This window comes from Melopsittacus undulatus, chromosome 6, assembly GCF_012275295.1.
Source record: "Melopsittacus undulatus isolate bMelUnd1 chromosome 6, bMelUnd1.mat.Z, whole genome shotgun sequence".
NCBI lineage: Eukaryota > Metazoa > Chordata > Aves > Psittaciformes > Psittaculidae > Melopsittacus > Melopsittacus undulatus.
The window spans coordinates 6,263,009-6,332,428 of record NC_047532.1 but is presented as its reverse complement, the minus strand read 5'-3'; the positions used below and the strand labels follow the sequence as shown (position 1 = coordinate 6,332,428).

Here is a 69,420-nt window from a genome sequence, read left to right as displayed (position 1 = left end):
ATAGAATCACAATGGTTAGGGTTGGAAAGGACCCTAAGATCATGTAGTTCCAACCCCCCTGATGCTACATTATAGCAGCATTCCATAGCCTGAATATGCACCACATAGCCCAGTTCCATGACCTGGGGCCACAGCATATTCTCTCAGCTGCCATACAACCCGTGGTGCTAGCTGTGCCCTCCATCGACAGACCATAGTCTCATTCTGCATGCTGGGAAAGAAGATCTGAGCACAGCCCTGCTCTGACAGTGAGGAGGAAGCACTTCCAAGGTGTATTTTTTAGCAGTGTTCTATTTCCCCACTTTCCCAAGCCAAGCCAATACATCTGACCTGCCTGTGGTCACACAGGGGTGGAAAGAAGGCTGCAGGCTGCTCTGTGGTCCTTAGAGCCAGCACAACCTGCTTTGTGGGCTCACAGGAATTGCTGTGGCATTTGGATAGCACCAAGGGAGCCCTCTGACAGCAAATCCTTCCTGGCTCTGCTGAAGTCAATGGCAAGCTTTCCTTGGCCTCAGTGAGACTAAAATTTCATTGGATGCTTCCGTTGGATCAACACATTCCAACAGTTCTTGGGTTTTATGTAAAAAAGTGACTTGAGTTATTAGCCAAAACATCTATGGTTTTTGCTCTTCAAAAGGAAGAATGTAATCTACAGTACTCAATATAGATTTAATGTCCTTTACTTTCTTAAAGCATAGATATAAATGTGGAATGTTTATCTTTTAACTGGATAGTCTTAATTGTTACCTTTGTTTTTGAAATAACAAATATTGTTGAGGTATGAGAACAAACCGCATCCCAGTGTTTCTATAGCAGAATGATGTGCTAAGGTTATTTTGTTTAGTAAGTAAAAATTGCTGTATCCAGTAACATCTCTGTATTGAAATTTCATTAAGGTTGTATATTAATTGCAATTTTGATGAAGGTTTGCCTGTCACTGTGATTTTTCTGTTCAGGATAGTGTTTTAAGGATGTTTTACTTTCATTGAAACACCAGAATGTAGCTTCCCTCTATTCCAATGCAACTACAATGAATTCAGGTTTTGTCTAAAGAGCAAGAAAAAATGCTGCAAACGTTTCAGGCACAAGGCACATGAGGAGCTGGAGACAGCCTGGCAGTGGAAGAAAGGTCTGGGTGTTCCCCTGCACCCATCTTGGGTACGCAGAGAGCGGATGGGGTGAACAGGGTAAAGCTCCGCATGCTGGTGCATGGGGGTTTTTCTTCATTATATTAAAGTGGTGCTATGTTTTCTGTGGATGTAGATAGTTTTATTGAAAATTCATATTAATTGCAATAGCTTAACAGAGATTTACCAGGTCTGTCCTCAGATTTTCCCCAGTAGAGGAAAGGTCCACATAGAATCATAGGCCATGAGGCTATTTTAAGAATCCAAGTTAAAGCCACTGGAATAGTTACATCTTGCTGGCTGCAGAGTTAGGATGTGTTCAAAATGTTGCAGTACTTATCACTGTGTTTAACCAGCTCTGCTGCTCTACACCCATTTTTCAGCAGATGCTTCGCAGGAGACAGATCTGCAATTGAGAGCAGCCTTCACTGCTGCCCCCAGAAGAGGGTGCTCTCTAAATGCACATGGCAGTCCCATTTCTGCGCAGGAAGCATGATATGAACATCAGAACAGGGTATTACACTGCTCTCTGTAGCGTGACCCTATTTAGATCTAAATGTACGCTCTACTGTGCTGGAGCATCTGGGTGAAGAGGTCATGCTCCCAGGTGAAGGTAAGCGCAAGGAAGAAACAAACCCTAATGCACAAGCTCATCTGCCACCAGCTCAGCACAGCAAACAGCCTTTGGTGAGGAGTCCTGAAGCTGGAAATCACAGAAGCATAGAACATCTCAAGTCTGAAGGGCCCATAAGGACCACCAAGTCCAACTCCCTGCTCCTCACAGGACTACCTAAAACTAAATCAGATGACAAAGAGCACTTTTGATTTTTTTTCATTAAAATATCACTAAAAATAACTCATTTCTGCAAAACAGTTTAGGAATTTCCAGCATAAAATTCTCTTCTGCTTGCTGACCAGTGCTGCTAACTTGTGCTGACCTCTGAATCAGCATGGAATAGACACAGCTCCCCTCCTCTCATGTTCCCAGTGCTCCCCAGTGTGGAAGGATGAGGAGTTGCTTGTCACTGGGAACCCAACACAGCTTCACACAGTGCAAAAGTGATGGGGAAAAAAGGACTGTTCTTGGCAATATGGCTTTGCCAAAGCATTTGAAAGTCCCTTCCCCTCTCTAGACCACGCTTCTTGCTCTCTTGGCTCCTCCTAGCTCCTCTTCCCAAGCACTGCAAGGAGCTGTGCTTTGTGAGTGATAAGGGAAAAGCATTGCTGCCTGCTGGTGTAATCCACCATAAGAGCAGTTTATGGCACAATTCCTGATGACTCCAGCACAGCCCAGCGAAGGAAAGTACAGAGCCTTATTCATGGTTATGACATGCCCCATCAGCCCTGCTGTGGAGCTGGTAACTGTAACCTTGGATCAGCTTTCAATCGCTTTTGCAATGCTTGAATGGGAGTAGAGAGGCATATGTCAGGCCACAGGTGATCTAAGGGTAGATGAGAGCAATGGCATGGGGATGGATTGTGTTGGACTCCCAGACATGGATTTTAAGGAGGTGGTTTCCTTAACCAGGCATGCTATGTGCTTTGTGCTTAAAAGTCACTATCTTTCTAGGTTGCTCTGTTCACCCCCCATGCTTGTTTTCTTGTCCTATTCCAAAACTCTTTGAATGAAAGAGATATTAACTCCCACTTGCTTCCCAGGTCATGACAGCCCAAAGGCAGTTCAAAATTCACTATTCCTGACCCTTTCTTCTGAGTCTGTTTTCTTAATACTGCCTACATTTCATGGGCTGAATTTCCAGTGATTTTAGCCACGTTAGCTCTGCAGCATCCCCAGATACTCCAAAGCATGTGCTTGCAGTTGTGCTCGTTGCAGTTCTGACAACTCTGTTCTCCCTGTGCTTTGAGCGGGGTAGTTATTGGACCCAACCTGCTCAAGGCTGGGGTGTAGAAGCCATAAGCCCCTTGCAAGAAATCCCTTGGTCAGATGCTTCATTATGGGAAGGGCCAAACCCCATCCACTGCTTCTGTCTTCCCCTACAAAGGTTCATGGATGCTGTTCATGGAAGAGATAGGATGTCAGACTTACTGTACCCACGAAATGGATGTGAGGGGTCACTGACACAGATCAGGTCCCTTTCAGAGGAACAAGCCATGTTCTCAGCTAACCTGAGTTCTGGCAGCACCATGACCGGTGAGAGCTCCTTGTGCCAGTCAGGGCAGTGACTTTCCTGGGCCTTCAGGGTATGGAAAATTTAGGGTCTGGTGCAGCACACTCCCACAGCCTGCCTCTGCACAGGGCATCTCCACAGCCTGTCTGTGGGCAGGGTGACTCAGCAGCAAAGGGAAATTCAGTTACAGATGGTGAAGTCAGCGTCTGGTGAAGCCCCAGGCTCTGACTCACAGAAAGCAAACACCTTTGACATATGTGGGAAATGAATGGAAGTTCCAAAATCTGGATGTTTCTTGGGATTCAAGAGCAAGCACCCAAAGGAGATACACTGGCTCTCAGTTGTGCTATTAGACTTCTGCTCACTGAAGTACTAGTGCCCTTCCAGGTATTTCTGCCTTTCTGTGTTTCTGTGCAATTGTAGCACTGCTTTCCTGGACAGGCTTAGGTCTGACCTTGTTTTATTTGTCTGAAAAGGTTTTTATTCAGATCCCACAAAGTTTGCAAAGAAATGATGGAAAAGTCTTAGTAACTGAATGATTAGTGTGTGTGTGTGTATGTGTGTGTATGGGAGGGCCTGTCCACTTGCTGTGGCCAGGCAGCTTGTAACCACTATGATGCTACCACATCTTGAACTGACCGATTTGCAGCTTAAAGGTTGTGCCTGGGAAAAACAGCTGCTTCTGGAAGGGCTATATCCATCCTACCTAACACTGAGCATCCTTCTTTCAGCCTCTCCCTGCCTGCAGAGGAGCAGTGGAGGTGAGGAGTGACTCCCATAATTCCCCACCTTACTTGGAGCCACCCTTCCTTCTGGCTGCCAAACTGCAGAAGTCATTCTCCAGCGAGGCCACCTTTGTCCCTATTTAAGAAGAAGGCATGGATGATGCAGTGAGGTTGACTTCAATCTACTGTTTGCATGGGTTTCTTTGAAACAAATCTCCATGCCACCATTTATTTGGGAGCAAAATATGAAGTGAGTATCCCTCCCTCACCTCAGCCTTGCATGGAGTTACCCTCTGTGTTATGAATTCTGAATCATATCCATATCTATTCAGATGGACCTTGGCAGCCAGTATGGCTCTGAACTGTAGATCATGTTGTAGTTTTAGGCTATTGCTTTTATTGCTGTTAAAAGCCTTGTGACAGAGTGCACAAGTCTCTCACATCGCTGCCTTGGAGGTATAGTTAATAATAATAATTAGAGTGTATGGGACTCTTGATGCTTAAACTGCTCCCTCAAGCTCAGCTAATTAGTCTACACCATTTACCAGTGGGTAAAGCCTTCCAATTTGTCTGTGGGATTATTAAAGAGAAGAAAGCCTCAACCCCTCATTCAGCAAAGCATTTAAGATTGTGCTTCATTTTAAGGATGTCTGGGAGTGAAGTGTGTGTTTAAGTGGGCCTAAGATCACAACTACCTGCTAGCGGCAAAACCTGCCTGTTTATTCTGGACCAGGATATCCCCATGCTGGAGGATGAGTGTGTGAGCATTACTGGGATGGTCTTTCCCTAACAGTCCTGATCAGCTGCCTCAGGACATAGCACCGACAGCTTTAATGCAGTTTGTGTCAGCTTGTCACTGGCCACAGATAAGTACCTGAGTAACTTAGAATGTGAAGTCACATCCTCATGGCTCCTGTTCCTCCTGCTACCTACTGCAAATGGCACTTAACACACACAAATACAGGGTCTAAGTGCCTCTGTACTTTTTCTGCTATTGAGCTTTATGAACTGGGGATATGCAATTTCTGAATGCACTGAACAGAGCCATGGTGCTCCAAGAAAGACTTCCTGCATCCAACTGGTTTTGTGGAGTGACTGACACAGACGTTTTGCTCTTCCATTTGGGAGCTTTCTTGCTATGATTTAAAGCTGGCAGTGTTGCTGATGGTGCACAAACGGAGAGAAATAGACAACAGAAATAAAGCCATTTTATTTCTTACTCTCTTCCTTCCTACCCTGGTTATGTCTGGACTTGGCAGGATGAGACAAGGAAGGAGCAGGCAGATGCAGCAGAAAAGGGAAGGCCACAGTTACATCAGCCAAGCCTCCATTACTTCCATCAGCTGAGACAAGTGTGGCCTCATTCTCTGCCTTTGTTTCAGCTGTGCCTGAGGCTTGGTTGACACTTGAAGTCTCAGCAAGGATAAACAAACACACCACTTTATTATCCAGCATTTTCTCAGCTCCAGCTATGTATCATTTGGCTGAGGATGATTTACACTAAGGTAGAGCTGGTGAGTGCTTTCACTGGCCAGGGGATGAGGGACGGACACTTGTCTTCTGGACACTTCCTTATATCTTCCTCTTTCTTCCCTCTGGTATTAGCAAGCTGGAAAGCACAGAATATCTAACACTTGTGCTGTGCATCCCTGGCCCATAAAACCCAGCCCAACCTCAGAAACTTCACTCCCCTCTGACTGAAACTTGATGTTGGCCTCAAACTGTGCCATGGTCTTTGGGGGTGCTCACTTCTATCCTTCCTCTGCCACAAGCCCTGTAAGTACGGACCTCCTTCAGGTCCATCAGCCCATGCTGTGTGTTTTCATCTGCTCTGGTGCGGCAGGGAAGCATCTGGTGCTGGGGAGATCTGTGACTCAGCTGTGCTGGGGAAGGGGGAGTTTCTTTTCCATGTCAGCAGAATGGAGAGGTACATCCTCTAGTGCCTCAGCAGGCCAAGTGTCTGGGCTGCTGTTCTAACCCAGTGTGCGCAGAGCCAGTGGAGGGGTGTGTGTGTGTGTGTGATGTGAGTGCTACGAGGGGAAGGGAAATCATCCTTCCCAAATCATCCTTTTCTGTCTCCCTCCCCCACTTCCCTTCTTCCTCCTTCAGCCTTGTCACCTTGTAGTATTTTAATCGGAGGAAGCAGATACATCAAGGAAGTCAATGGCAGGGGCGAGGTGGGCGGGGGGGGGAGAGGAAAAGGAGGAAAATCACATCACAGCCCAGTCTGCCAGTGTAAACACTTGATGATTTCCTGTTATTGTAGCCTAAAATGTACCATGACATCATTGCGGGCCTCCCAGAATCACCCAGAAGGAGGAAAAGCCAGCATTCCCAGCCCGCCCCCAGTGTGAATCCAGGGGATTCAGAGCCCTATAAGGCAGTGAAGCTTTGCAAGCGGCAAAGATAGAGTTTCGAAAGCTTTCTTGTTCTTGGCAGAGTGGAAATTTCACAAACAGGAAAAACTGCTTTTACTTTTCCTAAAGGGGAACCGTTTATGCCTCGTGAAATACGGGTGCCTTGAAGCATGGTTACTTTAGAAGCAGAGCTGATATATAACATACACTCTTATGTGGGACAAGCACAGGGGGAGCCCCTCACCAAAATCACATCAGTCTGTCGTTTCTAGGCATCCGCTTTTTCATAGCACCCACTTATATTCCAGATCGCTCTACAAACAAGGTGGTTAAGTCAAAAGCTGTGGATTACATAAAACAATATGGAATTAGTTGATAATTCTGAAGGTGAAGCTAACCCTCAATATAACAGAGATTGCCAGTGAAATGTTTGTTTTCCTGAGCCTGGATACATGAACTCTCCTGGAATTTGACCCAACAGGTCAGATCTGTGTCTCAGTTACAGTTAATCCTGAATCACTGCACTCATCCTGCAGCCCCCTAAGGAAGAACAGAATCAGGCTCACAGTGATGGGCTCCCATGACTTCTGTGAGGGATGATAAGCGGCTGATTCCACACCACACCCTTCAGCTACAGTCCCTTTGGGCAGCCTTCCAGACAGACACAGAGGGATATCTACAGGGTTTGTTTTTTCCTAAGCAAGGTAACAAACTTCTCCATAAATACATAAATACATTCATACAATGCTGGGTTTGTAATGGTTTGGACCCATACCCTGCCCTGCACACCTGCCAACTGCTTGGCAAACATCAGTAATTACAGTGTGGCTTCTTGTTCTTGAAACAGGAGACATCAGTGTTTTCATGTTATATGTAAGGACACTGAAGCACTGAGATTAAATGAACCACTGCCTTACAGAATAGGATGTACTCTCTTAAAGTGGGTTTAAACCAACCCCATACCTCCAAAGAGTTTCGGGAAATTAGATTGGTTTTGCCATTAAAGAGATTTAAAAGTCCAACATAGATCATGGGGAACAACCTGCTTTGATATTCCAGGAAGTCCAACTGGGAGCAGTAACAACAAAACAGACATCACTGTTATTTTTTGTCCAGTAAATTGCAAGACTATTCTGTTTCTTTTTAATGTTAATCCCAAATGGAATCCCAAACTCTATTTACTATTATCATTCTCCTCTAGTTGTTCCCCTTGATCTATATTTGAATAGTAGAACCAAGCCATTAAATTCTTCACCATGCTGAGATCTTTGCAAAGCTAGGTATACGAGATGATTATTACTTGCTAAGTAGTTTGCTCCTCACTCCCAATGCTGCGCAGTGCAGCACTGGGAACTGAAGTGAACTGCAATTAATGCACAACTATTTATGCATGCAATGAACTCAAGGGCTGGGTTCTGGTGACAGCATCATGAACCTGTATATTTATGCCAGGCTCTGCGGTGAGCAAGGCACCAGGATAGCTGGGGGGTGTTGAGGACTTGAACTAACTTCTGTTCTTCTGTATCTGACCAGAGTGCTGAGGTTATCAGGTGAGCTTGGCAATGGAGGGGAGGAGAGGAATTCCTTCTTCCACATGCTGAATTGGCCAGATCTGGTGTGCAGTTCTTCCATCTCTGGGATTTTTGCTGAGCCATATGAAAACACATGGCCTGCAAGATGTCAGGAGAGGCAGCAGCAGGGTACAGCAGCAGTACCTGGTGATGGGTGGATGGTGGCAGTTCTGGTGGGGAGGAGCTGTGGAGTTTTGTGTGGTGTGAATGTTCATCTAAGATGCTCTCCTGTGTGTGTCTCGGATATGGATCCTTGTATGTGCAGGGGGAAGTCTGGGTCATGCACTGAGTCTCTCATTGTCAAGGAATGACTTGCCCACAGAAGACTGTGTTTCACCCTATGCTTAGGCACTGCAGGCTGCTTCGATTCTCTGCAGGGCAGGATAGTGTTGTGTGATTTTTGACACAGCCCTTTGCTGCTTTGATCCCGTTTCAGTTTTATGGCACGATGTGATGCCATGTTTCCTGGGTACGGCAAAGACAAAAACAGCACAGCACTGTGATGCAGTGTGATTGAGGTTTATGAGAATACCTCATCCCTTTTAACAAATATGAAGTGGTGCAGAAGAAGATTAGTAAGGATGACAAAGTAAAAGTAATAGCAGTTTAGGTTACGATGATGGGAGAATAGCAAAGCACGCTTGATTCCCACTGGTTTATCTCTGCTTATAGCCAGGGTGAATCATCCTGGAAAGTTTGACTCCATTTATCAAGGAAAGCTAGAAAAAAACAAAATGGAAGAGAATTTGTCTCCATTTATTGTGGAAATCTAGGCAAAAAAACAAAGTGGAAGGGAATCTGGAAGACTTCATCAGGGCAGTAAATCCAGCGTTAAGACTCTAAGTACCAGACCAGAAACACATTGGCCTGGTGATACAAGAAGCCGGTCCAGAGGTGGCTCTTTCTTCTGGTTAAGATTTATTGGGAAAACATTGCTGAACTTGTTTGTCCCAGAAGATGGATCACCTGTCCAGGCCCCTATAGATTGGTGCCAGATCACATCTCATCTCTGCTGAAGTGTGCTAGCATTAAAACATGAAGTCAGCAAAACTCAAGGTGACCCAGCTAACCAGACAGAAGTGTCCTTGATGAGAAGTTTACTGTCAGTGCTCCAGAACTGTGTGGATCCAGTATTAGTGTTCATAGAAGCACAGCCTGTGTGAAAGGAAATCTTCTAAAAAGAAGTAAACACCTTGTTTGTGTTTTATGGTTCTATTTCCTCTAAATACTGTAAAATGGAAACTGCATGAAAGCGCAACTGGATGGAAACTGGCACACTTTACACGTATGGCTTGGGAAAGCAGAGAGTACTAGATAGTATTCAATATGGTTTTTTAAACCCCAAAGGTTTAAGGCTCCTGGTGAAAGACATTAACCCAGTGCTGCAGAGGTGTCTCAGTGACTGAGATATGGAAGGGACAGAAAGCTTCTTCAGACTGGGGCAGAGTCTGGATCAATACCTATAGTGATGCTCAGCACCTGGACTGTACTACCATTCAGGGAGGACCATGGAGCTAACAATGAAGCAAGTGAATGTGGCTCTGAAAACAATGACTATAAATCCATTTGACTGAATGTCACACAAATTAGATGACTTAGACTGTGTTTAAGAAGACAGCCGAGACTGCTTGGATTGAGCTCCTCCAGACAACATTGTTAATCCTGGTTTGACCTTATTAAAGGGCACAATAGGGAGCTACAAAACATTCTCAATCTGTTTCATCATCTATCTGCTAACTTAGGAGAAAAAAAAACCCATCCAAAGGAGCATCCTGCTTAAGCTTGTTCTAGAACTGTATACCTCTCTATTGTATAATCAGTAAGAGAGTCCACTAGGCTGGGTTCTTGAGTCTCTGTTTTCCACACTTGTTAGCAGGAACCAGGAAACCTCTGTATTTTGTTGTCACCTTCTCTGTAAGTGTTCTTAGTGAATGCCATTGGGTGGTATCAGACCAAAAAGAGTCCCTTGATACTTGTGCAAGAAGAGACCCTTTGAATACTGTCTGTATGGGACTGTACAGATCAGCAGCTTTCTCTGGGCGAGCCTGTTCATTGTGACTGCCTGAATCACCAGGGTGCTCTGGATCTGGGTATATGAATGCCAGAGGGTAGCAAAACAGCAGCAGAGAGCTGACATCAGATCAATGTGCCTGACCAAGGCCCTTTACAGGAGACCCTTGAAAAAGATTCAGGTAATTCAAACACATATTGTGTCCTCACGCTTGGCCTTTTAGGTGCTCTGAAGTCAACAGATGAGACTCACACCCAGTGGACAGATATAACATTAATACCAGTGCCCAAGAAATGGACCTTGTGAAGTAACCTGAGAGAAACCCAGGGAAGGGGTTGGCTTTTCAGCTCTGTAGTTTATTGGTGCACTTGTGTTTTGGCCTGTTGTGGACATGCAGAAGCCTGGGGCAGGGACTGAACAAGTATGGCAGGGTGCGGTTGTGAGACTAATGAAGTAGGTTAGTCCATGTAGGTTTGGAGGGGAGGGAAGGGGATGTCTGCTGCATTTTAATGTCAACAAGCCAGGATGTGTGATGTATCATGGGGCACAGGAAGCTTTGGCTGCTCCCTCTCAAATACACCATTTCAATTGATTCAGAATCATCTGCATCTTCATGGAAAGGAGGAAAAGCCTGCGGGAAAAGAGTTGTCTGTGGTAGCTTGTGGTGGATAAAGTAGCTTCCTAATTTCATTCTCTTTGAAGTAGGTGTCAGCAGCCTGCACATGTCTGCAAGTCAGTGCTTTTGTCTGCATCCAGGGAGAAATGGGCTGGATCATAAAAGCCAAGGGTTGTCTTGGGACATCAGCTGCTCAGCAGCTCAGAAAGGTAGGTGGGCACTGGGTTTTGACGTGTTTCATGTGTATCTAAGGAACAGGATCTTCTGGCTGGAAATTAAAGGTTCCAAAGGTCAGCCCCAACACCTCCACACAAGGAGAGGTGTTTGGACATGGTCAGCATTCCCTTATTTTGACATCTCCTTGTCCTGTTGCACAATATTGATACCAGCCATAAAGCTGAGATGGACTGAGCAGCACCTATGCAGAAATGTGCAGTTAAAGTGACACCACATTGCCATCTCTGTTCTGAGATGCAAAGAGCTGCTCAGCACACACTAACCAACCCCTAGTAATCTATATGTTCTCACTGTCTTATGGATTTTGTTTCTCCAGAGAAACAGGGCTTTATATTTATTCCCTGTTTACCAACAGCAGCAGTGCTGGGGCAAAGACAGTGTACCAGCTTCTTGCATCCAAGAGCTTGGACAAATCTGGAGTGTGAAGCCTCTTCCTGTGACTACTGAGGGTCCTGAGCAGTGTTTCTAACAGTGCTTTTAACGTTGTCCCACCATAAGACCCCCACATGCTCTGAGGATTCCCAAGGGAATTTTGCTTGACTAGTAAGATATAAACCAGTTATGAATCAGGCAGATTCCTTGTCAGTCCCCCAGAACACTCATAATACCTAATGAATCCTGGGAAGCTGAGTAATGCCGTAATCTTCTTTTCCACCTCTGTCCCTTTGAGTGCATTGCAGCTGTTAGTTAACACCATCAGGATTCCAGAAATACAGCATTAACTGGGGAAACTGAGGCAAGAGAGAACAACCCGCAGGAATTCCCGAGATGACTGAGCCAGTCTTTCAAAGCAATCCATTTTCTCAGAAAGAAGGCATCAGCTCAGGGATGGGTTAAGGAAATACAATGTGGTACAGGGATGTACTTCACCAGTGTTGCATACTGCAGTGGGGCAATACAGGGTTTATATTTTGCTCCAAGAAAGCTCAGGTTACCTATGCAGGTGGTGTGTGACCCTGGGTTGGTTGTTGTGGGAACGGCTCTAGTTGTGTGTTTGTGTTGCTGAAATGAAATTGAATTGACATTGCCTGAAGTCTTTACTGTACTGACACTGTAAGTATCAACATGAGGATGCACTGATCACTGATAACAAGGAGTTTGCTTCTATGCGATGCTATCCTATGCTATTCTATCTTACACCATTCTTTTCCTATACTTCTGAAGTTTGTGAAAGCATTCAGCTCCTGCAAATGCATCAAGTAATAGGAATAACACGAAACCAGGAAAAGACTCAGGCTGGAGGACCTCTCCTATGAAAACAGGCTGAGAGAGCTGGGGCTGTTCAGCCTGGAGAAGTCTTATAGCAGCCTTTCAGTACCTAAAGGGGCCCAGCAGAAAGCTGGAGAGGGACTTCTATCCAAGGGCTTTTGGGGATAGGAAGAGGGGGAATGGCTTTAAACTGACAGAGGGAAGATTTAGGTTAAATATTAGGAAGCTCTTTACTATGAGGGGGGTGAGGCACTGGCACAGGTTGCCCAGAGAATTTGGATGCAGCTAGGAAACAAACTCCTATGGCTCTCCATGCTTTTCAGAACACATAGGTGTGTTCCCTGACTTTGGAGGTCCTGCAATGAACAAGATGAAGAGAAAGAATACAAGCAAGTAGGTCAAACTGCTCCTAGAGAAGTGCAGGACTGCTGACTGACTCAGGTTAGGGGTTCATCTGGCAGCAGAGGACAGCAGGACAGTCTCTAGTAGTCCTCTTTGAGAGGCTGGTTGCTTCTCCCTACAGAGGGACCATGGGGCTCCACTGATGCTGCCAGTAGCTGGTGCTGTAGGAAACTGCTGTGCCCTCTTATCCCCACCACCCCTGGAAAAGGATGGTGCACTTTGAGCCCAGGGAGACTTGCTGACCTGTTAGGGAGCCTTGTGCTGTGATTCAGGGAAGAGGCAGCCTGACCCTGACCCTGCTGCTTCTCTCTCAGATGCTCACAGAAAGCCAGAAGGCATATGCACAGACATGCAAGATCTTAGCCCTGGGTCTGTTGGAAGGCCATCTTCAGTGAGGATTTCTGATCTCTCCTGTGCTCTTGAGGAGCCATCCTTTTCCATTAATGGTTATTTTTAGCTGTACACTAGCCTTTCACTGAGAGGCACTTTGGTATCTTGGTGGTTTGTGTGGTTTCTAAGAGAATTACCCAGAGAGCTTTTGTGTTTTCAGAGCACTGTACAAACACCAGTAAGCTAATCCTCCCTGCCCCCAGGGTGGCTGAGGATGGAGGTTTCTGGTGGGGGAAGGCTCCTGGGCTTGGGGATCTTCTCAAAACACATTTTTGGGCTTGAAAAACTAGTTTTGACATCACAGGCCTGGGTTCCCCCCGCCCCCCCCCCATTTTCTTAAAAACAAATAGAAATGGGTTAAGTGAGAGAAAAAAAACAACCTCTAAGACAAAGAAAAATAAAGGCATGGCTGTGCTTGAAAAATGGAAGTCTGTGTTCTCTATGAAGATAGAATTGTCCTTAAACATAACAGGCACAACTGTGACTGAGTGTCTGCTTCTCTGTGTCTGTGTCTGAAGACAGCCGCTTCTGAGGCAGAGGACAGCTGAGAACACAGTATGTATGGACATATCCGTATGTCTACATATCTGTTATCTGTCTATCTATCCACCTAGCCATTCCTCGTTTTTATAACCCACTCACTCTGCTGGTATAAGTATCCTAAATGCCTTATTTCTCTGCATTTTAGTATCAGAGATGCCACATGTTTAGTAAAAACCTAAATGAAGGGTGCTTTCTGTCATGCCTAACTGGGCTGGGTTGTGTTTGCAGTGGGGAAAAGAACTGATGCAGAGTGGGAGTTAGGGATGCCCAGCAGCACGTCTCTCACAGTCATTCAATACTGACAGCAGATCACACCCTGTAGTGTTAACAGGCTGTGAGGGAATTCCCTTCACTTGTGGGTGAATCAGCTGGGTGGGAGAGACAGCATGAACATTCCCGGATTAGACTCCTGTTCTAGGCATCTCCCGCACAATAACATTCTGGGTTATTGGGTTTTTTAGGTCTACTCCATGCTCCAGCCCAGAAAGAGCTGCAACACTTACCTGGGCAGCATTGCCATGGGTCAATGTGGTGGTCACCTGGAAAAAGCTTGCCATTTGAGCAGGAACCAAGAGGAGTGTCTTCAGTATATAATGTTCCTGCATTGGAATAAAAATGGCTGGCAACCGCCTGTATATTTTTAAGGTTTCCAAAAATAGATCTAAGTCTCAGGCAAAATGAATGGAGCAAAGACTTAGATGGAAAGAACTGGTAAATGGTCATTTGTCTGAAACGGTTAGTGCTGAGATCATCTTCCACGTTATACTCTGCTACCTGGAAACATGGCCCAGTTTTCTTTTCCCTTCTTATGGCTGTCTGAGCCCTATGTTCCAGTGCATTGATTCCCTTGACCAAGTTTCAGTACAGTGGGGAGAACTGACTTAAAGTTAATGGGAGCTCCCTCCCTGCTCTGTAGGAGCTGGAATGCCTGGAACACCGAGTCACTGTTAGAGCCCTGGAGAAGCAGGGGGAAGTCAGATTATAAGCAGCTGCTCTGTGAGTGAGGGAGAGAAGGTTTTCCAATCACAGTGGCAAGTGAAAGAGGTCAGGAAGAGATGAGTGGGAGTAGGGGCTAACTGGAGGGTAAAACACTCATGGAGGTACATACTTATGTTCCAGGGGGAGTTTGATGTCAATTGGTGAAGCCTGAATCCATGGGTGAGCCTATGACATTTTGCAGAGGGGAGAAGGAGAACTTAGGAGCCAACTTCAGCACTGCAGTTTGGTGCCCAGTGTACCCATGAGCTAGCCTGGCTCCCAGGAATGGCTCAGCTGGCCTGAGGCTGAAGGTGCTATCCTGGCTCATTTGAGGTTGTCTTCCTTGGGGGTAACTGTCTCCACAGTGGTGCCAGTCAGTCTGCATGCCTGCTTGCTCCCTAACTCAGTTCTGCCACCACCACCCAGGTTAAAATCCATCCAGCTAAAAATGCTTGAACAGGTTCAATAGACACACAAGCAAGCCTGGATCGTTCTGACAGGTAGGCACATCTACATTAACAAGTAGCATGGTGTAAATAGGAGCAGATCTGGAAAACAAAAGAGCTGCTGCTGAATATTTAACATTCACACTAAATGTGTTTCAGAGGGACTTTATTTTTGACTTGCTCTATTCTGGTCCAGTTAAATGAATCATAGAATCCTATCCTATTCTAGTAAAGAGCAGACAAGCTGTACAGCTCTGGAGGACTGGACTCCTGTTGTGAAGTCTGCAGGCTGCAAACACAGCAGCCTGAGAATGTGTTCTGAATGATCATCCAGAAGATAAAGCCTGGGGAATGAAGAACTGGAGGGGGCAGGATGTACATGGGGAGAACGAAACACTCCAGTAAATACAACAGCTTTGAGATCCATCCTTCAGCTGATGGTGACAAAGTTGAAGTTAAACAGACTTGCCTTTATTTTTGCCAGCTTCCCTGGGTGACAAGTAGTGACTTGGTTACAGCTACAAGCATCAGTGACATTTTGTCACAGAAAGTTATTGTGCACCTAATCCAAGTTCAGCTAAGACTATCAGTCTGTGGTTATAATCAGGAAGCTTCTTCCCCTGAACCAGGGCTGAGAGACTACTGGCACTTGTGCAATAACTGGTGTTTCTAATGAATTTGGAAGCAGTTGCCAAAATGATACACTGTCACTTCGTTATTCTCAGTGGGTTAAATTTAGGCCTGATAGAATTCTATTGACTGCACTGGAGATACAGGATATGGGATGGATATTTCGCAAGGTCTCCTTCCTCTCTGACTGCAGAGCTCTTCCTTTGTCACCCCATGAATGAAACACAAAGAGCCCTGCCAGGCTCCACAGTTCTGCATGAACATAAACGTTTGTGGGGGAACAGTAAATATCACCATGTGTCACAGCACCTCTGGCCTGCCTCTGCTACCTCCTGTCATGCAGCTCGAGACTCCTGCTGTGGTACCTCATTGTGGGTGTTGGTGATCCATGTGCCTTTGGGAGGGGTTTAATTTTGAATAGCCAAAACATATTAACCTGAAAATCCATCTTAGAACTGGCTTCTCCCCGATTCCTGTTCAGTAACACTCAGTTTGGTCCTTCTATAGCCCCTTTGCTCAGACTGACTCTGTATACAATTACTCCTGATAATTACACATTGAAGCCTTCAGAAAACCCCATTGTGAGTAAAATTATGCCCAATAAACTCCTATCCAGTGGTCACCTGCATCAGAAGCATCTGGAGCTTGGTACCCAGCCTCAGAGGCTGGATCAGGCACTCACATTCCCTGGCAGGCATGGAGAGAAACTTCTGGTGGTTTTCCTTACAATCTCTGAGTTCCCAATCTCTGAGTCAGAAATGTCAGTGGCCCTACACGGTCATCACACTGGTACCATCATCTTGGATCCGTATCAACCATTAGAGAAGGAGGCAGAGCAGGAGAGAGGGACAGGGGGGAGCAAGGGGAACATGTCCAGAGAACCTGTTTCTTTGGGGCACTGAAATGGTGAAGCTGTATCCTGAAGACTCCAAGTCACTTCCCTTTCTGCAACAAAACCTGTTAGTGCTGGGTGTAAGCTCTTGTTGGTCTGAGCTCTATTGAATAAAAAGCTTGCTAGGTTTTATGTCTAGAAAGCTCTGGGTTGTCCTGTCAAGGAAGTAGGTGGATGAGGAGCAGAGCAACAGGTCTTGTTCGACTTTGGAGCTGTAATAGTCTTTTCTGTCATGGTTTGCTTGCAGTGAGGCTTTGCTGGTCTAGACAGCTCTGGTGGGTGTCCCACGGGCTTTGTGAACTGCCTCAGGGGATAAACTACATTGGTAATGTAGTAGTTTACCTTTAGCTCCCTGATTCCAGTATTTCTTAGTTGACTGACCACTGTAAATGCTTAATGGCCTCTGAGAAATACATATGGGTAAGCCCGTTTCTGTTCAGATACACATTACACCATTAACCCTGTCAGAATAAATACCACTGGAGCTACTTCTTAGGTTAACCATCTTTCCTAAAACTGAGAGTTTGATTCCTCCCATCACCCACAGGAGAAATTTCTCTTCTCCAGGTTGAGAGGGAACAGATCAGTGGGCCTTACCCCACTTCCTTGCTCTGAGGGGAAGGCATCAGTGTCAGCCTCCGAAGCTCACATCATTACTATTCTGCATTCATTTTGGAGCATTTCTACATTAGCACCTTTCAGCCAAGCTGGAAAAATATGTTCCCATTCATTGTTTTGTCCTTGCTAGTTATGTTATCTGTTACTTGGACTGTAAATATTTGGAGTGAGGTCCCAGAATAGCCATTAGATTTCCCTTTGTTCCCCACGTTGCTGCAAAGCAGTACAAGGTGTAGAAAGCAAGCAAGGGATGAGCATTTGCTCCCATATGGTACATAGAACAACTGAAGAAGAGGCAATTAAAGCAGAAAGGTGATTCTTACTTTTATTCACATGGTCATTGCATACATTGCACACCCTTTGTCTGGTCTGAAAGTCTCCCCTTGCACATACCCAGACACACAGGGATGTGGGCCATACACTGAGCCGTTGTCCCTCAACCTGCCTTCTCCCTTGGTCCCTTCAGGGGCCTCACTGGCAGTGGGGGACTCATATGCCAGAGGGAACTAGGAACTAGGGCTTTACAGAGCATCTGCAGACTCAAATCCCTGGGATTTCCAGGCGGTTCCAGCTATTTCTGCTGCAGGGAATGGACAAGCCTGGAGCTGGGACTATACACTGTACTGAGCTCCATTCCTCAGGGTGGAAAGGGAGTCAGATAAACAGGGTCACAGATGCAATGGCCCCATCAGCTCCTGCCCTGTACCAGCAGCTGTGTGGGAATGGAATCATCCTCAGCCTTTTCAAATCCTACCTCCTTAAGTGTTGTACGCTCTCCCTTTCCTTTGCTCTCTCATCCTTCCAGCTTGAGAACTGCTGCAAAAGATCACCCTGGTATTCAAAGCAAGGCAAGGGTGTTTGTAAAGAGTGATTGTGTTTGGGAGAAAAGATGCTTTTCACCTCAAAACACTATCAGACACTAAAATGATCCAAGAGCATCATCAAAGGCATCTCACTGTGAAACTGTAGACATTAATGTCTGAGCTGAAGAAAACTGTAAGAGCAGGTGAATGAAGCTTACCTGCTACTCAAAGAATAACTCATAACCAGATTGCTTCATTTTAATATAGGACAATCCAGGACTACTGTGTGGTGAAGGTAGTTCTATGGTAACAATCTGATTTTCTGCCTCCATTTGCCTATGTGAATTAAACTGGATTTCTTTCAGCCCTCTGACATAAGTACACATTCTAGTATGGAACATCTTTTATTGTTGTTTCTTTGGTGTTTATTGATTTGTTTTTTAAATGACATGGTGGCAAGATGGATGGAATAAGACTTCTATCCTCTGGCAAAGCTACGTGAAGGGCAGTTCAAGTTACCAAACATAAGGCCCTAAAAACTACATGCTGATGAAGTGGCCCCTTGCTTAAGTGCTCATGGTATGTAATTCTGGTATTTCAGACCAAATAATGTACGTTCTTTTCCTGTTGAAAAGAAGGTACTACAAAAGGTTTAATGTAAATGAAACCAAGACAATAAATCCCCAGTGAAACACCAGACCTCCTCCCAGGAGAATGTTTAATGTCATCCTGGTCTAATCTAATTCTGAAGCATTTTAATATTATTTAGGCTCTGAACAGTCTGGAAACAACACATTTTTGAGGCCCTGGGTAATGTTACTCATCTCTACAGCCTCCTGTAGGGAGGATCTTCAGTCAGCTGACACTTTTACCCCTTGGAATCTCACCCTGCAGTCGGGGAGGAGAGATAACGCCTGCCTGTGGCTCTCAAGGAATCCACTGATGTGGTTGTTCTCACACACAGCCAGGCAGGGAGGGCTCAGCAAGCCAGCAGCCTGATACCACCATCCCTCCTCAGCACAGCAGAGGTCTGTGGGGGAGGCGAGATCCTGGAGCAGCACCTCCACAGCAGGAATTCCTCATGACGCTGGAGCTGCAGCACCACACAGGTCAGATGATTGGGATGTCTTGTCCTCCCCCTCCACAGGGAAGGGAAAGAGGAAAGGAAGAGGCATGGGCTGAAGTGTAGACATTTACATGCCTGTCACAGGGAAACCTTGTCTTTCAAAGTGGCATGAATGGTATTTTGTTTGGCTGTTCCTACAGGTAATACAGAGGAAGGATGAGAGAAGTGGCTGTGGTGCTGTAGAATTCGCTTTGCTTTGTCTTGTCCCTGCAGACTGTTTGGAGACTGCTTGACATACGGTTTATCACTTTCTGTGCATGCGGCCAATGCCTGGCACACTGTGAGTGGGAATGCCATTGCTTAGGATCTGACTGTTCCACTGACATGAGCTTTGTTTGCATCACTGCTCCTGTCCTTAGCACTGTGAAGAAAATGATAGGTCCCTGGATGCTAAACTGTGGCTCCTCAAATCTGGCAAGGAAAGAGACAGACTTTTGTCTTCTGAGGTTTTATCACCTTCATGGAAAAGAATGATTAAATCCTCCAAACCTCAGCCGCTCAACAGAAGGAAAGGTGGAATAGAAGTCTCAACAGAAGCAGAATTGGGATCTCCCCATTATATCTGATACTGTTTGCATGGTAATGAAGAAAACCCCAGAGCACCACTTGAATTCAGGGACAAAGCTCACACCCAGCATTCCTAAAACTGTGAGCAAGTGCCTGTATTATTCTGGATCTCTTTGATAATATCAATTTTTGCAGGAAACAAGTGGAACCCTTTCATGGAGCAGTCTTGTTTGACCTAGTCTGAGGAAGTCTCCATGTAAAAACAAGTCAGAAAAGGAAGAAAACTTTGTAAACAGGCTCTTAGGGAGCATGTGACTTCTTGTGTAGAAAAGTTGCACCAACTTACATCAATCCAATCACACTGACTTTAATTTCTATGTAGACACAGCACAGAGATTCTAGTTTGGGTGAAACCTGCATATTCAGCTGGAGCAAACAAAGCTTATGGGTCCCATTTCCATCTCCTGCCAGGTGGGCACAGGAATAGTTCTATTACCCTCTGTAGTGTTACTTCTAATTTACTCTGGGGTGAGGCAAGGGCCTCGTCTCTTGCAAACTTCATTTTCCTTTTTTATAGGGTGAGAACTAATCTGGATTTTCTCTTTCTCACATAACTCTGCCTAGTGAGGAAACATCACATTGAAAAGCAAATCAACACATTTTATAAGCCTCTAGTTTCAACATTATTTATGTTGTATTACATATGCATTTACAACAATGTTATTCCTTGGGGAATAAAGAAGAAAAACTTCCTTTCTGCAGACCCTGAGTATTTGATTATGGGTATTTACCAGGCACTTTGAGATCTTCAGAATGAACAGCAGCTTTTAAGGACGTACAAAGTGTTACTACGAATCTGATGTCAATTCCCAACGTGCTTCAGTTTAACATTAATGCCAGCAGAATGGTGTAATCAAATGAAAGAAAATGGTCTACTCGGCAGGAGTCTGTGCTGAGCTGTTTAGTAGAGCTTGGCTTGCTCTCTGCCTGTTCTCTATCTGAATTTATGTGTTCTCGTATTAACACACTTTTCATTTATCCAACATGCTGGGTGAAATAAAGTAGTCTGTTTGGGCTTTCCATCAACCGAGATGGCCTAAGGATTGAAAAGGGGTTAGCAGATTTGACAAGAAGACACCAATTGAAGAAAAATAGGAACATGGGTTTCTACTTGCCTAAAGAAATGATGAGATGGCTTCTTTAAATCCCCATGAAAACACTGGATCTCATTTCTCTCCATCAGTGGTTCCAAAACACCAGTGCCACAGGAAGCTTTGGCACCTGCAGCTGGTCCTCAAACCGTTGTCATCCATGAATTTGACTGCTCCTTTATACTGTGTGATTATGGTGGCAGCCTCTGAGAAGGCTCAAGGACTAGAGGTGGTTTGTGTGCCAGGCTTCAGGGAGACAGAGCCCCGTGTGCTTTTGAAGCATCTGGAGCTGAATTTGTGCTTTTTAGTTAAACACACCCATGCAAACCTTATAGGTGAGAGCACTGAGGAGACTATTGACTGAAGTACACCCAAGCACATATGACTGGGGCTGAATGAGAGACAGCATCCATCTCCTCACCACTACGGTCTTACTTTGACCAGTCCAATCACACATAAAATAGCTTCTTTTCTAAACAAATAATGTTTTTAGCAATAACTACCAGTGCCACCTGACAAGCAAATAAACTTCAGTGTTCAGGGCACCCAGTTCTGGGGCACTGAGCCCCTCGGCTTCTGCCCAGCAGGGCTTTGCCGCTGCCTCCAAGGCTGCTCCTTTCACAGACCCTTCTCAGGGCATTGCTCCCACAGCGGCATAGAATCATAGAATCATAGAGTAGTTAGGGTTAGAAAGGACCTTAAGATCATCCAGGTCCAACCCCCTGCCATGGGCAGGGACACCTCACACTAAACCATATCACCCAAGGCTCTGTCCAGCCTGACCTTGAACACTGCCAGGGATGGAGCATTCACTGCCTCCCTGGACAACCCATTCCAGTACCTCACCACCCTCACAGTAAAGAATTTCTTCCTTATATCCAATCTAAACCTCTGCTGTTTAAGTTTGAACCCACTACCCCTTGTCCTATCACTACAGTCCCTAATGAAGAGTCCCTCCCCAGCATCCCTGTAGGCCCCCTTCAGATACTGGAAGCTGCTATGAGGTCTCCACGCAGCCTTCTCTTCTCCAGGCTGAACAGCCCCAACTTTCTCAGCCTGTCTCCATACAGGAGGTGCTCCAGTCCCTGATCATCCTCGTGGCCTCCTCTGGACTTGTTCCAACAGTTCCATGTCCTTTTTATGTTGAGGACACCAGAACTGCACACGATGCTCCAGGTGAGGTCTCACAAGAGCAGAGTAGAGGGGCAGGATCACCTCCTTTGCCCTGCTGCTCCCGCTCCCGTTGATGCAGCCCAGGATACGTTTGGCTTTCGAAGCCTCCCGGAATCCCGGCGGCGACGCCCAGCTCAGCCCGGCCTCCCAGTGCCGCATGGCCGAGGAGCCCGGGGCGTGAACGCGGCAGCTCCATCCCCGACCGAAGGCGTGCGGGTGCAGCGCCAACGGAGGCGGGGCCGGGCGGGGCTTGCGCCGGGGCGGACAGGCGCGGCTTGGAGTCCCGTTAGAAGTAGCGCGGATCCCGCGGAGAGCCCAACCGGCGCAGGAGGAGCGACCTGCCGTGCCCAGTCCGCCGGGAAGATGCCCAAAACGGTGGGTGCCGTCGGGGGGCTGTGGTGGGGGGGATGCCCTACGGCTGCGGCCGGCTCCGAGCGGGGCTGTGCGGGTGCGGCGGCGTCCGGGCCTCGCTGCGGGAGGGGATGGAAGCGTCCCGGCCGTGGGGACTCTTCCCAGCTGGGAGTCTCCCAATGGGAGAGAGGGGTTGGGGAATGGGGGAGCGTGGGTCGGGAGGGAGCACAGCGGAGCCGCCCGTCCCTCCCTCCTCCCTCCATCTTGTGCTGCGTGCCCCGCCGCGCACCCCCGCCCCACTTGTCCGGGGCGGTGGCCGGGCCCGCTCGTCGGGGCGGGTGGGGAACGGCACTACAGGGCAGCGCCCGAGGAGCCGCACCGACGGTGCCGGCCGTGTGCGCCCCGGGACTCGGTGCGCCGGGGCCTGGGAAGGCGAGCGGGGTGAAGCTCACCCCAGGAGAGCCTGTTGAGGAGTTAATGAGTTCTATGGCCGCCTCCGCTGTGCTCTGTGCAGAGAAGTTGGGGTTTTCACAACTTGTAATTAGCGAGCTGGAGTTGCTAGGGAGCCTTGTCCCAGCTTGACTCGAAGTATTTCTTGGCTGGAGAGATCTTAGTACTTCAGAAAGCCTGGTCAAGTCTGTACTTGACTCTGCTCCTCGCAGCAGGAGTTTGGTGACTAATGAGGAGCATGGGGTTTTTTCCATTTAATTTCCCCCGGTTGGAGTAAAAGAATTGGTCCTGGCCCTTCATTGATAAAACAGGAAGGAGCAGGCTGGAACGCTCTGGATGTTTCCTCACTGGGAGTGATCTGAAACGGCCTAGGAACATCAGATGTTTAAGCAAAGAGTCTACGGTTTACGTAAAGGAGAGGAAAAAAAGCCCTAAACAAAACCTCATCCCAGTGCAAGTGGAAGTTGAAATGGAATCCACCCTTACTGGGGTTTTTTTAAACACAGTTTAATTTTATTACTTTAAAATTGATCCTGGATGCCTGTTTGAGTGATTTCTACTTTTCCTGCTGTCTCAAATGCCAGCTTCCTGAGACAATAGCTGGCTTATTTGGTTTTTAAACATCAACATCTTAAGGGATATCAAACTCGGGTTGCTTGAAGTTTGAGACAGTGTTTTCTGAAGCTTCAGAAAGACCTTCAAACATCAGCAATGCTTGGGGAAGATTTACTTCCTAAAAAAGCCACCCTCAGAAACCTTACGGGCATCAAGTTCAGCAAGATTAACAGAAGTAGCCCTGGTTAGGGGACTTCAGTGGGAAATGTAGTTGAGACCTTTTAGCCAGAGAGTTTACAGTTGTGATGAGCGACTTGTAGCGAGCCAAGAAATCCTGACTATGTTGCGGGGGCACTTACGAGGCAGGATTCCCTCTGACAGGCTGAATCCAAGCGTTACGACACTGCGCTGGCTGCGAGGTGCTCATTGCAGCCTCTGTGCCTGCAGACACACCCAGGGCTGGAGTCATGCTCTCAGTCTGCTGCTTTCTGGTTCTGACAGAGCAGTTCTGCTTTCGGAGCTTCGGCAGATACAGAAATGAGAGTGCTTTGCTGTGCACCGTGTGTTGCACGCCGCGGTTCGGATGTTTGTGCCTGTTGAGGTGCAGAGCTGCAGGCCTCCTGCTCTATCAGCCCTCGGTTTCCTGCCCCATCTGCCCCTAGCTGCAGACTCAACTGAAATAGTATTTTAAACATTATTTCTTGAGCTGTGGTTTGCAGGAACAGGATGTGCTGGCATAACTGCGTAATCAGTTCTTCATGTGAAAGAGACATGACTGCTGCTGTGCTAGCTTAAGATTTGCTAATAGCTACTCAATTAACAGGATAGTAAAACGCAAGTGACCTTCTTCAATGAAGGTCAAACGTGGGTGAAACTTGAGCAGTTAGATGTAGCTATATGTGAGCTTCATCACAAAAATAAGTCCATTGTGAAGAAGACGGATGAAGGAAGTGTTCCAGGGAACAGTTCTGGCTGGGCAGGAAAAACATTTGTGTCTAAAGTGTTTGGTAGCTCTTATCATTCATCTCCCCAAGCTTACAGAACATGCTGCTGTGTGGTTTGAGCAGCAAAACCTGTTGAGTTCTGAGTACCCACTCCTTGTTAAGCTAGGCTAAATGTTAACACATCTAGCTAGAGATTGCCGTTTTCTTACGTGAGATTTGCTACAAGTGGCACTATGCTTTTGGTGCACTATTAATAGGAATCCAAGATTAACTCTAGTAACCTTTGAACTAGTGGCACATGATTTGCTGTTGTGAAGTGTAATGTCTGCACAACTGGAGGGTTTGGTTGTTGGAGGCCTTGTAGGCTATGTAGAAAGTCCATCATGGAGCAGCCTGCTGATCCTGCCATGCTCTCAACAGGAAAGCTTTACTGCTTTATCTAGAGTGATCTTATAGATAAGCAACTAACTCCTAATTTATGACTTTTTGTTCTGAAAAGTTTGCAAGAGTTGAACAGCTCAAGAGCACACCAAAAAGGGCAAGTAATTCCCCCCACACTTTGCACTGTAGAGGGATGGAAGTAGCTGAGTGATAAAATGCCTCTTGGAAGCATTGTTGAGCTCTGAAGTCTCTTCCCTAGTTGAGAAGTCTCGTTATTGGCCATGAGTAGGCTCTGATCTCATGCTTACTTGACTAGTGATCTAGTCTCCCACTGAGTCATTCCAGGCTGGTAGAGCTGGAAGTCAGCTTCTAAATCCTGATAGAAGTGAATGAGGTGTCACGTTGACAGTTAGTCCAAGCCCCATCGTTAATCACTTGACCTTTAGTATTACAAAAGCCATCTTAGTTGGAGGAGTGGGAGGGAAAGTGGCCTTTTTTGTACCAGTCATACCCATTTAATGGGCTGACACTTTACTGTGTTTTTAGCTATTAGAGAAAGCAAAGCTGTATCACAATTCATTAACTATTTTGCCTATTCATTAACTATTATGCCTACTTTGTGACTATATGAATGGATAGGCCACTGAACTTGAATTGTGAGCATCTGTCATGTGTAATGTGCATTCAACTATCTTGTCACTATGACTTGAGCTGTTCTGCTTTAGGTAACATAGGCTTTTCTTGTAGAGAAATGGGTTTAATCAGAGCTAATCTCATGAATACAGGAATCTTCAAACTAAGGTATAATAAAGTTTGGACTCCTCTTACTGTGTTAGCAGAATAAAGTGTTTCTCTTGATGTTCATAAGCCTCCAGGTTTCTAGGTCAAAAATCCACTTGAACAAGCATGAAGTCTTCAGCACAAGAGAGTAGTAGGATTCATAGGTCTCAGCTCAATGATGCTATTTAAGATCTTTTCAACTCTTTCCTGCTATTGCCATTTCCTGTCATATTTTCTAATGTTCAGTGTAGCAATAGCCATAATGGCCTTCAGGGACCCTGTCTGTACCTTAAATTGGTGGTTGTATTAGAGTCCAAAGGTCCTTGAAGCATACCCCCTTTGTTCTTCGGAACTGCATGAATCTGGTTAGGTGACTGAAAGAGTGGGGTAGGTATCAGGAGAATCCTCTAGGTAATTAGTTTCTTGATGTTAGCTACTTGTTACCATTTGCTGCAACAAAGTAACAAAGCAGAGGCTACACTTGTTTGTTTGGGTGATTGATGGATTTACTTTTGTGTGTGTAATTTGCTAGAGGTCTTAAACTGAGGGCAAAAGGTGGACAGATAGAAGCCATGACTTGGAGGCTTTTTTTGATGTCCTGGGTTTGGATCCTGTTGTGCTATGAATGAACCCTTGGAAGCATTTGAGAAGCCTTCTCTTTTTCCAAGGACAAACCCTTTGGTGGTACATCTCTTCCTCTTCCTCCCTTGGTTACTGTAACTTGGGAAGCTTTGCAGCACTGATCAAAGTTAGACAGGCTTTGGGGGACATGGGTGCTAGCTTCTTAGGCAAACTCAACCCATTGTATCTTCTAATACTTTCGGATACATGGAGGTGTTGCAAAGCTGTGTATTTGAGGGCTCCCTACACAGTGTTGTTCCTGTTGGTGAATTTCGGATGTCTTTGTACTTCAGCAGCAACAATAGCTAGAAAGTGCTGAGTATACAGTAGAACCAGGTCAATTACTGGACTGGCATTCAATGACTTATCTGTTGCTTTATACCTGCTATGGGACTTCACAAAGCAGGAAAGACCTTTATACCCCAGCTTGTATTGTATTCATCAGTAAATGAAGCAGTTAATCCTGATAATGAGCAACAGCTTGGTTTGGTACTTCTGGGCCTTCTGTGTTTAAATGGGGAGTTCAAAGAATACCATTGATAAACTAGTGTTTGCTTTGTTTTTACATACTGGTGTAATCTTGCTTCCCCTTCTTAACACAAGCTTTTCACCTAATGTCAATGTTGTGCAGAAAGCATCACTTACAGTGGCTTCAGACTGGTGGTCAAGAACTACTGTGAGTGAGTGCCTGATTTGAATTGGTAGTCATAATCCTGGTTTTGAAACTTTAGTATGACAGCATCAGGCTTGGAATGCTTATCATATCAGAGGTTCTAGAGGATGACATGTGTTAGTTGAGCCCTTTTGGTTTTGACCTCTGTTTGCTGCTTGAGGCAGATGAGCAAGAAGGAGGTTGGTGAGGTGCACACAATAAAAGGAGCCCAAAGAAAGCTTTAGATCTGCTTCTGCTGTAAGAATCCTATGGGGGAAAACGTGCCTAATATCAGGGACTGGTCATTGCTCAATGCTTGCAAGTATCCTGTCCCCTTAACACTTACTGGCAGTACCTCTTCTGGGCCCCCAAGGGGTTGCAGTGCTTTCCTTGGGGTAACTCTCCCTTGTCTGATTAATCACCCCTGAAGGTTAATTCCAATTCTTGCTTCTCTCGTGAGGATTGCTCATAAGATGTCTTAATATGGACTCCTTTTTTTCGACAGGAAATGGCATCACTGCCTCTAGAGGAAACTTGTTTCAGTTGTTTTATGTATAATATCTGGTCTGAAGTGAAATCCTCCTGCAGAGCTCGCTCACGTCCCTAGGTGCCTGCATGACAGGCGGCTGATGGACTGAAACCGAGCGCTTTAAACAGTCCCAGTCTTTGCTTCTTGCCCAGCTGGGCGTGCAGGGGAACAGGCCCCTTCCCCAGTTGCTGGGCTCCGCCTGTCCCTGTGGATCAATGGCCACTGCTTCCAGAGAAGCTCCCCTGGAAGAGGTGGCTCTGGCCCCCCTCCAGGTTAGGGAGGAGACTGACTAAAAGCTTCCTCTGCTGTGGCTGCGTCATCTCCTGGCCCCTTTCCTGGCTTGGGGCAGCTCAAACAACCTTATTTGGCTGACTTCTTTCTTTTCCCTTTTTTTTTCCCTTTCCTTTTCCCTTCCGAGCTCGAGAGGGGCCTCCCTGAATCTGCACAATAAAGCTGTTATCTGTGCTTAATCGCCGCTCTGAGCACTACAATGGGGTCTGCTGGGGAAATAAAAGAGCTCCAAAATCTCAACGGTGACTCCTCGGGTCCCATCCCACATCTCCCACCCCGGGGTCTTGTTTGTCTGTCTGTCTGCGAAAGGATTATCCTAGCAATCAGCTCACCCTGTGAGGAGTGTCTTTGCTGTTGCAGGCACGCTATTGGAAAAGAGGAAATCCCTCCTTGCCCGGGAATAATCCAGGGCAATTAACTGATGTAAATTAAGAGCACTAGTAAGCATCCAGTTAATTGCTTGCTTTTCCCTAGGGGTGTTTGGGAACAGCAGGAATTTGCATAGTGCAGCCAATAATACTGCATCAAAGGAGTGTGTTTTTATCCAATCTGAAACTTCCAAAGCAGGCTGAAGTCTCTAGATTCATGGAAGGCCATTCTTCCGGGCAAACCTCCTAGAGACAGTCACGGAAGTGTTACACGGTGAAGCATTCCAGTGTTTTGGAAGCTGTGGGCATAAACCCCACCCTTCTGACTCCAGTAGCTAATGCTGGTTCTTACTGGAATGCTTAAAAGATTGTTAAGTAAAAACTTGTCAGGGATGTAGGAAGAGAGTTGCTGGCAGGCTTGGTGGCTATAAACGGTGCGATGGTTTGGAGGCTTAAAACCTGAAATTGCAGAGGTTTGGGCCTTATATTGACAAGAGACAATTATAGCTGCAGCAGCTGGGGGTACATGGGTAGGTGATCTACTGCTGCTTCCTTCCTGTGCAGCTATGAAAGGCTATCTTCACTTGTATTAATGTGTGGTTCTCCAGTGGAGTATTGGGGCAGTTGGAAATTCCTGGCCTTTTGAACTCTTACTAAATGGGGAGAGATCACTCTTTAAGAGGTTTTTAATGGTATGACTCCTGCAAAATGCTTTCCTCGTTGTTCCAACATCTCTGAAGCTGTAGTCGTCTTGAGGAACATATTCAATGATACAAACCTTGGATGAAGGAATTATGTTTAGCTCTAATCCCATTCCCAGGCTAAGAAATAAGAGCATTTGGCCATGCTGGGTGTCTCTCCCTTTGGCCACTGCTGGCTGACAAGCGGTTACAGAGAGAGGCATAGGGATGCTCCTAAAAGAGGAATGAATGAAAGAGCTCTGAATCTGATCCCCTCTGTAGAGAAACATGCAGTAGGCAAGAATGAGAGGACTGGCAGAGAGAGGGAAGAGATGGATGGGCTCCTCCTTGCCAACAGTGACTTTGGGTAGAGAGAAATAAAATCTCGGATCAGGAAGAGGATAACTGAATCAGTGAATAAGAATGGCACGGTATGGGGTGGTCCAGATTGATCTAGGCTCTATTGCAAGGTTCTAGCTCTACTGGTCAATTTGTTTCATAGAGGAAGGCTACTCAGGTGAACAGACGTTTCTGTAGTGGAGTGTGAATGCTGTAAAACCTGGGTATCTTTTCCTTTGTTTTGGGAGGGTAGGGGGTTATATTGATGTTAAAGAATCTTGTATGCAGCATATTAGAGAATCACTACTCTATGATTGTGTGCCTTCCTATGCTCTCCAAGTATTTTGGAAACAAAAATGATGGCTTCTGCAGCCATGAGCATTCCTGTCTGTATATCACTGATTTATCCTTTTCTCCATAGAAAGCCCTTATGACTCACAACCTTTTATTCTCTGGACTGGGAGATCTAGTTATGGTGGGGAAGTGACTAAGTACAGGAAAAATCTGCCATCGGAGTCTGATCAATCACTTAGTCACACCATTTAATAAATGTATTTGGTTTTAAGTAACACAGGCTAATAAAGCATGGAATTCTGGGCTAAATCTTTCCTACCCGTACCATTTAAATGATACTCAACTTGACTCTCCAGTATTAATTCCATGCTTGGTTACAGTGCAAAAAATAGGCTGCCAGATGAATTATTAGGATGAAGTTTCAGGGCTTTCAACTTCCCTCAGCCCCTGGAGGTGTGACTTTTTGTCCATGATGTCCCTAAGAATGATAAGGTATAACTTTCACCCTCTGAACATGCTTCTCTGGAATAGTGAATTAAAAAAGGAGTAATCTATTTCCTCAATACATTAAATGTCAACATGGCTCTGGTTGCATTTTTTTCCTCTCCTAAATCCAGAACTTGATATCTTCCTAAAATGATTGTAGTCCACAGGACTTCAGAATGGCAGCAAGTGTTTCTGAAGGCACTCTGTAAGAAGTAAGGCAGTCCTGCTCCTGACAACTCTGAGCAATATTAAGTTGCCCAGTCAAAAAGTGATGATACAAAGCTCGCACAATACTTGTGGTTTAATACATCCTCTTATATATAAATGAGCCTATTAGGCCTATTAGTGTAACAACTCACTGCCAACCTTGGAGTTCCAGCTGGAAGTTATAGAGAAGGAGGGATTTTACATATGTATTAAGAGTAAGGCTTTCCCTACTGATCCATTAACCAGGCACTTTAATGAATGGTTGACTTGTTCATATGCAAGTTAGCAAGAGGCATATGGCATACAAGTTTGCATAGACTTTAGAAATGCTTCCTCCCTGTGTGCAGAAGCTGACCAATGGTGTGATAAGGGGTAATGAGTACTCCTGGGGATATTCTGTTTGTGCACAAGAGGAAAACTTTTCACAATGAGAATGATCATTGTGAAATTGGAATAATCTTCCCAGGGCAGTGGTGGATTCCCCAGTGTTGGACAGGGGGCTGAGCTGTCTTGTCTAGCCTGTGTTTTATGCCAAGAAAGGTTGGACCAAGTGACCCTTGAGATCCTGTTCAACCTCATATTCTGTGAGCATCTTGAATATTCTGTGAATTCTCTTGTTGCTCTCCAGCCATTCTCCCAACTCGTGTTGAAGTCAGAAGTGTTAACTCTGTTCCAGGTGTGGAATCCTGCATTTGTTCTTCTAAATCTCATGCTGTTAATCATTGCCCAATGGTCCAATCTATCTAGATCCCTCTGCAAGGCCTCATGCTCCTCAAGAGAGTCAATGGCATGTCCCAGTTTGGTATAAGCAGTGAACTTGGTGATGGTGCATTCCACTTGGGCATCCAGATCACTGATAAAAACACTGAACAGAACCGGGGCTAGGGTTGAGCCCTGAGGGAACCCCCCCAGGTGATGAGTTGCCAGACAGATGTAGCCTCATTTACCCTTTGGGCCCTGCTGTCCAGACAGTTCTTACCCAGTGCACTGTGACCCTGCTCATCTCACAGTTGGACAACTGGCCCAGAAGGATGCTGTGAGGGACACTATCAAAAGCCTTATTAAAACCCAGGAAAACTACATTCCCTTCATCCATTAGGTGGGTGACCTTGACCAAATTAGTTAAGATGTGCCCTTTGTGAACCCATGCTGGCTGTGCCAGATGATTGTATTGTCCTTTAAACACCTTTCAGTTGACCCCAGTTACTTGGTTGATCTAGTTAATATCTGACTACTAAAACAAGTCTTCTAGTAACCATATCCTAAGGAACCAAAATTGCCTGGAAAGCTGGAGGGGTTGAAAGAAACTTGCTTGTACTGCAGCTTATAGTGGAGACAATAGAATACTTGGTGTCTAAGCAATAACAATGTGCAAAATCTGGACAGTTTGGTGTGGTGTATGTGTGGCTTTTGTTGTAGGTGTGTTTTTTATATTGTTCATTAGTAATGATACTAAATTATGTCACTTTTCACATTCATATGTTCCATTAAGTTTTGACAGCATTCATTAATGGAGGCACTGCACAACCTGCATCAGAAAGGTGTTGCTCTTCTAGTATACTATTTGTAACTACTGCATGTTATATACCAAGTGTTAAGGTAACTCAGTGCTTTGTGAGACAAGATCAAAAGCTTAAGCATTGATAACTATTTTTCCAAGATCTGTTTATTTAATTTTCCCCTATATGTATCTATGTATTAAAGGAACTTCAAGTCACCTTTTGAAGACGTAGACTAATTTGATGCATTTGTTTTATTGAGTAGACAATCAGAACTTTAGCTGATATGTATTGAATCCAATTGAATTCAGTGCTTTGTGGCTGCAGTTATCCTCAGTGAACAATCAGGGTTTGAGCTTACCTCAAGTGAGAAACCTTTCTTGTGTTTCTGAAAACATGCTGTGTGACTGATTTTCTGTTGCAGTTTCACCAAGGAGCAATCAACATGTGAATTTGCTTGCATTAGTGGAACACAGGAAGCAGAAAGTAATAAAATGATTATGTTCTAGGCAATATCCACAATCTACAGAACCAGAAGCTGTTGTGTGAAGGAGCTGTTGCACATGACTGCTCATTTTGTGAGCTCCTTCAGAAACTGTAAGGTTACTATGGTTTGAATAATGGGGTCAAAATGGCTGTTATTACTTATAATACCTGAAAGCTCCAAGCCCATGGTTGGAAATGTGGTGGGATCTGAAAGCATTCTTATCCAGCACCTTAAAACACTTTATCACTAAACCAAGACAATACTTGAACAAGCCACGTGTCTTATCCTCCAGCCTGCAGCTCTCTTGTGCTGCTCTTATATGAGCTGAGCTGTAACTTATTCTTTCCCAGAATATGAGATGATGTGATTTCTTACTGCTGTAGCATAAGTCCTTTGCTCCAAAAAACCAAACAAGGACCCTCTGTTACCTGAACATGGTGTTCAAAAAAGCCGAAAGTGCAAAATGATGAAATAGCTTTTTCTTGCTTAAAGACACTAAACTGCACCTCACAGTGATGCTATTCTGACCAGCAATAAACTGGGAAGCTGGAAAAGTTCTAGCTGGAGACTCAGAATTTTCTTACTCTTCTTTTAATGACTTGCTGCTGCAAGTGTTTTAGGCTATGTAACATCTATAGACACCAATGCCTTCTGCACTGATGGGCACAATGTATACCTAGGATGTTGTGGCAACAGCCGTGCATGCAGAAGTGAGCTAAAGTTAAACCTCAAGTTGTGTGTTTTTTCTTTATCTTGCTCTGTGGTTTGTTACTAACATCTTAAATTGAAGGTTGACTGCAAGCTGTAGTGGGATGTGTTGTGCTCAGTTTGAATACCCTTTTGTTACACCCAAGAGAACAGGGTAGAGACCTTTGGCGAATGAGGATATATGTCAGTATCTTCACATTTGAGAACATATTACTGCCTCTTTGAATAGCACAAGATGGAGCAAATGGGACTAAACCCACACTAAACCAGTGAGCTTCCAGATCACTGAAAGATCAGAGCAATCAACTGAAGATGAGATGTCCTGAACAGTACTTGCTTCTGCATCATACACAGGAAATAACCACACTATCTTAGCATTTGAGAGAACAAATGTGAAGTATTCAGAATCTGCTTAAAAATCTGACAGAAGGCTCTCCTGCTCCTTTGCTGCTTCAGTTCTGACTTATATAAAGGGTTTGCTTGCTCTGTACTTGGTTCACCTCTGTGCAGTCTTTTCTGCCACTAAGCACCAACTTAGCCATGGGAAAAGTGGTTGGTCACCTCCTCTAAACTTGGAAAGTGTCTTTCATTCATATTGCAGAGTAGCTGGTTGGTGTTTCTTTTTGTATAGAACACCTCAAATTTGTCTGTTGATAGGAAATATAAGATTCCAAGTTTAAGATTCACTTGCATAATAGCTTGCTTCTCAGTGAGCTGGTTCCCTCGGTTTGGTGGAAGGGTGCATGTTGTGAGACTCTTTCCTGGGTATCTTGAGACTGTGTGCTGCATTGCCCTGTCCTTTCACATGTTTCCTTATCCCTTTGCAAGGAACTATGCGCAGATGTTTTGGGCTCAGAACTGCCATAGAGGACTTCCCAGTGAAATGCTTTTACACTGTTCTAACGGCAGCTTTGGTTTGGCAGTGTTTGGAAGGATTTGAAAATAGTTTGTATCTGAGGGGATTCGGATGGTCTCGTAAATCAAATAACATTGATCTGCCATTCCCTTAGAGAAGGATGGGCTATTAGATGCATTAACGTGGACCTATCGGTTTTCATAAGCCTGTGCAAGAGTAGCTTGCTGCTCTTCCTGCTCCTAATGTTCTGGAGATGTGCAGCTGGGGGTGAGTTATCTACATGCAGGAATGTTGAAGGAACCCCAGGCTTTGATCACAGTTGAAATGATGCCTGCAAATCCTATGCTGCTGTTCCTTAACATGTGGAAAAGAACATGAAAACATAACAAAAATCAACCCTACACAGCAGGTCTGAATGCGAGCAAAGCTCTCAAGCTGACTTGTGAATGCTCTTTGCAGAAGGCTGCCTTGCAGACTCCCTGCCTCTCCTTGCTATAGTAAGGTTTACTGTTTGCTTTGTAAGTTATGTTTGTGTGTATGTTGACTTGCATAGGAGATACACTGAACATCTGGCTATTTTCTTACTGCTCAGTTGTGTTTTTCAGTTTTGACCTCCAGCTTCAGGAAGACCATTAACAGTTTGGCTTATCTGTATGTTTGGCCGCATAAAGATAGTCCTTACTATCTCTGTTTGTAGAGGAGGTTTAAAGGATCTGAATACTGAAACTGCAAATCAAGGAAGGAAATTTTTCCTGCCCTCTTGATACAAGAAGTCAGTTTCTGCCATGAGCATTATAAATGCTTGAGCTAATGCAGGGCAGCTCTGCAACAGCCTCTGCAGTCTGGTAGAACTATTGAACAAGTTAAGCTGAGAGAGCCCCAGAGGCTCTCTGGTCCAACCATGCTCAGAACAAGGCCACTTTCAAAGTTGGATGACTTTCTAAGTTAGGCTGGATTGTTCAGGGTCTTGCTTTGGGTACAGTGAGACAAAAGTAACATTGGAAAGTAATGGAGCTTAGTATTATGTAAATGCCTGGAAGTTTGTAAACTCATCTTCTGGAGTGCAGAGCTATGGAGGAAGTAAGAGCTGGTCAAATATAATGATGAAAAAAATCCTAATGATTGAAAGCAAACTCTCTTTTTTAATACTTAACATAAGGCCCAGTTACTTTTTAGCTCTCTTACCTGTTGTGTTTGCTGGTACAGTTCATCTGTGCAAGGTATCTCTGGGTATGTCCAGGCAGTGTTCTGAAAACACTTTCCCACATAAAGCTAGTGTAGGCCAGAAAACAATGTCAACTTGGTAGCATGTTTGAGAGCTTTGGTTTGCTGCAACTGTACAGTTTTGCTCCCATCAATGTGTTTGTCTTGCACTGCCCTCAATAGTTCAACTTAATAGCGCATCAGTTCTGCTCTGCAGAATTGTGTTAATGGCATGTGCACGTGTGGCTTGATGAAGGGTAAATCTCACCAATGGGCTCTGTATCAGAGCTACTGCAAAGGACAAAGCAGGAGTGGCTGGGAGCAAAGGTTGCCCAGTAGCTTGGCTCATCCTGTCCTGTTGTACCTCAAAAGCCACCTTACCCTTCCCTCTTCCTGCAATCTGTGCCAGCAGTAATGCCCCCATGTAAATGTGGTGAATGGGACTGATGAAATGGTTCGTTGGAAAAACGGCAGATGAGTTATTCTCAGCCTGATTCATTCTTTGGTCCTGCTTGTGGTGTAGTCATGGAGCACTAATACAAGGCCAAAAAAGGCAGTGGGAGGATGCAGGGTGTTTGGGATGGGTTGTCTTGGTGATGGGACCGCACCCTGCGGGTACTGGCTCTGCTCCCTGCAGCTCTGGAGCAGCCCTGTGCCCACTGGGAGCCTTGTGGGATGCTGGGTCCTGTGTATCCTGGTGGTGTAGCTACTCTCTATTAGGAAAACTCAAGTGTTTGAACTAGATGGAGCTTAAAATAACAAAAGGTACTTCAGCCATCACAAGCTGGTCTTTTATAAGCCTTGGCAGTCCCAAGAGAACTATTTAGAACCTAAAATAGGTTGGTGGTTGAGAAAAGCAAATGTGGGTGGGGAAACTGAATATTAAAAAGAAGTGCTGAAAGGAGCCATTTCGGGGAAATCCTGTGTTTTGGGGAACCATGACTTAAATAGATAGGAAAAGGCATCCAGCCTAAATGAGACCCTGGTCTGAAAGGAAGTTGCAGGATTCATCTAGTCCGCTGGAAATGATAAACCCGAGCATCACAGGATGATGAAACAGCTTTACCTCACTCTTGCCTGTGCCTGCAGTTAAATTTGGAGGGATGGCTCATAGTCTGGGCAGTCAGATCCCACAGTAAGGCTGTGTTCTAGCTCCTAGAAGTCTGGCTATTGTTCAGATATTCAGTGAGTGCTGTGAGCGGGCCAAGAACTGGATGTGCCACACCCAGGCAGTGCTGTGGATGTCTGAAACAGGCAGCCCTGTGTTCAGCTGCCCCTCGCTGCAGTGAGCCCAGATGCTGGCTGTCTCCTGGTTGCAGAACAGAAGCATGTGGGACAGATAAGCATGGTTCTGACGTGTTCATCCAAACATGAGAACCCTTTGGAGGGAAGAGCAGTTATCTCCATGCTGTCTTTCCTGTGGGAAGTCTCTTGAATGATAAGCAGAGCATCTGAGCATAGCTTTTGATTCATTTGCCCTCAAATCCAAGTTACCTTTAAGATGATTCTTACTTGCAGGTGACTTTAGAGACCTTTACATAGAGAATGAGTATTTAGTCTATTAGCTCATGAATGTCAAGTATTTGCTGTACATGTGGTGCCTCCATGCAGCTCACATTTCTCTTGTTAGCATCCTGTCTTGATCTTGTTTTGAGCCCCTTCCAGCAAAATAGCTGCTTATAATTCTGGCAGACATCCACTGGATGCTAGGTTTGGGAAGTGTACTGGCTGTCTGGAAGTGTGCCTCGGCTACCCGTCTTGTCTGCTTAACCCCTTGAACTGGGTCTTTGCAGCCGTTAAACGGTACTGGGAAATCCCTGCTTTTGGAATGGAGCTTGGGAGGGAAAAACTGGACTAAGACAAGTTTAGGGGTGGGGAGAAAAGTCACCTTCTGAGTCTTCTGAGATGCTTCCAGTGGTGGTGGTGAGTGCTGGAACTGTTTTGCTGGTTAAGTTACTGCAGTAGCAGTCAGGATAACAGCATTAGTGTAAGGTGTACAACGGGAGGGGGATGGACACAAAATACTTGTTTGTAACCTGTGAATAGGATTGCTTAGGAGGGGCTCACAATAGCTGTGAGGAATGTCACCCATACCACTGCTGGCATTTCAAACATGCCTCCTGCCCTGCTGACTGCCTTTCATTTGAAGAGCTTTAGCTAGGGATGTGGTTAAGCTCAGACATGTGAAGTACAACTCTCAACCCTACTATTAGTGTGCAGAGGCCATAATAGGCATATACTGTTACACCAGAGAATAGCATCTTCTAACAGGCACACAAAAAAGGATGTTTACAAAATAACCCCTCCTCCCCCAAACAAAAACCAAAGTTACTCAGGGTATAGAAGTTGAATGATGGCAATTACAGATTTTGCTTCAAGTTTTACCACCTGATCCAGAAGGTGTGGAAAAGAGGTCAGGGTTTTCCCCCATGATTCTTTTTAATCTTCCGAGTTTTGGCTAGTAAAGGATGTTCTTTAAGTAGCTCAAACAACAGGGACAAAAATAGTTATTCTAAAGGCCTCTTCAAACTAGCAATGTTAATGGCCTGGAACAGCTACAGGAAAGCAAAGGGAGGTGCGTGAGGAATCTATTTATGAGAAAGGAAATGGTAAAAATAGAGGAATTGATCCATTGCACAAGGTTGTGACTAAGTTGTGTAATAAATGGCATAAAGTATCTGGACTTTGCTGTAAATGTGGGGATCCACCCATGGTTTCTTTTACTGGCTTGGTACTCTCATCTTGCAAGTCCTTTTGTCAGACTGAAACTTGTTTGCATCCTGGACAGGGTGACAAGCTGCTAGCAGCCGTAGTGTTGAACACTACTAGTAGGATGTGACTACTTGCTATCAGCTTGGTTAAAAAGGAAGGAATTGCATTTAAGTAGCTTAAACTTGGAAACATGTCACTAATGGTTTTGGAAGCCATGCTGTGGAGGGGTAGGGGAATTCCCTGTCCCTTGGTATTTTTTTTCCTTTGAATTGTTTTGAATGAATGGCTTCAGCATCTTCTTATAAAGTATGGCTTTTATTCATGAAAACATTGCCTGCCCAAATCAGATGACTAAATTGGGTAAACAATGCCTCCAGAGATCTAAAATGCTAAGTTCTCCAGCCTGTTACAAAGTGCTTCCATAGCTCTGGCTTTGTGTGGCTCTCTGTTCTTGCATTACCAGTGTGTGCTCCGTAGTGCTAACTGAAGAAGACAGCAGAAGACAATGGCAGCAAGTGTCTTCAAAGAAATAGATTTTATTTACTTATTTATTGGTGATAACATTCCTGTTTACCAATGGCTGCATGAAATAATTTCATTTTCCTTATCACTGAGAGATGAGCAGTGCAAATTCATCTCAAAATAACTTCCTGTGCTAACAGCCAAATACATATTTGGGGCTCTGATACTACAGTATGACAGGGCTTATATTAGGATAAATCACTTGTTTTCCCCTTTGAAGCTGACTGCTTTAGCATTATTAGTTTGACACCAAGCTGTGTGGTTCTGTTGATCCACTGGAGGGAAGGAATGCCATCCAGAGGGACCTTGACACACTTGTGAGGTGGGCTGATGCCAACCTCATGAAGTTTAACCATGCCAAGTGCAAGGTCCTACACCTGGGTCAGAGCAATCCCAGGCACAGCTACAGGTTGGGCAGAGAAGAGATTCAGAGCAGCCCTGCGGAGAAGGACTTGGGGGTGTTGGTTGATGAGAAAATGAACATGAGCCAGCTGCAGTGTGTGCTCACAGCCCAGAAAGCAACCATATCCTGGGCTGCATCAACAGGAGCGTGACCAGCAGGTCAAAGGAGGTGATCCTGCCCCTCTACTCTGCTCTTGTGAGACCTCACCTGGAGCATTGTGTGCAGTTCTGGTGTCCTCAACATAAAAAGGACATGGAACTGTTGGAACAAGTCCAGAGGAGGCCACGAGGATGATCAGGGACTGGAGCACCTCCTGTATGAAGACAGGCTGAGAAAGTTGGGGCTGTTCAGCCTGGAGAAGAGAAGGCTGCGTGGAGACCTCATAGCAGCCTTCCAGTATCTGAAGGGGGCCTACAGGGATGCTGGGGAGGGACTATTCATTAGGGACTGTAGTGATAGGACAAGGGGTAACAGGTTCAAACTTAAACAGCAGAGGTTTAGACTGGATCTAAGGAAGAAATTCTTTACTGTGAGGGTGGTGAGGCACTGGAATGGGTTGCCCAGGGAGGTTGTGAATGCTCCATCTCTGGCAGTGTTCGAGGCCAGGTTGGATGAAGCCTTGGGTGACATGGTTTAGTGTGAGGTGTCCCTGCCCATGGCAGGGGGGTTGGAACTGGATGATCTTAAGGTGCTTTCCAACCCGAACTATTCTGTGATTCTGTTTTGTACCAGATATTTAGAGCTGCCTCACTCAATGTCTTACCCTTTTCAAGAATTGGGATTGGCTCTTTCAACCACTGGATACAAAGCCTGCTTTAAACCCTGTCAGAAGATGTGTATAGCTGTTGGAGTGGACATAGAATCAGCTTATTTTGAACCCCTTTATTAGATAAAGTAGAATTTCTCTGCTCTTCCAAGCTCCACATGGGACAGAGGTGCTTTTAAAAGCTTCCACATTGGTCACCAAGTGCTAGAAGAGTGGGTAACCTGAAGAGTTGCTTTTTAATGGCCAGCATCTATAAGCAGCTTTCCCCCTACCCTGTGTCAATAAATCAGTGCTGTAAAGGTGAATTTTGCTGGAAACCATGGGCAGAGAGCTTTCTGTGTTGGCAGCATCCCCCGAGTGTGTCTGCTGAAGTGAGATAAGTGTCAGATGCACACTTGTGTCATAGGGCATGTCTCGCTTCCTGCAGCTCCGGCGCTCCCTTCTCCACCCTTTCTCAGTTCACTCTCTGCAGACAGACTCTTCAAAGCTGTGAGCTCTCTCAGTCTTGCCTGCTGTTGCTTTAGCTTGCTTCCTGTAGCAGCTTTTCCTCTTGCTATCCTCAACAGCATGGCTCCTGAAGCCGTCTGTGTGAAAGCTGCAGCTTGCTGCCCGCATGTCTCCAGTGGAGCAAGGTGGCAACTGGTGGAAGTGGAGGGAGGAAACAGCTCTGATGTGGCCCAGCAGCAGTTTCTGAATCAAGCTGTTTGCTTTTATATTGTTTTTAGTTCAAATACTGACCTAAGTACAAGATTTTATTGATGAGGAGCTGCTTAGCTTTATCTGGTGCTTGATTTTAAAGTAAGGGAATTGGTGAATTTGTTGGGTTGGTGTTTTCTCTAAGTGAATCTATTAATCCATGTGGTATGCTTGGGGTTAAGCAGCATGCTGTGTATGTGGCTACAGGGCTCTGCACATTAATCCAGTGGTTATGGACTCTCCCTGAGGACTCGGATCACATTTGTGAGCTGTAGGTCAGTCAGCACTATGCACTTTACAGTAGAATCTGGAGGATGCTGCCAGTTCCTCGTGTATTTGAAACTCACATCACTGTGGTCTAGACTGTTGCACATGAGATGTGTGATCTCCTACATTCTTCTGCAAGGGGGGTGGTGGTGGGGATAAGGGAACAGGCCAGAAAAAGCTGTTGCTGAAGCTAATAAGGGGAGCTTCTTTCTGTGCTTCCAGACTGCAGTTCTTTATCCCTGCTGAACTCAGTGGTTGAGCCCATTAATTGAGATTGGGATATGCAGTCCCTAGTTCCTTTTGTCACTGGTTTCTTACAGAGAAGCTGGTCCTCTCTTTGCAGTTGGCTTTTAATTGGGTTTTATTATAGGTACAGACTGAAGTTTCCCTTGGATGACACTGGGCTGTGGAATTCAGTGTAATAGTGGATGAAACTTTACTGTAAGCGTCATGTAAACCTGCCATTTCTTGCTGAGTCTGACTGTTAATGCTGGCATTTTCTTGTGCTTTAATGAACAGCTATGTGTCTTGTTCATGTAGAGTAGCCTGAAGCTTGTAATGCTGAGCTAGTTTTAAATGGTGGTGGGGTGCATAAGACAATGCATAAGAAAGGCAGTAAGCTTGGGCACTGTCAGCAATTTGATTCACCATCTATAACTTTCTGTCCAGGTTTATGTCTTAACATACAGCAGGTACATTTAGGATGTGTTAGTAACTAGTGTATTGCTGAAAGGTATAGTCAGCTCTGGTTTGTTTGTTGTAACAACTGGCTTTGTCAGAAATGATATTAAAAATAGCCCCAACCGAATAACTAACAACTACTGCAAAATGATCTTAGATGCTGTGTTGTCAACTGTGCAAAGAGAACAGGGGTGGATGGGAAGAGTGCAGATTTTGTTTTCCTTTCACTACAATCATGGGGGTGTTTTATCTTGTAAAATGTTTTCAGGATAATGTTTGCTGTGTGCACTTTTTAGTCTTTGTATAAGGTGACATGTGCAAAGAAGCTCAATTTTTCCTGTAACATCCACTGTTTCTCCTCAGGCTCTGCCCTAAAATCACTAGGGATTCTTTAAAGGGTGAGTTCCTACTTCAGGCTGTAGTTAGGTACCAAAACACAGTAAGTGCCTGTGAGGGTGATGTTATGCATACTGTATAGCTCATTAGTCGTACTTCTGGCTTGCTGGTACTGAGTGCATCAAAGGTGGGCAAGCTTCCGGCTCTGCTGTATTATGGTAACTTCATGCAAATTGTCATGGTGGGGTGGAATGGGATGCCTTCCTTGGCCCTATTGGGTCCATCTGTGACTCCAGATGAAGGAGGAGTGCTGTGTTCCCAGGTGAGTGAGGAGGAGGGTAGCAGAGATGGCTGGGAAGCTCCAGGAACCTTTGGGAGGGTTAAAGCTCTCTTTGGGACTGTAGTGTGGCAGGGCCAGGGCTGGTGCCTGGGGTGTACCTACTGCTGTTCTGCTCCCTGATGAGCTTAGGGGTATGAAAAGGCCCTTTAAGACTGTTGGAAGGGGCTTGGTTTAATTAAGTGTAATCCCTTTAAAAATTGCAAGCGCTTTCACATGACCTGATTCCAGTCTTACACTGACACGGAGGAAACACACGGAGGAACCAGGGCTGTGTTGGTGGAGTGCTGGCACTCGGGAAGGAGCCAGATGTCTGTGAGTATTGCTGGTGCTGCAGGTGGGGGCTCTTCTGAGGCTGTGCAAAGCATGATGCCCTGGTATGCTCCATGGGTCTGCATGTGACTCCTGTCCTTGCAGCAGGGCCTGTGGTGGGATGTGAAGTACAACCCTGGAGAGCCAGTGTCCTCCAGAGAACACTTGTGTTTTGAGGGACAGAGGAACATTCTCATTGTACTTACTATCCTGTTGCTAATCCTGTTGAAAACTAAAACTGGGAAGGTTTTCAGATTATTGGGGTGCCTTATGCGATCTGGAGTTCAGAGTTTATTCAGCTTCATTGGGATTTGATGTGATTCTCTGGTCAGAACTGTTGGAACTGATGCGTGGTGTTAGTATCTTTATCTGCAGAAACTGCTAGGCGAACTGATGTTCTGTAGTATAGAGGGTCTATAAAGGATGGCATGGAATTACTTATTAATTGAACATCTGTAATAGCCAAATGAGCAGTTAAATATGGCTTTCCCTATGCTCTTTTCTCCCGAAATAACCCACTTGGTGGCTTGAACTTGAGAAATATGAGTATCTGAAGCTTGAAGGCTGCACACCAGAAGGGTATAACAGCTTCCTCACACTCAGGAAACTGAGAGGAAAGAAGCTTTAGCTTAGGGTCAGGGTTCTGTAGAGGTTGATACCCTGTTGTGCTGACTCTACCTATTATTCTGACATGAATTTCCTAGTACTCTCTTCCTGTCTCAACTTCTGACAAACAGAACTGTCTGTTTTACCTCTTGCTCTGTTCAACACGCTGGGGCATTAGCACAAGTAGTACATCCGTTACTCAGTGTGACGGTATCCGTCTTTCCTGTTTGTCCTGCCATATGCAGCTACCAATTTTCATCTTAGGAAGTAGTTATAGCAAGTTATTAGTAGGGTTTACTGAGAGACTTGGAGGATACCTGATAATCACTGCTGCGAGTAAAACGTGGGGATCTCAGTGAGGCAGAAAGTGAGACTTGAAGGGATACTGGCAATACTAAAATACCTGAAAAGATGCTGTAGTGCCTAGTACCAGTTGCTAAGCCTGTCTCCTGTAGTCTGCTAAACACTATGGGAGAAGGGTGGTTGTGTCCTGTAGCTTTTGAAAGCTTTTGCTTATCAAAAGGAGCTTTCTTTGGCTGCAGCTGCTCCGGGGGCTGGAACAGTGTCTCTTCCATGCAAGAGGTTTTGTCTGTGTAGGAGGTCTTGCCCTCACCACAACACTGTCCTTGGCAGCAGGAAGCTCTTTAATGCGCTCTGGTAGTGGCAATCTTTAGCTGTGCTTAGACTGGTAGAACAATGGTAATTCCTCAAATAGAGAAGAGGAAGAGTTGCTAGGTTTCTAGCTCTTTCCTGTAGCTGTTATGAAATGAATCAGTTAAATATGGGCTTTTTTCTTGAGTGTTTTTTAGCTTGGTGAGTGTGAATTTATTTGCTGGTTGAAATGTGGTACTTGAATTTTCTTGCAATGTGCACGGTGGCCTCTCTGGAAGCTTCTCATACAGTGTTGCTAGCTGTTTGTATGCAAACTATATTAAATGATGCTCATAAGATAAAAGGAGGCTGTTTAGAGGGCCACCAACTAAGGTAAAACTTCTGCTAGATGAAGATCTAACCAGAATTTAGAGGGCTGCAGACACAAACTAGGCTTAACAAAGCTGATGTTTATAGCAGCCTAACTTCTCAGCCAAGTATTTAGTGTGAAAGTAGTGATTAAAACGGCACAGGACATGCTTTCCCCAGCTCAGCCTGCTGATGGTTAACAGCAGTTTGCTGTGTTAAAGCTGTGTTCCGATCAGGGAAGCTAGCATTACCAGGGTGTGGTTCTCCAAAGCAACAAGCCTGTTTCCTGTGGTGTCTTAGCTCATGCTGTCTTATAGAACAGGCTGAAGTTGCCAGTGCGGACCCCATTCAAGACTTTGCTGCTCCTAAACCTTAGGTTGCATCTTGAGCATAGGGGACTTCTATTGGTGGTGGTGGTGGGATTAAGTGTATCTCTTCCTATTGAATGCACTGATTGAAGGATGATAACTGGTCAGTTTAAGTGCATTTACATAAGTGATGGTTCCAGCATGGGACCTTATTTTACTGTGCAGACTAAGATGTCTTAATTCATGCAGAATACTTATGTATGAGGATACTTACTGAAGCAGCTTTGTTTTAAATCTTAAGCTCTGGTTTGCTCTAAATAGCTATTTGGGTGCAGGCTGCTAAGAGCTGTCACAGACGTTTCAGTTCTGTTTACTGGTGCTTCCTCTGTGCTCAGATACTTCAGAGTTCAATCGCCTCTGTGCATGGTAAGAGTAGCTCCTGTCTTTTATCCTTATACAGTGGAGCACAGACTGTTTCTTCTCTTACTGTAGCTGGCATGTTTGTGTTTTAGGTGAACATGAAAGACTTGAAAACCCCCAATAAGCAACTTGTTGCTCAATAGCTCATTTAATGTACTCCCTCTTATACTTAGATGTGCCCTATAGATGTCTTTGCTTTGACTGGTGGGTGTGCTGAGCAAGTCAGGCTTACAAGCCGGCACTCTGTAGAAGAGACTGCTTCCAGGTATAAGTAGCAAGGCTGCTTTTTGGCAGGGTTCAGCTCTCCTAGCAGCATCTGGATTCCTGGATCACCAAAGCATTGTGAATGAGCCAATTGTCAGCACCTTGGGTCTGAGGAGAATAGGTTTTAGACAGTATAGCCAAACTTCAGGCAACTCCATGCTATTGAAAGCTGCTAATTTTAAATAAAGCTTGTTTGCCTAGGAGTTTAGGTCATTTGCTCTGTCCCTGCTACTTCAGTACGCTGTTTGACTTTGTTATGTCAGAAGGTTCAGAGGATTTCAAAACCAACCTATGGAAAAGCAGATGAGGAATGTTATCTTTGCTCCAGTAATGTCTATGTAGCATTCCTTATTCATGCAACAGTTAGAACTGCAACTCTTCTTGACTTCATTTGTGCTTGTTAAGCCTACATTTAACCTCTTCTAGGACATGCTGAAATGTTTAGCTAAAAACTTAAAGCCTTTAGATTCATCATGAGGGGATATCAAGCATGAAATAGTGCTGTGCCTAGGCTCAGGTAGGCTTTTAGTAAACTTCAAATCTGTTTGGATAATAATGGTCTCTTTCAGCATTTGACTTGTACTTAGTGAGCAGAATACTTCTTGTTTGTGGGGAAAAATGTTTGTAGCTTTCTTGCAGTCTCCTGCTGCTGCCTTAGTGAACAAGATGTGAAATCTGTCCATGCACTCGATAGCAATACAGGGATCAGATCTGGCTGCTATCATGTCAATCTTGGGTGGTTCTTTGACTATTTCTCTGTTTACTCTAGCTTTTTGGTATTGTGTTAGCATATAGTCCAGGTGTGAATTTGAGTTATTCTTACTAAAACTGTTCCCGTTACAGTTCCCTTCACCCCTTGAAGGTGGGTTGAGTATGCTAAGAGGACTAACTGCATTGAAGAGCAAGCAAATTAGGGTTTGCTCATGAGGGGGTAAATGGCTATTGCAAAGAAGAGAACTGTGAATGCAAGGCCTGTAAGCTGGGGCTTGGTGCACTGTGAATCTCTTCACTGTGTACAGCTTCAAGTTTTGATTACTTTGCCTGGTCAAAAGTGAAGGCATCTGTGTTTAGGCAGGAGTATTCTTATCTACACCTAAGAATCTGCACAATGTTTTCCAGCAGTGTTCAGTTGTTGTGAATGCAATTGGTATGTTTTATACTAATCTTTGAGGTGAAATGCCTCTGCAGTGTTAATGCTTCCAGGGACTTCCTTGACATCCATTCTTCAGATGGAAGTGTTCAATGTCTGGTTGTTTGTACCAAGGTTTGGAACATCTCTGCTTTTATGGGAGACATCAGAATGTTCTGCACTATAGACATTCAACTCCATAAACTGTAAATGGCTGTCACATATGTCAATGTATAGACAGGAATGTTAGTAGGAATGGAGAGGATAAGCTCTTACAATGTGAAACAGGAAAGTTATATTCTATAGGGAAACTGGGAACACCATGCTGGCAGGGCAGATGACTTTGTAACTGCTGGCAATTAAATTCCTGGAAGCTTCAGAGCTGGTCCCTGGCTCTAGGCAGATGTTGGTTTTCATTATTGTGTGTTGTCACTTAAAGCATGTGTTGTAATGATGCATTTTCTGCCTTCCAGATCAGCGTGCGTGTTACTACTATGGATGCTGAGCTGGAATTTGCCATCCAGCCCAACACTACAGGGAAGCAACTCTTTGATCAGGTAAGTGATAGAGCTGCAGAAGATCTAAAGTTGATGCAGATATTGTGATTCTATTACAATGACAGCAAACAATTTCTAAAGGACTTCAAAGATTAAGTGACAGTACACAGTAACTTCAAGAGAATTTAACATAGTAAGATATTTTTTTTCCCCCAAAACTACTGTTTTTCTTAATCTCCACAGATGTTTTATGAGCTGAATGGAACTGGTCTTGCAGCTTGTAAGAATTGGAAAGCAGTAGATGTCTGCAGTCATAATTCATAAGTCTTTGAGGGAGTTAGTAAGCTATCTTTGGCTCACTAGCATCATGTAATTGATTTCAAAGAGTAGTTGCTCTCTAAAACAGGAGAGGCTTAGCTGGGTTGCAGATGTTGCTGCAGTCCTTCAGTGCAGGTGAAATGACATCCTGTACTCCCATCAGGCCCTAAGGGAAATCTTAATGAAAGTTATGTACTATGTTGTGTTGAGCTGTCTTCATTTGGGTTCCTCAGCCTCCTTCTACATTCACTTGGCTAGGGAAATTTCCTCCTGCTTTGGTCCATACAGAAGCAGGGAGGGATGTGCAGCCCGAAGCTGGAGCAGCTGAAGGCAGACATTATCCATTACAGCTGTTGAAACTGTGACAGGCTCTGCTGTGTTTTCTCTGCTGTAATGTTGAAGGCCACGGGCTTGCTACTTGGAGGAAAATCTGAACAGTAAGTTCGTAGCTTAAAGTAAATGAATCTTGGATTAATGACAAGATGAAGGAAGTGCCAGACCAGATAGGTCAGATATGGGTGTGGTTCAATAGTGCTCAGCATTGTGAATGCAGCTCTACATAGTACCTATCTTAACAAAGAATAAAACTTCAGGGGTGACCCACCCATAGAAGTCAGTTACTTCATCTGGGGCCAGAAAACCTCATCTGAATCTTTTCGTCAGATGTTTAACCACAGACTACTACTTTCTGCCATACCCAGTGGAATGATTCAACACTCGATGTTATATTGCTCTTTGCAGCCCAGCCCTGAAATGGAGGGAATAGAGGGAGATCCTAGGCTTTACACAAAGAGCATCCTTTTGTAATGGGAAAAGCAGAAATGCTTTGAGGAAGGTTCTGAGTTGCAGTGTAGTTCTCAGCTGTGTGATGCTACATAGTAGCTCCTACATATTTTAACCCTGTGTGGTCTCAATTGCAATGGTTTTTGATCAATAGAAGTGAGAGCTGGATTCTCTCCAGGATCCATATGTGCAGCATGAACTCCAGCACAGTTAGTTCAAGGAGCATATGCCAATGAAGTTGAGGTGAAATACCCCAAGTTCATCAAAAGGTGAACTATTTTTTTTGGAAAATAAGTGGAAGCTTCCTATGATTATGTTTTCAAAACCTGTTTTCTGACTTTAATCCAAGCAGAGCACCAGGTGCTAACAAGTGATGCTACTGAAGTCTGGTGGTTTTAATCTGCACATGATTTTTCAGTCAGCTCTAAACCATCTGCATCTTTTGCTGCAAACTGACATTGTGGTGGCAGACTTAGGCTTCAGCACTTTGTCTCCAGAAGCATCCGATTGTGTTTCCAGTATGGGAACTCTTAATGTCTTAGTAATTGATTTCACTCCTTTATGTCATGTTCTCCAACAGCTGCATGTTCTCCTCCCTGCAGTGTGCTTCACACAGCACCTGTCTAAACACAAGTTTTGATTTGCTTTTGCCATCGTAAACAATTTGTAAAGGGAAAAAACAAATGATGCTGCTGCAGAACTAAGTTTCTATATTGCTAATGTAAATGAGGCAGTGCTTAATTCAGCTGAATTAGATTGTAGGTGAAGTTGGAAGAGGAAATACAGTGTATGTGAGTGAAAAGGTGCCTGAAGCTAGCTGTTAGACTTTTGCTATATCTAAAAGGTCTGGTGGACATCCCTTGATACTGTCTATATATCAAGCTTGCTGGAATAAGAGTTAAACTGTTTTCCAGTGCTTTAGCACACAAGTTTTCCTTGTGGAGTTAGTGATGTTGGTTCCTGATAGGGCTGACAACTGAAATGAATGTCCTAGAGCCTCAGCAGTGGCTGATGCCCAGGTTTTGACTAAATGATTAGTCAAAGGCCTAGGACGACAGTGCTAGGTAGTGTTAGTGTAGATTACTACCACAGTGATGGTGGTAGAAAGACTAACCCTTTGCTAGGGCTTGAGAGCATTGCAAGCAGTAAGGTAGGGAGTTGACAGTAGATGTGATGGTATCAGATCTGTCTTCCACCTGTAGCATGAATAAGGAATTCTGAAGGCTACTGCTATATATGTGTTTGAGGAGCCTAATCCCAACTTCTTTTGCTGTCCTGCAGGCTAATTATTGGCCCTTTACAATTAAGGAAACTTGATTGCAAAGGAAGTAGCATTCAGCTCCTGACACAATGGGAAATGTGTCATCTTTGAAGAATTACAACAAACTGTCCTTTTTTTGAATGGAAAATTCAAGAGTCTTTCCTGTTGCAGAAAGAATTTACAGTGATGCTTGCACATAAAGGAAATCAAGTACTATTTGCATATGGACATGCTCAAACAGATTATTGATCTTTGAGTAAAGAACTAGCTGAATGCCAAAACAAAACATGAGAGCCTCTAGTGAGCTCCCAGTAAATACTAAACTTGCTCCCTCTAGTATGGGGATGGGGCTTTGAATATGTTTGTAGGTGGCATATAGCCAGTATGTTTCAAACAGCTGAGCTGTTTGTGTGGTTTAGATTCTGTAAAGAGATAGTCCAGAGCTGTTCTGCCTGCTGACACTGCTAATGGGGACTAAGCAGTCACTGTTGTCTGACTGATAATCTGTCCACCCTGCATCAGTTTCTATCCTGACATGGTCTTGGGTCCCATGATGGGGTGTGTAAGAACAAAGTTATGGCTGTTCATTTCCTAGCTCCCTTAAATGATGTCCTCCTGGAATTGCAGCTTGAGTATTTTCTGCATGATGCTGGTCCTGAGAAAGGATCTGCTTTCATCAATGCTTTTTTGAGGGAAGGGAGTGTTCCTCTACAAAGCAAACTTATGGTTTTGCTGTTGCAGCACATTAACCTTCTGGTGTAAAAGCTGACTTTTGACTTTTTCACAGAAAAAAAAAGCAAGTTATCCTGCTTATTTTTGCCCCAGAGTGCCCTCTCACTTAGAGCTGTTAGTTCAGAGTTAAGCAAAAGGGAAGCTTATAAGCATTACCAAGGTTTCTAGCTGCACAGCTTCCTTGGTGCATGCTGCTGGCTTTGCTCAGTTATATTTAGGCAGATTGTGTTTCCATCTGTTGTGTGTAAAGGCAGATTAATATATTTGTTATGCCACACAATTCTGACCTGCTATTAATAAGATGCAGAGGACTTCTGTAAAGCTTATATCTGGGTAATAGCTTCATGAGGAGGAATAGTTTTAGTCTTAAGTCTTGTAGGAATAATAGATGAATGGGCTTGAGGTAGAACTGTTCCTGTCTTCCTCTTTTATGCTTGGTTAAATTCCAAAGTAATTTTCTGTAGCAACAGAACAATGCAGATGCTTTGCTGCTTTGGGAATAGTCTTCTGCCCCAAAGTAGCTGGCTGTTGAAACATCACTGAGCTGATACATGCTGCAGTAACATCATGATTTATACTGGAGATCTTATTATAGCACCTGATCCTCATGGCTTGTATCTGCACAGCCTTAGTTTGAATGGCTAAAACTTGTATGCATAGACAAAACCTGGATTACTGCCTGTCTTCTGAAGGTTTGCTTATATACCTCTTGCTATTGTACCTTAACATCAGCTGCTGATTGCAGTGCTTATTGACTCACTAACAGTAACTCTGCTCCCATTCCTCAGCTGCTAGCAATGGATTCAAAGAAGAGCCTGAGGATGGGTTATGCCTATCAGGGGTGCTGCTTATCCCATAGGCTTGGTCACTTCATGGGTACCTTGAAATACTGCTTTCCTGGAGATGCAGGGCACAGGCATCAGTGGGAGCTGCTTGTTTTGCTTCTTTGACCCTTTTCTGTATCAGGCTGAAGTGCAGTTGGACTAGGGACTAGTATGTAAAACAAACACAAAGCAAAGCAATGCGATCTCCAACGCATGAGAGATTAACTGGTAAAACTGCTTAGCTACTTATTGCTGTGGGTAGCTTTGAAGTTGTGTCCCTTCAATCTTATCTTTTTTCCTTTCAGTCTTCCTTTTCTTTTGGTTATTTGGTTCTAGCTTGAATGAGTGAGATTTTGGCTTGTTGGGGGAATGAGGGGACAAGCCCATGGCTTGAACAGAGAGAGGTCACTAACTTGTTTGCCTGTGTATGGAAATGCCCTGCTTTAATGGACACTGCATCTTACTGGCTCCTTGGGCATCCTGTGTATAGGCTAGTCACAGAAGCCTCAGCTGCTTTGGCTTCTGCACTGTGAAAACATACTCCCTTCTTCCATGTCTCCCACACATGCAATATGAAGCAGCTTCTAAAATGCTTTGTTTCTTATCACTTTTGACCTTGGATACTCCTGGCACCTTGTTCCTTCATTCCCCTTCAGAGCCCCTTATTCCTTCTAGTCTCTGGTAGAGAACTCTGCTGTCTGCTATACTGGGTCTGTTCTGTGGGGATGTCTACCCGTTTGAAAGGCCTAGTAGTGTTTAAATACATAGGAAATGGGTCTAGAACACTTGATTCAGTGCATAAAAACCCTGAACCAAAAACTTACTATGGCAGTTTCATGGTAGCAAGCAGCAAGTCCTGGGATAGTGGCTGGCTCCTCCAGCAAACCCAAGAGCTCTTGTTTGTGTAATGAAGGCTTGTGGTTGAGCGGTATGGAAACGTGTCTCAGATTTCATAGGAACATGTGGAAACTTGGCTTTTATAAAGCAGTAGTCCAAAAATGGACCTCTTGTTGCTAAGGAGGTCAGTGACAAACTGTAACAAACTTAAAAACTGAAGATCCCGTCATTTAGCACTTTGGCATTTTAGTACTTTGAAAGGGAAAGTTAGAACTATATCCATCGGCCAAATGCAAAGGGAGCAGTTGGGTCCTTATGGCTGTAGATGGAGCCCATCTTGGGTATTAAGTTAGGGTTCTTGTAAGACCATGTTTGAAGTTGTTTTGATTATTGCATACGAAACTGCATTTGTGGCATCAGTTCAGAGCTTCCCCAATAATAAGGTGCTTTGCTAGCAGTTTTCTTTCAGAAGTGCTTGATGTGTTTGTTGCAGAAAGGGAGACAGGCCTGCTCCATCTTTAACTGGGACAGCATGTGAGATTCAGGACAGATTAATGCTGTGGTATAGCCTGGGATGCTTTGGCCTTTAGTACAGGCACTTGGTCCTGCTGGCGTGTCTTCTACTTGCATGCTTTGATCATGCTATCTGTTGCCAGTTGTAGAATAAGCCTAGTACTGCAGGCTAAACAACACCCAGGGGGTGACTTAATGTTCTCTTTGGCATGAAGAAAAGCTGTCATGCTCCACCTGAGAGTGTAAACTTGAGGTGTGTAAGTACAGTGTTCTGTGTTAAACAGTACTCTGTACCTCTCCTGTGTGCCAGCCCTTCTCCATCCCCAGCCACTGCGAGTAACTGCTTAATGGAACTTCTCACAGTTCATCAGGGCTCTGAATGCTGTACACCCCCAAATAGAATTGAGCTGCCAACTGCCAGCCAGACTCCTTGCAGCTGTAGAAAGCTGTTTCTTCTTCGTGCTTTTCCCCTTGCTGAATGGAACAGAATAACCTAAATATGAGGTGGGAAGGAGGGAGGAAGACTATCCTTTTCCCATTTGCCCCCCATGATTCAGTAGCAGCTTGGGGGTGTGATGTTGTGTACTGTGCTGTCTCTCCCTCTCCTCTGTCCAGTTTGTTGTTGTCACTGCTATTGCTGTGGAACAAAAGTCCTTTTGTGCAGGGCCACAGTGTGATGCCTTTCAGTTCCTTGCTGGCAGTCCAGCTTGTTGCATTCCCAGGCGTAAGCTGCTGACAAATGGAAGTGAGTCAGGCAGACACATGCAGCTGAGGGGGGAGCTTCCAACCCATTCAGATGTTAATGCTGCTGAGAACAGCTTCCCTTGGACTCTGGACAGCCTTTCTTCCTCTTCTCCTACCTTGTGCTTTCAAAACATACAGCAAACTTTCTTCTCCAGATAGCTGTGTGTGTGATACCCACAAGTGAAGGTTTATTTGCCCCACATTCCCCTGTGTTTAGAAGGGCTCTAGGCCAGCTCTCCAGTTTGTATTCAGTCAAGGACAGGCTGAATAATTTCATGGGCTCTTGTGGGATGATGTATATAGAGTACATGATTCTGTGTGTGCGACTAATGGCATGCCTCTGCTGAAAGCTCCATTTGGGTTTGGGGCTTAAAAAGAACTGGAGCCCTAATGCTGCTTTTGTAAGGCAAGAAAAAATGTCTGATCCAAGCCCTAAAGAATCTAAATAGTGATGTGTTTGCTGGGAACCTGTCCTTGCTATAGTGTATCCACCAGAGCTGGAGACCACATCACAAGGGAGCAGAGTGCATCCTTAGGGTTTCCTAAAGTAATTTAAAAGGAAGTAGGCGTTTGGGGAGAAGTCATAAACCATGAGACAAGGCAGTACAAAATGACCTCAGCTTACCTGGCAGAGGGGACTCTGTGATCAGGCAGTGGGTTTCCTGGAGCAAGGCTCATACCCTGCTGTCCTGTTCCCAGGAGGGAAGCTGTGAGCAAGCCTGATGGGTGAGTGGGTGTAAAATCAGCTTGGAGTGTTGTACTTTAGGTGCTGTGTCAAAGACAAGGGTATTCTCCCTTCCCATTCCTTTTCTAGTAATGGAGGGGAAGGTAAGTGCTGGTATGAGGACAACTGTGGGTTCAGGAGAGATGTGGGGGAACCTAAGTTTCTAGACTTGCTGCGTGCTGTGGCATGGTCCAGACTTGCCAGGGCACAGAGCGGTGGTCTTATGGTAGTGAACAGTCTTCATCAAGAAACCTTCATCCCCCTCCTTTTTACCAGCAGTAACATTATAGAGCAACAGTCTTGCCCCTCCATGAGACTCTTGTCTCTTGTTACAGTATGTCCCTAAAACCTTAACTCTTACTTACACAGCACCCATGGTGTGCTAGGGAAATGACCGAGGAGAGAGCTTATCTAATGATGTAGTTAATTTTTGTGGCAGCTTTGTCCTGGGATAGGAATAGCATCCCCCACTGCAGTACGTCTTAATGGTGTCACTTATTAAAGAGCTGCATGGAAGGTTTGTCCACAGCTATTGGTAGAGTAGAATACAGATCTTAAACCAGCACAGCCTAGTAGGACACAACCTTGCAGGTGATTCATGGCTTTCCTAGGAGTGGTGCATTTGCATGGTAAGTGAGGGGTTACCTGAAAGTGGAGCTGTGTTGTTGACTCCTGGCAGCTATTGCACCTTTCAGAGCTGTTGCATTGTATTTTGGCTACAAATGTTGTCTCTTGTAATTAGCTGAAGAAAATTGTGTCCTAGCTGTTGTTTATAAATAGCAGCAAGCCATAGAGAGATGGTGGAGAGGGAAAAATACAATATGTCTCCCACTTGACCCCTCTCAGATGCCGCATTATCCATGTTTGTGCACTGTAGCAGGGGAGGTAGAAGGCTAGAGCACTGGTTGTGTTTGTCTGAACTTAGAATCATAGAATCATAGAATAGTTAGGGTTGGAAAGGACCTTAAGAACATCCAGTTCCAACCCCCTGCCATCGGCAGAAACACCTCACACTAAACCATATCACCCAAGGCTTCATCCAACCTGGCCTTGAACACTGCCAGGGATGGAGCATTCACAACCTCCCTGGACAACCCATTCCAGTGCCTCACCACCCTCACAGTAAAGAATTTCTTCCTTATATCCAATCTAAACCTCTGCTGTTTAAGTTTTAACCCATTACCCCTTGTCCTGTCTTGCCTTGAACAGCAAGATCTGCCTGGCTGGGCTCTTACTAATCATCTTTCTTGCAGGTCGTCAAGACAATTGGTCTAAGAGAGGTCTGGTTTTTTGGACTTCAGTATCAGGACACCAAGGGCTTCTCAACATGGCTGAAGTTGAACAAAAAGGTATGTTTGCTCCGAGCTTTCACTTGGCCTGGGTTCCCTTCTCTTGGAGTGCAGGGGCAACTTCAGTCTCTTTGCTTCTGTCAGGGATCTGGTCTTGCCTCTCCATACCCCTGGAGTACCATAAGAGTAGTGCGTTGGTGTTGCCTTCCTTCAGTCTATGCACCCCCTCCCCAAGATACAAGGAGTCACGGTGTCTGACCTGATCCTCCTGCATCTAGTCCTGCTTGTTATCCAGGCAGATCCCTTATCCTTTCTGTTAATGTGCTGATGTGGTGCTCATGTGAGCATCTTGGAGAGAAACCTGGAAAGTAACTTACCTAGCACTGATCATAACTAGTGGCTTGTCTAAAGTCCCGTGGCAAGAGGTGATGAGGTATTTGCAATAAGGGATTCAAAACCCTTGCTTTTCTGCCCATTCACTTCTGCATTGGAAAAGAGAGTTTTTCCTTTTTCCTAATGCCTGCTTGCCTTGCTGTTGTAAACCCGCTGCCCTTCACTTGGTATGTAGGCTATAAAATGTGATAACTCTGTTCCAGGTAACAGCACAGGACGTACGTAAAGAAAGCCCCCTGCTTTTCAAATTCCGTGCCAAGTTCTACCCAGAGGATGTGGCAGAAGAGCTGATCCAGGACATCACACAGCGCCTTTTCTTCCTTCAAGTGAAGGAGGCAATTCTGAACGATGACATTTATTGCCCTCCTGAAACAGCTGTCCTTCTGGCTTCTTATGCTGTCCAGTCAAAATACGGAGACTTCAACAAAGAGGTGCACAAGTCTGGCTACCTTGCTAGTGACAAACTGCTCCCACAGAGGTGAGTGAACCTGGGTAGCCTCAGATCTTTGCTTTAAAGGGCTTGGGATTCTTTGGGGTAGGAGATGTCTTGATTGGAATGTTCAGAATAAAATACAGCCTTGTTTCACTCTGAGGACTGGTGTTAGTATTCATGTAATTAAGAGCTTTCATCTTAAACATCCTATTGCTACTGAAGAAACTCTAATCAGAAGTAGTGAGAGAAGCTCCAAACCAAAATAGTTGCTACAAGGAGAAGCACAACTGAATGCAACTTGTCATTTGTCAGAAGTTTGCATACTGACCGTTGTGTCTCTAGCCTTATAATAAAACTGTATTTCCTGGAAGACCTTTGTGGGGAAAATGTGATGCCAGTGGAGTATTTAATGAAACATAATTCAGGAGTGCTGTGACTATGCATAAAGGCAGTGGCTGGTTTTAAATGTCTTGTGTGTTCTTTCTAGAGTTCTCGAGCAGCACAAGCTTAACAAGGACCAATGGGAGGAGAGGATCCAGGTGTGGCATGAGGAGCATCGAGGAATGATTAGGTAACCGATGCAGTGTGAAACTGGAGTATTTAGTGGTAAATGCTAGTGTGTAATGTATGAATGCATACAAATATCTGTGGCATGCTTCAGGAGGAGTTAGCATTCTTCAGGTTGTTCTGCTCAGTATACCCAGGTTCACATGCTTCTGCCATCTCTAGTGCACATCATCTGGCTGTTCTTGCTAAAACAAAACTGAGTTTGCACAGTTTGTTATTATCTACTAGGGTGGTGCTTGGAACCTTTGCAGCTTGTTGCTGCTCTGCCCATGTAGGAAGATAACACTCTCTTCTTCTAGTGGCTTATAGACTTATTAAATAGTATCTGCTCTCTTTTTGCATGCTGCAGAGAAGATGCTGTCTTGGAGTACCTGAAAATTGCGCAGGACCTGGAGATGTATGGTGTGAACTACTTCAGCATTAAGAACAAGAAGGGCTCTGAACTCTGGCTAGGCGTAGATGCTCTTGGACTCAACATTTACGAGCAGAATGACAGGTAGTAAACCCTCCTCTCCTCATCATTGCTTTTAGCTCCTTTCAAGTGTAAATGCATTCAAAATTAAACTTTTCTGGAATTCAGATCTTTAACTAGACTTTACAATTTCCGTTTTCTTGGCTGTGCCTTCACGCTGCCAGAATGATCCATAACATGTGCTGCTTTGGACCAAAACATATAGGAAACTGCCAAATGCTATTAAGGTAGTTTTAGTTGTGTCCCTAGTCTTCCTGCCACAGATGCATTCTTCAGTTCTGTTTTCCATTAAAAAAGTGGGATTGAAAAACTGCTTATGTTTATAGTTCATTTACATGACTGATTTTGCTGATTCCAGTTGATGTAAGAGTACTGAAATATGAGGGCAGACTTGCTTGAATTTTGAGCTTTAGGTTGTAAGTCAAGAATTTGGGGCTCTTATTTCCTTTTGCTTTCTGTTTCTGCAGGCTGACACCGAAAATTGGATTCCCTTGGAGTGAGATCAGAAATATCTCATTCAATGACAAGAAATTTGTTATCAAGCCTATTGACAAGAAAGCACCAGTAAGAAGCAACATTCAAACTAGTTTTTGGTGGCTTAGCTGAATGATTAACCCCCCCCCCCCCCAGTCTCTTCATAATAGTGTTAAGGCTGACTTAAGCAGTGCTCTACTACCTGATCTGTTCAGGGCAGTATGCACCAAATGGGTCTAATGGCAGTAGGGTGATAACTGGGATGTTTCTGGCTAGGAGGGTGGAATTTTGAGTATAACCTTAAGTTGTTCAAAGTCAGTGCCAGGGAGAAGCTCTTTGCTTAGGGTCTCTGATTCTCCTAAGACTGTGTTCACATTCTCCAATAATACAATTAGGATGTGAGACACCTACATTAACATGAATGCTTCCTTTGCAGCTGGCTTTAGTAGTGCCTGGGATGGTCTCTTGCAGTTTTTCACCTTGCTTGAAGCTGAAGCTTCAGGTTATTTTGTGGGGTTTGCTGGGAGAGCGTTTCCTTGCAAATTTAGACTGAATGTAATTGGTTTCATCTGTAAGGTTTATTAATTTCCTGCATCAGCTGATACCTTTTGTTGATTCTTGTTGCTTTGCTGCTTGGAAGCAGTTCCCTGCCACTATTGCTCCTTTTTAATAGAACAGTTATTTATCCATTAGACATAATGCTTAACATCCTTTCTGGCCTAAGACAAAACATTACACTTGGTGTGGCTGGTCAGAAGGTTGCATTAAGTTATTGTGTGGGAAGAAAGGTGGGAAAAGTCATAGTCTCAGTGTGCCTGGTAAGACAGCTCCTGATAATGTTTGTAATGAAACTGTGAAGCCAAGTTGCTGTGTACTTTGTGCTAAGGATGCTTTACAGTGAAACCCAGCACACTGTAACAACAAGCTGGGCACTTACACCCTGTATGTATTTCTTGGATTGAAATTCATTCCTGAAAGATAAGTGTTTAACTACCAATGAATTGGATGCCATTAAGAAAACTTGGTGAGCAGTTCCAGAGAGCTCAGGGTCTTGTAGCATATTGCATATACAGGGGGTTCCTTATGCTAAAAGAACAGGTCTAATGCTGCCTTTTTCTTGTCCCAAGGACTTTGTATTCTATGCCCCTCGGTTACGGATTAACAAACGAATCTTGGCACTTTGTATGGGGAACCATGAGCTCTACATGCGCAGACGTAAACCAGATACCATTGAGGTGCAGCAGATGAAAGCACAAGCTCGGGAAGAGAAGCATCAGAAACAAATGGAGAGGTTGGTAGGGTTCTGAGTAACCTGGACTTGGTTGACCACTGCACAGTAGCATTATGTGGTATAAATTGCTGGCAGCACCAAAAATAGTGCAGGTTGCTTTGTGCTTCAGTAGATCTTACTGGGATGATGGAAATGGCATGTATCACAAATGTGACCCACAGTCTCTTCCTTGGAATTAAAGATTTGCCTGTCCATTTGACAAGACTAATGTGGATCTTGATATAAGGAGCTTTCCCTTATAGCATTGCTGTTACCAACTTGTCATTGAGATAAATGCCAGCAGAGTGTTTTCTTTTTGCACTGCTATAAAGGGGCACGTGTGGAATAAAATTCATAAGCTGTGTGCTGCAGTGCACATCTCTTGGTGCTTATGGCTTTACTAGGAGTGCTCCAATCTGGGTAGCTGTTAATTTGAAATGGCTTTATGATTTTTCTCTTAACAGAGCCCTGCTGGAGAATGAGAAGAAGAAGAGGGAGTTGGCAGAAAAGGAGAAGGAGAAGATTGAACGTGAGAAGGAAGAGCTAATGGAGAGACTCAAGCAAATTGAGGAGCAAACCAAGAAAGCTCAGCAAGGTAACATGAAATGTTCCAGTATTTCCTTAGATGCATAATCTGAGTGAGAAGGGTGTAGTGAGAAGAGTGTAGCTATGAGCATCTTGGCTGTTTTGCTCTCCAGTATTGTGTACTAACTGGTGTTAGGGTCCTGATTTATCGTTCCAAAGCTAAATGTAAGCCTTCTGTATACAGCTGGTGAAATAAGACTTGCATTAGAGATGAGTGGCAGCCAAGGTGACTCTTTGGCAGCAAGGGTACCTTGCAGTTGTTAATGTGCTGGCTGGAAGCTTTGTCCCAGCATGTACATAAGGAAAGGGAATTAAAATGTAGCTGGGGTAACACCAGCCAGTACTCTGCTGGTGGGATTACTGTCTGGTTGCTCGGCCAGTGTTACAGTGTGATATTGCTCAAGCAAATACTGTATGCTTCTGTCTTCCAAGGTTGACATTTTTGGAATGAGTACTTCCTCACAAATGAATTGGGCAAGTAATCTATTAGTTTTGCATAGGCCTGTCTCTTAGCCTTCCATCTCTAGTTGCAATATGAAGGAGATGAAAGGGAACAGTTGCTTCCATCTCTCCTTTACTTGAGGGAAAACCCTCATCCAGGCCATAGATGTAAAGGCACCTTCCTCTTCTACTGTTATTCTTTACTTGATCTCTTCAAACGTTCTCCCCTATGCTTTCAGAACTGGAAGAACAAACCCGCAGAGCTATGGAGCTGGAACAGGAGAGGAAACGAGCTCAGGAGGAAGCAGAGAAACTGGCTAAAGAACGTAGAGAAGCAGAAGAGGCAAAGGAGGCCCTATTGAAAGCATCCCACGATCAACAAAAGACCCAGGAACAGCTGGTAAGTGTGTGAACTGAAAATTGGATAGGGAGAATAGTGACAGGGTAAGCATCTAAGCTCTTCAAGCAAACCAGGCTATGAATATAGTAAGGAAGCATACTCTGATTCCTTAATTTATAGCCTCAAGCAGATGGTCTTGTACCTGAATGCAAGTTCATTTGTACAGTAAATATGAATTGTGCTCTTTTCCTTTTTCATATGTGATGCTGAGGAGAGTGTAGAGCTCACTAATTCCTTTTCTTGTGGTTTTGTTTTCCCTTGCATCATGGAGATATTGGTTGGACTGAACTTTACAGAAACAGTTTCTTATTGGAAAGATGATGGAGATACTGCTTTTAGTCAGGACTTTGACTGAATGTTTTATTTAGCACGTACTTTGGTTCTGTCCCCACCAAAAGCCTTTCTTTTGCAGGCTGCTGAGATGGCAGAACTCACAGCTAGAATCACACAGCTGGAGCTGGCCAGGCAGAAGAAAGAGAGCGAGGCCCACGAGTGGCAACAGAAGGTAAAATAGAATCTGGGCAAACAGCAGTACTTTTTATGGAGCTGCTCTTCCTTCTGTGTTGTGACCCAAACTACTACACTAGAAAACACTAGTCTGAATGTCTTCGAGCTTGAGGCCCTTGTAAATACCCAGCTTTACTTTTCTTGATGGAATGACTGCCATTCTAACTCCATATAGCAATACTTTGACTAATCATGCCTATAGCTCATTTTCAATGAATTAGAAGCATTCTTCAGAACTCAGAAATGTTAGCAGGAAGCTTTGCAAATGATTGTGGCTGAGTAGCAATGGACCATAGTGCCTTAGTGGCAAGTCTTCCTGTTGTAAGCACTGAGTAGTGTTTCTATGTGCTTCTGCAAGAAGACTCATACACTCAGGATTATATTGGCTAACTCAGTGGCATGTCCTGCTGCAGGCACAGATGGTGCAGGAGGACCTAGAAAAGACCAAAGAGGAGCTGAAGACTGCCATGAGCACCCCTCACGTCACTGAGCCCATGCACGCTGAGAATGAGCATGATGATGAGCAGGATGAGAACGCAGCAGAAGCCAGTGCTGAGCTGCGGTCAGAGGCCACCATCAAGGACCGCAGTGAGGAACAACGCACCACTGAAGCGGAGAAGAACGAACGGGTCCAGAAGCACTTGAAGGTAAGGAGTCACAGCAGAGAGGGTGTGTGTCTGAGGGCTGCTTCTAGCTGTGTTACCAGTAATTGCAGCTGGTATTTACTGTATTTAAAAGAATAAAGGAAGGGGTGAAAGAGGGATGGTTGTGATCTTGTCAGATAGCCGCTTAACCACTGCGCAAAGAGGCAGATCTTGTCTCCTTGACTTCCATTTCACTGTGAGTAGTGAAGCATTTTCAAGCAGTGCCAAAAAGCAGCATCTGTTGGATGCAGTGTGCTTGCATGAGTCTTGCCAGCCATCTGACAGCTGTTCATAACCCTGGATGCAATGAATTGGAGAACTTGGTCCAGTTCCTATCAAGCAGCTGTCTGTAACTGTCCTGTGTGTCTGGGTTGCATTACAAAACCCTGAAAGCAGCTCACTAGGGCTCAGGATGGAGAGGTCAGTGCTGTGCCGCTTTCCCGTATGGAACTCTGGTGTTCTGGTGTTGACTCCAAGCTTTTTGTTACACTGCCTTGTAGTTGCCTGATTTGCATCAGGCTTTGCTTGTTCTGCATCATGCTGTGATAGTTATGCACAGCAAAGTGATTATCTTCTGCATCAAGCTGCTTTTGTGATAGAAGCCTTGTAACTGCTTGCATCCTGCAAGATGCTCTTGTCTTTAGGGGTCCCTCCATTTCACTTTTTGAAGTACATGGGTGATAGACTGCCTGATGGCTTCTACCTTCAAATGCCAGGGAGAGATATTAACAGCTCCATATAATCACAGGGTTGGAAGGGACCTCTTGAGATCATCTAGTCTCACTTCCTTGCTCAAGCAGGGTCAGCTGGAGCAGGTTGCCTGGAGCTGTAAACATTCAGGCTTAACTGTTTCTATAGATACTGACTCTTTTGGAGGGTCAGTAAGAAACCTCCTTGTCCAGTTTTGTGTCTGGTATGTGCTAACCCATTGCTATCTGCTTCCCTTCTCTGAAGGCTCTTTCCTCAGAGCTGGCAAATGCTCGGGATGAAACCAAGAAGACAGCCAATGATATGATCCACGCTGAGAACATGCGTCTAGGCCGAGACAAGTACAAGACCCTCCGTCAGATTCGGCAGGGCAACACCAAGCAGCGCATCGATGAATTTGAGTCCATGTAAACTCTCCCTGCACCTGCTGCCCTGCACTCTCTTCTCCTCTCTTTCCCATCCTCTCCCATCATTCACTCCTAATCGTGCTACGCTGGAACCACTACAGAAGAGTGACCATGGTCTTATTTATCAAGTTTTGGGCAAATGCTGGAGTTAAGCAACAGAAGAAAGAATAGTATTTACATCTTCCTGGGGTGGCTTGTTGAAGCAAAGATGTACTGGGGCAAATCTGAAATTGCTTGGCTTTGGGTAAAGTCTCACTGCATGTAGTTTTGCATTCCTTACTGAAGTGGCTGTGTTGCTGTCCTCTCCCGCTGGGTGAAGAGGCCAGCAGATGCTTTCACTGAATTATGTACAGTAAAGTGCTAAGTTTGACACTGTGCCTTCCTACTAACTTGTGCAAGCTTCAGTATTAAGCTTAGTAGCCAGGGTCTGAATTTCTGATGATACAGGGTCTGAATCATGTAGTTGAGAAGGGGAGGATGGAGCTTGGGAAGAAGGGTTAGAGATAAATACGGACTTCCTAAAAGACCAAAGCTTTTGTCCTTCAAACATAAGCAGACCAAACAGATTCTGTGTTGTTCCTGCTGGTGTTGTCTTTATTGTTTAATGATGGAATTTTGAATTTCTAATCATGCAGAGGCCTTTGGAATATTTCCACTGATGCAGTGTGGTTTGGAGCCTTGAATTCCCTGCTTTCCAGAAGTTTTGTCTCTGGTAAATGGCTTTGTTCACTGTCATTTGTCTGACTTGAATGTAACCAGTGAGGCAGAGATAGCTAAAAACCACTGCCTTCTTTTTGGGTTTGCCAATGGAAACCTAAAGGGGTAGGTAAAAAAAGGACTGAAGACTGAACATTTTTGTAGCTGTATTTTCCCATTCTGAACCAGGATATTTCTAGTCCTGTGAATACAAGTTCAGGTTTTTCCATAAGAGGCCTTTTTAACACATAGTCATTTGTGCCTTATGACTGTGTTTAGTTCTACTGTGGCTCAGATATCTTTAGTTTAAACTAGATGCAATCATGAAAATTGATCAGCAGCTGGGGACCAAAAAATACTCTTACCTGGGTCATGTACAAGACTATATCTGTCTTCCTGGCTTCAAGCAGCATTTGAGGTGAGAGGATCCTGAGATACTTGTCCAATTGCTGCCTTAATCCTCACTAGCATTCTGCCAGCTCCCTGACTTGAGTGCTTTTCCTTCCCCAGAAGGATGCTTTGCCCCTTTGTAGCTTTGAGAACAGAAGGCTTTGTCTGTTAGAAGTGGTTGTGAGACTGGTCCCAAGAGCCATGTGTACCAGTTATTGTATTACCCATCACCTCCTGTCTTCCAAGCTATCCATGCTGTAGCTAGCCAGAATCCTTCCTGCCATTTCTGGGGAGGAAACAGCCATGTACGCTCAGGGTTGAATTGGATATTTGCCTTGATCCTTCATAGAAGGAAATGTAAACCTTCGGAAGAGGCCTCTTAAGAATGGATTCCACCTACAATGGAGTCCTCCTTTGCTTTGCCCTCCTTGGGTTAGCCTGTCTCCATAGGAGGTCATCAGGCTAGCCTGTGACTTACTTTCTTGCCTAGCATGATCCTAAATCTTGTGACTTTCTCAGTTTTATGGATTCCCCCTTTGTATGGTATCACTGCTAGTGGTGATAGAAGGAAAACATCTGAATGTTGGAGCGTTTTCAGCTCCTTGCTCTATGGGAAAGGTAAAGGGGGACTGTGCCAAAAAGAAATGTTCCTGATAGTGTTAATAAACTGCAGTATTTCCCCAAGGATTCCTTGGGCTGTTGGATTCAACCTTACCAGTGCTGTATTATGTTTTGGAAGCAATACAAGTCTGTGTGGAGATCCATACAAATGCCAACCAGCCAACCTCTGTTAGGAGCATAGCTTAGCATGTTCCTAACCCTGGATGCCTTTGGAACATCCAGGGAGGTCATGTAGAAGCCCCCTTCTCTTCCCTGGACACAACATGGTTTTGGGGGATCACGACATGGTTGGCCAAAGTAGTTTGAAACCCACAAATGAAAGATTGCAGTTAATTTGTTGGAACTGATGGGTGTATTTCTGTACTGAAGGGTTACTGGCACTGGCTCTATGTGAGTCTCATTACTGGGGGAGCAGACAACCTTTACACTTCTGTTTTGGTGCTTTAAAGCTGGTTCTCAGCACTTCTGCTCTGTCCATTGCAACTGTTGATGCATTTTGGGGTGAGAAAAGCCTTTATTACATTTTAGCAGCTTCCTAACAAGCTGACGTATGGTGCCTGGAATATGTGTTCAAATAATAAACCAGTAAACCTTTTTTGCTCTGGGTCACACCACACTGCTGAGATCATGTATTATGATGCTGGCATGACTTCTGTTTATAGGGTTTTTTAATCGTTCTGATTCCAAATGGTCCAATATAGGAATAGAACGGCTTGTGCCAGTGAGTCTACTTAACTCTTTGTAGTTGTTTCAGCCCTGCCTTCTTCTTAACCAGTATTATATTCCAGTGGTATCTAATGATATTTGATTTCAATACTTCTAGCTATGCACAATTAGAAAATATTAGTCCTGGGATGGAGGCTATGGTTGTGGTCCTCCTTCCCTTGGAAATGTATACTGTATTGTAAAGAAATGATATTTTGCAAGAAAACTAATGTAAGAAGCTTTCAGTATTATGGTGAGATTTGTAGACACGGTTTTTTATTTGTTAGAATACAGTGAATTGTTCTTCTTCCTCTCCATGTTCCAGTTTCATTGGATAACTGCTCCTCTTGGGGATGGGGGAAGTACTTTATCAAATGTTTGCCTGGCTTGGTTTTTGGTGTTTTTTTTCCTTGTTTTATTTTTTTTGGTTGCTGTAAATTATGTTTTTGACCAGTCTTTTTACTGGATTATAATAAAACATCAGTTCCTTAAGGTTATGGAGTAATTCATGGGTCCATGTGCTTATCTGCAGACAGAACCTTGGTATTAAGGCATTTTTTTTCCTGTTTGGAGGAGTTGTTAAAATCCATACCCTTTTCTTCCTAAAGTGCCAATAAAGTTCAGAGAAATTAAACAGATGGTGTCTGGCTGGTTACTTAAGGCATGCTTTGAGCGTGGTGCTCTGTCTCCAGGCTAAACCGGTCTTCCATGTGGTTCCTGAGAGGTCAGCCTTGTAGCACCCTTGCAAATAAGGAGATCTTACATCCTGAAAAGCAACAGCTTGACTAACATCCCTTTCCCTGCCTGGAAATTCATGTTTCTTTGTAGAGACAGAGTCTATATATATATATATATATCTATATTTTATATAGATATAAATATATATATATATACATATATATATTTTATATAGATATACAAAAAAATTATATTGTGTTTAACTTGCAAATGGAATGGTCAAATGGAGGAGGAACTGCTGCTGGAACTTGCCACCAGTGAGTGCCTACCATGCCCCTTCCATGCCCATTAGCTTACACAGCAAGGTTAGTATGCAGAGCGTGGCTGGTCCTCGATGATGCTGCTTGCCTCCAGCATCCTCCTGGGTCTGTCTTGCCCTGACCCTGTACCAGGGATTTAAACCCTATTTGTTTTGCAGCTACCTTACTGTGACTATCTTATCTCTACCTGTTTTCCTGAGGTCTCAGGGTTGGATCCAGTGATTTCAGAGCACAGCTACCTTTCTACTAATGAACTGTGTGGTTTTTCTGTGTAGCTGCTTCCTATGTGGTTGTGAAGAGGGGCTTTGCAGAGCCTCTGCACTGCAGAATGAGACAGAGATTTCATCAGCACATGTTAGTGCTCAGAGATCTGGAGCTAGGGGAGAAAGCTCAACTTGTCTATAAACAAATCATGAAGTGTGGACCAATGGATACTTCTGCAATCCCCACCAGGCATGGCATGGATCCAGCTTCCATAGGTGGGGTTTTGTTCCTTCCAGGATTTCAAACTCCTGAACACCAGTGGAGGAATTGCATGTGTGCTTCAATGCTACTGCAGCCTTCAAGTGAAGACTGCATTGATCTGGGAACGTTGCTTTCACAGCTGGGGTTCTTTTGGCTTTTATGGCCCTTGCTTCTCAATGGTCCATATCTTTGAGCTCATGCTTAAATTTCTGGAGTCTCTGGGGCTTCTGCTTGCAGCTGGATTACTTTTCTGCTGGAGTGGCCTGGCTTTCATGGCATTCCTTTGCACTTCCATTTCTTCAAAGACAAACTGAATACAGATATAACTAACAGGAGAATTGGCAAGCCTCCTAAAGCAAAGCATTAAAGGCTGATCAGTGCCTAAGTGAATATCCAGTACCAAGTTATGGGTCTCTGGAAGTTAATAGTGATTTAAGATGGACATTCTCAGGCAGAATGAAGTGGGTATAAGGAAAAGTAGAGGAAAGAATGAGTAGAGGTTAAGGAAAGAGTAGTGCAGAGGCTGCAAGAAGGGACATTGGGAGCTCCTGGAAGGGGCTGTACTTCCACCTTCTGTTGGGAATGCACTTCCTGAGTAGTTGTCAATACAGCTTTCTGATGAGCAGTTCTAGTTGGAAAATTACAAGCACCCATGACTCCTATTGTCTGTGGTTGTGCATCATCTTTTAAAGCCAGGCCTGATCTTCAATCATCAAGATTGAGTGAAGGGTCAAGGGGATGTAGGATATACTGCTCTTGAACTGGGAAGTTACGGTGAAGGCTGTCTATACCTCACATGGAGCAGTGGTGCCCTCCCATCCATCTCTGAAGCATCCTTGACTGCCTGAAGGAGAAGCATCTACAAGTGAAGGCCTTGGCTGGGGCAATGTAACTTCTCAGTGGCCTTCACCCAGCCAGGCAGCAGCTGCATTGCCAGAGGTGGCTGCTGACAAGAAGCCCTGTTGTGGATTTGTGTTGGCTCCTTGTTGCAGTGTGAGCTCCCCTCTGCCTGCATCACTGCCCTCTTGCTTCCAGTGGGGAAAGTTTGCCCCTTGCTCCTTCACTGTGGTGATCCTCAGAAGGCTGCTGAGCATGGAGAGAATGGTCAGAGTGGTCAGATGGTCCTCTTGTTTGAGACATAGAACCTGAGGCACATTTACAAGTCTCCCCTAAGCCTCCAGCCTCCATGAGGCAGTATCTAAGACCTGGGTCAAACACTTGAGTCTCGAGCACTGATTTGGTTAAATGCTCCAGTATTGGAGCAAATGGGTGGTCATTTGCTTGCCTGATGACACCCGTTACCCTTTCTGCATATGCTGCGGGTTGCTCATGGACAGAGGCTGGGTGGTTTCTGACCTGTGTGTGAATCCTGTTTCTTTACTCTCCTGCTCTTATGGCTGCTTTGCTGCAGGACAGGCTGCCCGTTCTGATGCTTCCTGCTCCTTCTGATTCTCCTTCATAGAGAAACTTCTTCCTCCCTGTATTTATCAAATAGATCAAATCTTATTATTTTAATCTGCTTTCAAGGAGGCAGCAGGCTAATACTGTAGTTTTAAACCTCCCATCTAGGGTCTCTTGGGTGCCACGAGGTGTAGAGAAGAGCTCTTCTGGTCAGAGCTGTTTGCACAGAGCATCTTCAGCTTGAAGGAACTGATGCAAGCCTGCCTTGTTCCTATGTGTTTGCTGAGCCAGCCCATGGAAAGACTGAAGCTTAACAGTGGTCAGAGGGGCTGGGGCTGGTGTCTCTGCAATCTGAGTGTGCTTCTGCCTGCGGAGGGCTGCAGTGGCACCAAGGAACTTCTCATTAGATCTGTGCAGTGCTGGCTTCAATCTGTGTGCTGCTTGTGCACAGATCAGGAGGAGTTAATGGCACCTTGTAGGTGTCTGTCCAACAAACTTGGGTGAGACTCCCTGGGCTGGGGAGAGAGGTGAGTGTAAATTGTGCTTTGTGTGATGCGGAAGAACAGGGACAATGTATTTCAAGCTAGAAAACCACTTCCTTCCCAGCATGTGCTAACACATCACTAGACATGTAGGCACAGCCACTGTGCTGGCAGCAGAGTGTGACCTGCCAGTGAGCAACATGAGGGACAGGGGTTGTGCACCCATGGGCACGCTGATGGAAAACTGGCTGCTGCCAACCTGTGGAACAGAGCTAAAGGCTCATTTCAGCCGTGTCTGTCCTGCCCATAACGCGTGTGTCAGTCTCCAAACCAACATTTTGAGTGCTTTTTTCAAAGCAAGTTTTTTTTGTGTAGTTGGAGTTTGTTTCTTGTGGGTCGGAGGGGTGGTTATGTGAAAAGCTCTCTGGTTTTGTGTCCTGGGCTAAATGAGCACTGGTTTAGTCTGGAAAGGCCACGTTTACCTCTAGGCTTGCTGTTAGATGGAGCAGGGGAGAGGAGGGAAAGGGAGATCTTACTTCTGTCGTTTCTCCCCTGTTTCAAAGACCATAAAACAGGCTATCCAAACTCAGCATGACTTTTTCCTACCCCAGCAGGATTGTTTCTGCTTCCGTCAGAAGGCAGTTGTCCCCTTCTCTGCTTCTTACCTCCCTGCAGGACTGGATATGATGCTCTTGAACCTGAGTTCCATCTGTATTGGCCCCTCTCCCATTGGGTAGCATTGACCTGTCCCTTGCTGTGCTCCGAGTTCCCGGCAAGGAGAGAGGTCAGTGCCAGGCAAACACACAAATGTCCTTGCTGTGAAAACTGCTGCACATATATCTCGAGTATCCCTCAATTCAAGGTTTGCTGGAGAGATAAGATGCTTTGTGGTTTGTTTGGATGTGCTGTGGCCCTTTTCCTTGCATCTCTCATGGCAAGCCTTGCTTTCCTTCTACTGAACTGACTGGGGGAACTGGGCTGCCTCCTGCATCTCTGTAGTGCCTGAAAAGCAAAGGCAGGAATAGGCAGTGTCTCAGCTGCAGAGGCTGCACAGGGTGAGTTTTAAATCCAGAGGGGAGCTGCAGCCCAAGAATTTGGGTTTGAAGGATGAAGTATTTGGGGCAACTTGCAGGAACCTGGACAAGCTTACCTGAGAGTGAGGGGCCACAAAGCAGGGATGCTGGCCAGAGCTGTAGTCAGCTAAAACAAGCTGCTTGCCTCGCTGCCAGCTCTCTTCTGTGATAATGGCAAGGGTAGGAAGGGAAACCTTCAAAGGATATGATTGAAATGAGGAATTTTTCCATTAACTCCAGTCAAAGGGTGGAATTGGAGAAGGGCATGAATGGAGCAGTCTCGTGTGCACCCATGCCTGCTGCATAGCATCCCTGACTCAGCATTGCACCCCTGCCCTGCTGCTCCCAGTAGTGTACTATGGGTACCTCTCAGCAGACAGCAGCTCTCACTGGCTTTGGACTTGAGGGTAGCATCACTGGATTAAAATCCTACTGATACTCAGTGGTTTGTCCTGTGCTCACAGAGCTCTTGACCTGAACAAAACCTGAGGGGCAAATCCTGCAGCAGACAAAAGTGCTTGTGGGATGAGAAGGGGCAGGCATGAGGATGCCACAAGGCTGTGATTGCTGGTTGCCCAGACTATTGCATATTGAGCTGGGAAGTGTCTCCTTGCTCCTTTTGTTGAATATGGGTGACTTTGGTCAGTGATGCACTGCAGACACGATTCCAAGTTATCTCGGATCCTGCCCCAGTGTAACACAGGGACTGCATGTTCCTTTTGTATGTGTCCTCTCATGGGAGCAGTAATGCCCAGCCTGCACTTGGAAAATAGGAGTGAGTCAATATGAAGTATTTGTGCTGCTTTATCAGGTGCATAGTGAACAGAGGGAAGTAGATGGGTGGCTTTGGGAACGGGATTTCCCCCTAAGAGTTTTCTTTTTCCTTTTTTAATCCTTTATGCATTGCCTATGAGTTTCTCTCCATTGAAGCTATCTCAGTTATGTGTTGGAATGCTTGGATGCTTGCCTTTCAGACTTTATTGGACTGAAGAATAGCATTCTCTTCCCCGCTTATGGAAAACACTTGCACTCCTTAATGCCTTTGATGCTTTTCTCAGACAGCTTTGGCATCCCTTTCCAACCTGAAAGCTTTGAGTGGAAAACTTTCGTTTTGGGGTGAAAAGCCAAAATTTTCCTATTATTTTAAACAATATGAATCCCATCTGTGTGCATGTGTAGGGGAACATTGTCCAGCCAGTTCTCAGTCTTATACTGTGGTTTCTCTCTGCTTTATGGATTGATTTTTGAGAGTCGAGTTGCAAAGCTTTTTACTTATACCAGCTACTAATACGTTATTGCATTAACTTGATTAAAGCAAACATCCTACTGAATGGTGAGCTGTTAAATTGGTATTAGGGTATTTGGGCTCTTGAGATGAGAGGTGTTCTCAAGCTCTACAAAACCTGGGAACTGAAACTCTCTGCTGCTGTATTTTGGTCCTCGGGGCAGCCTGATCTACTGTGGAGAGCAGGGTAGACTGAAGTAGTGACAGCATTTCTGGGAATGAATTGGTGAGTGTTCTGCAGAAGTCTCGCTAACACGGAGCACGAGTGTGAAATGAGATTTGTCTGTGCCTTTATGGCAGTTTTCAGCAGAGAACTGAGCAAATGAGCAAAGTGTGGCTGCTTCTCACCACCATCCTGCAAAGGAAGTGAACACTCATGTTTTAGAGCTGGGAGCCTGCAGTGTTTGGGAAGGTAACAATGTGGATGAACAGCATCTATG

The 69,420-nt window shown here is 44.8% G+C and overlaps 1 protein-coding gene across 2 annotated transcripts; it reads left to right on the top strand.

The window, feature by feature from the left end:
- The first annotated feature begins 21,886 nt into the window (after nt 1-21,886).
- Nucleotides 21,887-63,907, top strand: MSN (moesin). Of its 2 annotated transcripts, XM_034063752.1 has the most exons (13): nt 21,887-22,016; nt 45,515-45,598; nt 53,528-53,623; nt 54,160-54,434; nt 54,877-54,960; nt 55,306-55,452; nt 55,896-55,992; nt 57,030-57,193; nt 57,637-57,767; nt 58,438-58,598; nt 59,011-59,103; nt 59,519-59,752; nt 60,704-63,907. In XM_034063752.1, the coding sequence occupies exons 1-13, from the start codon at nt 22,005-22,007 to the stop codon at nt 60,866-60,868; spliced, it is 1,743 nt and encodes a 580-aa protein (XP_033919643.1). In that variant the 5' UTR covers nt 21,887-22,004; the 3' UTR covers nt 60,869-63,907. The 2 variants fall into 2 exon arrangements, with proteins under 2 accessions (XP_033919643.1, XP_033919644.1); XM_034063753.1 differs by lacking the exons at nt 21,887-22,016; nt 53,528-53,623; nt 54,160-54,434 and having other exon boundaries at nt 45,540-45,598.
- The last annotated feature ends 5,513 nt before the right edge of the window (nt 63,908-69,420 follow it).

What these genes read in the sequence shown, in the direction of transcription:
- MSN (XM_034063752.1), top strand. An exon ending in CATCAGAAACAAATGGAGAG is followed by an intron (nt 57,194 to 57,636) that starts GTTGGTAGGGTT and finishes TTCTCTTAACAG; the next exon opens with AGCCCTGCTGGAGAATGAGA. An exon ending in AACCAAGAAAGCTCAGCAAG is followed by an intron (nt 57,768 to 58,437) that starts GTAACATGAAAT and finishes CTATGCTTTCAG; the next exon opens with AACTGGAAGAACAAACCCGC.